Here is a 72,089-nt window from a genome sequence, read left to right on the forward strand (position 1 = left end):
AATATATTCCTTTTCCAGTATTACCGTCTTGGGGCTCTGAATATCCACTTGCATTTTCAACAGAAAGAGTGCTTCAGAACGGCTCAATCAAAAATAAGGTTCAACTCTGTTAGTTGAATGCACAGAAGAGAAAGAAGGTTCATACAATGCTTCTGTGTAGTTTATATTTGAATATATTCCTTTTTCCACTACTACCCTCTTAGCGCTCCAAATGTCCAGTTGCATTTTCTACAGAAAGAGTGTTCAGAACTGCTCAATCAAAAGTATGGTTTAACTATGTTAGCTGAATGCACAGATCAGAAAGAAGTTTCACAGAATGATTCTGTGTAGTTTATATTTGAAGATATTCCTTTTTCCACTATTACCCACTTAGTGCTCCAAATGTCCAGTAGCATTTTCTACAGAAAGAGTGTTTCAGAACTGCTCAATCAAAAGTATGGTTTAACTCTGTTAGCTGAATGCACAGATCAGAAAGAAGTTTCACAGAATGCTTCTGTGTAGTGTTTATATGAAAATATTCTTTTTACCAATATAGGCCTCTTAGCGCTCAGAATGTCCAACTGCAGTTTCTATAGAAAGAGTGTTTCAGAACGGCTCAATGAAAAGTAAGGTTCACCTCTTTTAGTTGAATGCACAGAACAGAAAGAAGTTTCACAGAATGCTTCTGTGTAGTATTTAGTTGAAGATATTCCTTTATTGACTATTACCCACTTAGCGCTCCGAATGTCCACTGGCAGTTTCTACACAAAGAGTGTTTCAGAACTGCTCCTTCAAAAGTAAGGCTAAACTCTGTTGGTTGAATTCAGAGAACAGAAAGGAGTTTCAGAGAATGCTTCTGTGTGGTTTTTATTTGGAGATATTCCTTTTTCCTCTATTACAATCTTAGCGCTCCGAAGGTCCACTTGCATTTTCTACACAAAGAGTGTTTCATAACTGCTCAATCAAAAGTATGGTTTAGCTCTGTTAACTGAATGCACAGATCAGAAATAAGTTTCACAGAATGCTTCTGTGTAGTTTTTATTTGAAGATTTTCTTTTTAACAATGTAGGCCTCTTAGCGCTTAGAAAGTCCAATTGCAGTTTCTACAGAAAGAGTGTTTCAGAACGGCTCAATCAAAAGTAAGGTTCAACTCTGTTAGTTGAATGCACAGAACAGAAAGAAGTTTCACAGAATGCTTCTGTGTAGTTTATATTTGAATATATTCCTTTTTCAACTATTACCCTCTTAGCACTCCGAATGTCCACTTGCATTTTCTACAGAAAGAGTGTTCAGAACGGCTCAATCAAAAGTATGGTTTTACTCTGTTAGTTGAATGCACAGATCCGAAAGAAGTTTCACAGAATGCTTCTGTGTAGTTTTTATTTGTAGATATTATTTTTCCCAATATAGGCCTCTTAGCGCTCAGAATGTCCAATTGCAGTTTCTACAGAAAGAGTGTTTCAGAAAGGCTCAATCAAAAGTAAGGTTCAACTCTGGAAGTTGAATGCACAGAACAGAAAGAAGTTTCATACAATGCTTCTGTGTAGTTTATATTTGAACATATTCTTTTTTCCACTATTACCCACTTAGCGCTATGAATGTCCAGTTGCATTATCTACAGAAAGAGTGTTCAGATCTGCTCAATAAAAAGTATGGTTTAACTCTGTTAGCTGAATGCACAGATCAGAAAGAAGTTTCACAGAATGCTTGTGTGTAGTTTATATTTGAATATATTCCTTTTTCCACTACTACTCTCTTAGCGCTCCAAATGTCCAGTTGCATTTTCTACAGAAAGAGTGTTCAGATCTGCTCAATCAAAAGTATGGTTTAACTCTGTTAGCTGAATGCACAGATCAGAAAGAAATTTCACAGAATGATTCTGTGTAGTTTATATTTGGAGACATTCCTTTTTCCACTATTACCCTCTTAGCGCTCCGAATCTCCACTTGCATTTTCTACAGAAAGAGTGTTTCAGAACGGCTCAATCAAAACTAAGGTTCAACTCTTTTAGTTGAACAAACAGAACAGAAAGAAGTTTCATACAATGCTTCTGTGTAGTTTATATTTGAACATATTCTTTTTTCCACTATTACCCACTTAGCGCTACGAATGTCCAGTTGCATTTTCTACAGACAGAGTGTTTCAAAACTGCTCAATCAAAAGTATGGTTTAACTCTGTTAGCTGAATGCTCAGATCAGAAAGAAGTTTCACAGAATGCTTCTGTGTAGTTTCTATCCGAATATATTCCTTTTTCCACTACTACGCTATTAGCGCTCCAAATGTCCAGTTGCATTTTCTACAGAAAGAGTGTTCAGATCTGCTCAATCAAAAGTATGGTTTAACTCTGTTAGCTGAATGCACAGATCAGAAAGAAGTTTCACCGAATGATTCTGTGTAGTTTATATTTGGAGACATTCCTTTTTCCACTATTACCCTCTTAGCGCTCCGAATCTCCACTTGCATTTTCTACAAAAAGAGTGTTTCATAACTGCTCAATCAAAAATATGTTTTATCTCTGTTAACTGAATTTACAGATCAGAAATAAGTTTCAGAGAATGCATCTGTGTAGTTTTTATTTGAAGATATTCTTTTTCCCAATGTAGGCCTCTTAGCGCTTAGCATGTCCAATTGCAGTTTCTACAGAAAGAGTGCTTCAGAACGGCTCAATCAAAAGTAAGGTTCAACTCTGTTAGTTGAATGCACAGAACAGAAAGAATTTTCACAGAATGCTACTGTGTAGTTTATATTTGAATATATTCCTTTTTCCACTATTACCCTCTTAGCGCTCCGAATGTCCACTTGCATTTTCTACAGAAAGAGTGTTTAGAACTGCGCAATCAAAAGTATGGTTTAACTCTGTTAGCTTAATGAACATATCAGAAATAAGTTTCACACAATACTTCTGTGTAGTTTTTATTTGAAGATATTATTTTTCCCAATATAGGCCTCTTAGCGCTCAGAATGTCCAATTGCCGTTTCTACAGAAAGAGTGTTTCAGAACGGCTCAATCAAAAGTAAGGTTCAACTCTGTTAGTTGAATGCACAGAACAGACAGAAGTTTCATACAATGCTTCTGTGTAGTTTATATTTGAACATATTCTTTTTTCCACTATTACCAACTTAGTGCTACGAATGTCCAGTTGCATTTTCTACAGACAGAGTGTTTCAAAACTGCTCAATTAAAAGTATGGTTTAACTCTGTTAGCTGAATGCTCAGATCAGAAAGAAGTTTCACAGAATGCTTCTGTGTAGTTTATATTTGAATATATTCCTTTTTCCACTACTACTCTCTTAGCGCTCCAAATGTCCAGATGCATTTTCCACAGAAAGAGTGTTCAGATCTGCTCAATCAAAAGTATTGTTTAAATCTGTTAGCTGAATGCACAGATCAGAAAGATGTTTCACAGAATGATTCTGTGTAGTTTATATTTGGAGACATTCCTTTTTCCACTATTACCCTCTTAGCGCTCCGAATCTCCACTTGCATTTTCTGCAGAAGGAGTGTTTCAGAACGGCTCAATCAAAACTAAGGTTCAACTCTTTTAGCTGAACAAACAGAACAGAAAGAAGTTTCACACAATTCTTCTGTGTAGTTTTTATTTGTAGACATTCTTTTTCCCAATATAGGCCTCTTAGCCCTCAGAATGTCCAATTGCAGTTTCTACAGAAAGAGTGTTTCAGAACGGCTCAATCAAAAGTAAGGTTCAACTCTGTTAGTTGAATGCACAGAACAGAAAGAAGTTTCATACAATGCTTCTGTGTAGTTTATATTTGAACATATTCTTTTTTCCACTATTACCCACTTAGCGCTACGAATGTCCAGTTGCATTTTCAACAGAGAGAGTGTTTCAAAACTGCTCAATTAAAAGTATGGTTTAACTCTGTTAGCTGAATGCTCAGATCAGAAAGAAATTTCACAGAATGCTTCTGTGTAGTTTCTATCTGAATATATTCCTTTTTAAACTACTACGCTCTTAGCGCTCCAAATGTCCAGTTGCATTTTCTACAGAAAGAGTGTTCAGATCTGCTCAATCAAAAGTATGGTTTAACTCTGTTAGCCGAATGCACAGATCAGAAAGAAGTTTCACCGAATGATTCTGTGTAGTTTATATTTGAAGACATTCCTTTTTCCACTATTACCCTCTTAGCGCTCCGAATCTCCACTTGCATTTTCTACAAAAAGAGTGTTTCATAACTGCTCAATCAAAAATATGTTTTATCTCTGTTAACTGAATTTACAGATCAGAAATAAGTTTCACAGAATGCATCTGTGTAGTTTTTATTTGAAGATATTCTTTTTCCCAATGTAGGCCTCTTAGCGCTTAGCATGTCCAATTGCAGTTTCTACAGAAAGAGTGTTTCAGAATGGCTCAATCAAAAGTAAGGTTCAACTCTGTTAGTTGAATGCACAGAACAGAAAGAATTTTCACAGAATGCTACTGTGTAGTTTATATTTGAATATATTCCTTTTTCCACTATTACCCTCTTAGCGCTCGGAATGTCCACTTGCATTTTCTACAGAAATAGTGTTCAGAACTGCGCAATCAAAAGTATGGTTTAACTCTGTTAGCTTAATGAACATATCAGAAATAAGTTTCACACAATACTTCTGTGTAGTTTTTATTTGAAGATATTTTTTTTCCCAATATAGGCCTCTTAGCGCTCAGAAAGTCCAATTGCAGTTTCTACAGAAAGAGTGTTTCAGAACGGCTCAATCAAATGTAAGGTTCAACTCTGTTAGTTGAATGCACAGAACAGAAAGAAGTTTCATACAATGCTTCTGTGTAGTTTATATTTGAACATATTCTTTTTTCCACTATTACCCACTTAGCGCTACGAATGTGCAGTTGCATTTTCTACAGACAGAGTGTTTCAAAACTGCTCAATCAAAAGTATGGTTTAACTCTGTTAGCTGAATGCTCAGATCAGAAAGAAGTTTCACACAATGCTTCTGTGTAGTTTATATTTGAATATATTCCTTTTTCCACTACTACGCTCTTAGCGCTCAAAATGTCCAGTTGCATTTTCTACAGAAAGAGTGTTCAGATCTGCTCAATCAAAAGTATGGTTTAACTCTGTTAGCTGAATGCACAGATCAGAAAGAAGTTTCACCGAATGATTCTGTGTAGTTTATATTTGAAGACATTCCTTTTTCAACTATTACCCTCTTAGCGCTCCGAATCTCCACTTGCATTTTCTACAAAAAGAGTGTTTCATAACTGCTCAATCAAAAATATGTTTTATCTCTGTTAACTGAATTTACAGATCAGAAATAAGTTTCACAGAATGCATCTGTGTAGTTTTTATTTGAAGATATTCTTTTTCCCAATGTAGGCCTCTTAGCGCTTAGCATGTCCAATTGCAGTTTCTACAGAAAGAGTGTTTCAGGACGGCTCTATCAAAAGTAAGGTTCAACTCTGTTAGTTGAATGCACAGAACAGAAAGAATTTTCACAGAATGCTACTGTGTAGTTTATAATTGAATATATTCCTTTTTCCACTATTACCCTCTTAGCGCTCCGAATGTCCACTTGCATTTTCTACAGAAAGAGTGTTCAGAACTGCGCAATCTAAAGTATGGTTTAACTCTGTTAGCTTAATGAACATATCAGAAATAAGTTTCACACAATGCTTCTGTGTAGTTTTTATTTGAAGGTATTATTTTTCCCAATATAGGCCTCTTAGCGCTCAGAATGTCCAATTGCAGTTTCTACAGAAAGAGTGTTTCAGAAAGGCTCAATCAATAGTAAGGTTCAACTCTGTAAGTTGAATGCACAGAACAGAAAGAAGTTTCATACAATGCTTCTGTGTACTTTATATTTGAACATATTCTTTTTTCCACTATTACCCACTTAGCGCTACGAATGTCCAGTTGCATTTTCTACAGACAGAGTGTTTCAAAACTGCTCAATCAAAAGTATGGTTTAACTCTGTTAGCTGAATGCTCAGATCAGAAAGAAGTTTCACAGAATGCTTCTGTGTAGTTTATATTTGAATATATTCCTTTTTCCACTAATACTCTCTTAGCGCTCCAAATGTCCAGTTGCATTTTCTACAGAAAGAGTGTTCAGATCTGCTCAATCAAAAGTATGGTTTAACTCTGTTAGCTGAATGCACAGATCAGAAAGAAGTTTCACAGAAAGATTCTGTGTAGTTTATATTTGGAGACATTCCTTTTTCCACTATTACCCTCTTAGCGCTCCGAATCTCCACTTGCATTTTCTACAGAAAGAGTGTTTCAGAACGGCTCAATCAAAACTAAGGTTCAACCCCTTTAGTTGAACAAACAGAACAGAAAGAAGTTTCACACAATTCTTCTGTGTAGTTTTTATTTGTAGACATTCTTTTTCCCAATATAGGCCTCTTAGCGCTCAGAATGTCGAATTGCAGTTTCTACAGAAAGAGTGTTACAGAACGGCTCAATCAAAAGTAAGGTTCAACTCTGTTAGTTGAATGCACAGAACAGAAAGAAGTTTCATACAATGCTTCTGTGTAGTTTATATTTGAACATATTCTTTTTTCCACTATTACCCACTTAGCGCTACGAATGTCCAGTTGCATTTTCTACAGACAGAGTGTTTCAAAACTGCTCAATCAAAAGTATGGTTTAACTCTGTTAGCTGAATGCTCAGATCAGAAAGAAGTTTCACAGAATGCTTCTGTGTAGTTTATATCTGAATATATTACTTTTTCCACTACTACGCTATTAGCGCTCCAAATGTCCAGTTGCATTTTCTACAGAAAGAGTGTTCAGATCTGCTCAATCAAAAGTATGGTTTAACTCTGTTAGCTGAATGCACAGATCAGAAAGAAGTTTCACCGAATGATTCTGTGTAGTTTATATTTGAAGACATTCCTTTTTCCACTATTACCCACTTAGCGCTCCGAATCTCCACTTGCGTTTTCTACAAAAAGAGTGTTTCATAACTGCTCAATCAAAAATATGTTTTATCTCTGTTAACTGAATTTACAGATCAGAAATAAGTTTCACAGAATGCATCTGTGTAGTTTTTATTTGAAGATATTCTTTTTCCCAATGTAGGACTCTTAGCGCTTAGCATGTCCAATTGCAGTTTCTACAGAAAGAGTGTTTCAGAACGGCTCAATCAAAAGTAAGGTTCAACTCTGTTAGTTGAACGCACAGAACAGAAAGAATTTTCAGAGAATGCTACTGTGTAGTTTATATTTGAATATATTCCTTTTTCCACTATTACCCTCTTAGCGCTCCGAATGTCCACTTGCATTTTCTACAGAAAGAGTGTTCAGAACTGCGCAATCAAAAGTATGGTTTAACTGTGTTAGCTTAATGAACATATCAGAAATAAGTTTCACACAATGCTTCTGTGTAGTTTTTATTTGAAGATATTATTTTTCCCAATAGAGGCCTCTTAGCGCTCAGAATGTCCAATTGCAGTTTCTACAGAAAGAGTGTTTCACAACGGCTCCATCAAAAGTAAGGTTCAACTCAGTTAGTTGAATGCACAGAACAGAAAGAAGTTTCACAGAATGCTTCTGTGTAGTTTATAATTGAATATATTCCTTTTTCCACTATTACCGTATTAGCGCTCCGAATGTCCACTTGCATTTTCTACAGAAAGTGTGTTCAGAACTGTGCAATCAAAAGGATGGTTTAAATCTGTTAGCTGAATGCACATATCAGAAAAAGTTTCACAGAATGCTGCTGTGTAGTTTTTGTTTGAAGATATTATTATTCCCAATATAGGCCTCTTAGAGCTGAGAATGTCCAATTGCAGTTTCTACAGAAAGAGTGTTTCAGAACGGCTCCATCAAAAGTAAGGCTCAGCTCTGTTAGTTGAATGCAGAGAACAGAAAGGAGTTTCAGAGAATGCTTCTGTGTAGTTTTTATTTGGAGATATTCCTTTTTCCACTATTACTAACTCAGCGCTCCGAATGTCCACTTGCATTTTCTACAGAAAGAGTGTTTCAGAACGGCTCAATCAAAACTAAGGTTCAACTCTGTTCGTTGAATGTACAGAACGGAAAGGTGTTTCATACAATGCTTCTGTGTTGTTTATATTTGAACATATTCCTTTTTCCACTATTACCCACTTAGCGCTCCGAATGTCCAGTTGCATTTTCTACAGACAGAGTGTTTCAAAACTGCTCAGTCAAATGTATGGTTTAACTCTGTTAGCTGAATTCTCAGATCAGAAAGAAGTTTCACAGAATGCTTCCGTGTAGTTTATATTTGAATATATTCCTTTTTCCACTACTACCCTCTTATCGCTCCAAATGTCTAGTTGCATTTTCTACAGAAAGAGTGTTCAGAACTGCTCAATGAAAAGTATGGTTTAATTCTGTTAGCTGAATGCACAGATCAGAAAGAAGTTTCACAGAAAGATTCTGTGTAGTTTATATTTGAAGATATTACTTTTTCTAGTATTACCCTCTTAGCGCTCAGAATGTCCACTTGCATTTTCTACAGAAAGAGTGTTCAGAACGGCTCAATCAAAAGTATGGTTTTACTCTATTACTTGAATGCCCATATCCGAAATAAGTTTCACAGAATGCTTCTGTGTAGTTTTTATTTGAAGATATTATTTTTCAAAATATAGGCCTCTTAGCGCTCAGAATGTCCAATTGCAGTTTCTACAGAAAGAGCTTTTCAGAACGGCTCCATCAAAAGTAAGGTTCAACTCAGTTAGTTGAATGCACAGAACAGAAATAAGTTTCACAGAATGCTTCTGTGTAGTTTATATTTGAATATATTCCTTTTCCAGTATTACCGTCTTAGCGCTGCGAATATCCACTTGCATTTTCTAAAGAAAGTGTGTTTCAGAATGGCTCAATCAAAAATAAGGTTCAACTCTGTTAGTTAAATGCACAGAAGAGAAAGGAGTTTCATACAATTCTTCTGTGTAGTTTATATTTGAATATATTACTTTTTCCACTACTACCCTCTTAGAGCTCCAAATGTCCAGTTGCATTTTCTACACAAAGAGTGTTCAGAACTGCTCAATCAAAAGTATGCTTTAACTCTGTTAGCTGAATGCACAGATCAGAAAGAAGTTTCACAGAATGATTCTGTGTAGTTTATATTTGAAGATATTCCTTTTTCCACTATTACCCACTTTGCGCTCCAAATGTCCAGTAGCATTTTCTACAGAAAGAGTGTTTCAGAACTGCTCAATCCAAAGTATGGTTTAACTCTGTTAGTTGAACAAACAGAACAGAAAGAAGTTTCACACAATTCCTCTGTGTAGTTTTTATTTGTAGACATTCTTTTTCCCAATATAGGCCTCTTAGCGCTCAGAATGTCCAATTGCAGTTTCTATAGAAAGAGTGTTTCAGAACGGCTCAATGAAAAGTAAGGTTCACTTCTTTTAGTTGAATGCACAGAACAGAAAGTAGTTTCACAGAATGCTTCTGTGTAGTATTTAGTTGAAGATATTCCTTTATTGACTATTACCCACTTAGCGCTCCGAATGTCCACTGGCAGTTTCTACACAAAGAGTGTTTCAGAACTGTTCCTTCAAAAGTAAGGCTCAACTCTGTTAGTTGAATTCAGAGAACAGAAAGGAGTTTCAGAGAATGCTTCTGTGTGGTTTTTATTTGGAGATAATCCTTTTTCCCCTATTACAATCTTAGCGCTCCGAAGGTCCACTTATATTTTCTACACAAAGAGTGTTTCATAACTGCTAAATCAAAAGTATGGTTTAGCTCTGTTAACTGAATGCACATATCAGAAATATGTTTCACAGAATGCTTCTGTGTAGTTTTTATTTGAAGATATTCTTTTTAACAATGTAGGCCTCTTAGCGCTTAGAAAGTCCAATTGCAGTTTCTACAGAAAGAGTGTTTCAGAACGGCTCAATCAAAAGTAAGGTTCAACTCTGTTAGTTGAATGCACAGAACAGAAAGAAGTTTCACAGAATGCTTCTGTGTAGTTTATATTTGAATATATTCCTTTTTCAACTATTACCCTCTTAGCTCTCCGAATGTCCACTTGCATTTTCTACAGAAAGAGTGTTCAGAACGGCTCAATCAAAAGTATGGTTTTACTCTGTTAGTTGAATGCACAGATCCGAAAGAAGTTTCACAGAATGCTTCTGTGTAGTTTTTATTTGTAGATATTCTTTTTCCCAATATAGGCCTTTTAGCGGTCAGAATGTCCAATTGCAGTTTCTACAGAAAGAGTGTTTCACAACGGCTCCATCAAAAGTAAGGTTCAACTCAGTTAGTTGAATGCACAGAACAGAAAGAAGTTTCACAGAATGCTTCTGTGTAGTTTATAATTGAATATATTCCTTTTTCCACTATTACCGTATTAGCGCTCTGAATGTCCACTTGCATTTTCTACAGAAAGAGTGTTCAGAACAGCGCAATCAAAAGTATGGTTTAACTCTGTTAGCTGAATGCACATATCAGAAAATGTTTCACACAATGCTGCTGTGTAGTTTTTATTTGAAGATATTATTATTCCCAATATAGGCCTCTTAGAGCTGAGAATGTCCAATTGCAGTTTCTACAGAAAGAGTGTTTCAGAACGGCTCAATCAAAAGTAAGGTTCAACTCTTTTAGTTGAATGCACAGAACAGAAAGAAGTTTCATACAATGCTTCTGTGTTGTTTATATTTGAACATATTCCTTTTTCCATTATTACCCACTTAGCGCTCCGAATGTCCAGTTGCATTTTCTACAGTCAGAGTGTTTCAAATCTCCTCAATCAAAAGTGTGGTTTAACTCTGTTAGCGGAATGCTCAGATCAGAAAGAAGTTTCACAGAATGCTTCTGCGTAGCTTATATTTGAATATACTCCTTTTTCCAATACTACCCTCTTAGCGCTCCGAATGTCCAGTTGCATTTTCTACAGAAAGAGTGTTCAGAACTGCACTCTAAAAATTATGGTTTAACTCTGTTAGCTGAATGCACATATCAGAAAGAAGTTTCACAGAATGCTTCTGTGTAGTATTTAGTTGAAGATATTCGTTTTTCGACTATCACCCTCTTAGCGCTCTGAATTTCCACTGGCAGTTTCTACAGAAAGAGTGTTTCAGGACGGCTCCATCAAAAGTAAGGCTCAGCTCTGTTAGTTGAATGCAGAGAACAGAAAGGAGTTTCAGAGAATGCTTCTGTGTAGTTTTTATTTGGAGATATTCTTTTTCCCAATGTAGGCCTCTTAGCGCTTAGCATGTCCAATTGCAGTTTCTACAGAAAGAGTGTTTCAGAACGGCTCAATCAAAAGTAAGGTTCAACTCTGTTAGTTGAATGCACAGAACAGAAAGAATTTTCACAGAATGCTACTGTGTAGTTTATATTTGAATATATTCCTTTTTCCACTATTACCCTCTTAGCGCTCCGAATGTCCACTTGCATTTTCTACAGAAAGAGTGTTCAGAACTGCGCAATCAAAAGTATGGTTTAACTCTGTTATCTTAATTAACATATCAGAAATAAGTTTCACACAATGCTTCTGTGTAATTTTTATTTGAAGATATTATTTTTCCCAATAGAGGCCTCTTAGCGCTCAGAATGTCCAATTGCAGTTTCTACAGAAAGAGTGTTTCAGAAAGGCTCAATCAAAAGTAAGGTTCAACTCTGTTAGTTGAATGCACAGAACAGAAAGAAGTTTCATACAATGCTTCTGTGTAGTTTATATTTGAACATATTCTTTTTTCCACTATTACCCACTTAGCGCTACGAATGTCCAGTTGCATTTTCTACAGACAGAGTGTTTCAAAACTGCTCAATTAAAAGTATGGTTTAACTCTGTTAGCTGAATGCTCAGATCAGAAAGAAGTTTCACAGAATGCTTCTGTGTAGTTTATATTTGAATATATTCCTTTTTCCACTACTAGTCTCTTAGCGCTCCAAATGTCCAGTTGCATTTTCTACAGAAAGAGTGTTCAGATCTGCTCAATCAAAAGTATGGTTTAACTCTGTTAGCTGAATGCACAGATCAGAAAGAAGTTTCACAGAATGATTCTGTGTAGTTTATATTTGGAGACATTCCTTTTTCCACTATTACCCTCTTAGCGCTCCGAATCTCCACATGCATTTTCTGCAGAAAGAGTGTTTCAGAACGGCTCAATCAAAACTAAGGTTCAACTCCTTTAGCTGAACAAACAGAACAGAAAGAAGTTTCACACAATTCTTCTGTGTAGTTTTTATTTGTAGACATTCTTTTTCCCAATATAGGCCTCTTAGCCCTCAGAATGTCCAATTGCAGTTTCAACAGAAAGAGTGTTTCAGAACGGCTCAATCAAAAGTAAGGTTCAACACTGTTAGTTGAATGCACAGAACAGAGAGAAGTTTCATACAATGCTTCTGTGTAGTTTATATTTGAACATATTTTTTTTCCACTATTACCCACTTAGCGCTACGAATGTCCAGTTGCATTTTCTACACACAGAGTGTTTCAAAACTGCTCAATTAAAAGTATGGTTTAACTCTGTTAGCTGAATGCTCAGATCAGAAAGAAGTTTCACAGAATGCTTCTGTGTAGTTTATATTTGAATATATTCCTTTTTCCACTACTAGTCTCTTAGCGCTCCAAATGTCCAGTTGCATTTTCTACAGAAAGAGTGTTCAGATCTGCTCAATCAAAAGTATGGTTTAACTCTGTTAGCTGAATGCACAGATCAGAAAGAAGTTTCACAGAATGATTCTGTGTAGTTTATATTTGGAGACATTCCTTTTTCCACTATTACCCTCTTAGCGCTCCGAATCTCCACATGCATTTTCTGCAGAAAGAGTGTTTCAGAACGGCTCAATCAAAACTAAGGTTCAACTCCTTTAGCTGAACAAACAGAACAGAAAGAAGTTTCACACAATTCTTCTGTGTAGTTTTTATTTGTAGACATTCTTTTTCCCAATATAGGCCTCTTAGCCCTCAGAATGTCCAATTGCAGTTTCTACAGAAAGAGTGTTTCAGAACGGCTCAATCAAAAGTAAGGTTCAACTCTGTTAGTTGAATGCACAGAACAGAGAGAAGTTTCATACAATGCTTCTGTGTAGTTTATATTTGAACATATTTTTTTTCCACTATTACCCACTTAGCGCTACGAATGTCCAGTTGCATTTTCTACACACAGAGTGTTTCAAAACTGCTCAATCAAAAGTATGGTTTAACTCTGTTAGCTGAATGCTCAGATCAGAAAGAAGTTTCACAGAATGCTTCTGTGTAGTTTATATCTGAATATATTCCTTTTTCCACTACTACGCTCTTAGCGCTCCAAATGTCCAGTTGCATTTTCTACAGAAAGAGTGTTCAGATCTGCTCAATCAAAAGTATGGTTTAACTCTGTTAGCTGAATGCACAGATCAGAAAGAAGTTTCGCAGAATGTTTCTGTGTAGTTTATATTTGAAGACATTCCTTTTTCCACTATTACCCACTTAGCGCTCCGAACCTCCACTTGCATTTTCTACAAAAAGAGTGTTTCATAACTGCTCAATCAAAAATATGTTTTATCTCTGTTAACTGAATTTACTGATCAGAAATAAGTTTCACAGAATGCATCTGTGTAGTTTTTATTTGAAGATATTATTTTTCCCAATGTAGGACTCTTAGCGCTTAGCATGTCCAATTGCAGTTTCTACAGGAAGAGTGTTTCAGAACGGCTCAATCAAAAGTAAGGTTCAACTCTGTTAGTTGAATGCACAGAACAGAAAGAATTTTCACAGAATGCTACTGTGTAGTTTATATTTGAATATATTACTTTTTCCACTATTACCCTCTTAGCGCTCCGAATGTCCACTTGCATTTTCTACAGAAAGAGTGTTCAGAACTGTGCAATCAAAAGTATGGTTTAACTCTGTTAGCTTAATGAACATATCAGAAATAAGTTTCACACAATGCTTCTTTGTAGTTTTTATTTGAAGATATTATTTTTCCCAATATAGGCCTCTTAGCACTCAGAATGTCCAATTGCAGTTTCCACAGAAAGAGTGTTTCAGAAAGGCTCAATCAAAAGTAAGGTTCAACTCTGTTAGTTGAATGCACAGAACAGAAAGAAGTTTCATACAATGCTTCTGTGTAGTTTATATTTGAACATATTTTTTTTCCACTATTACCCACTTAGCGCTACGAATGTCCAGTTGCATTTTCTACAGACAGAGTGTTTCAAAACTGCTCAATCAAAAGTATGGTTTAACTCTGTTAGCTGAATGCTCAGATCAGAAAGAAGTTTCACAGAATGCTTCTGTGTAGTTTATATTTGAATATATTCCTTTTTCCACTACTACTCTCTTAGCGCTCCAAATGTCCAGTTGCATTTTCTACAGAAAGAGTGTTCATATCTGCTCAATCAAAAGTATGGTTTAACTCTGTTAGCTGAATGCACAGATCAGAAAGAAGTTTCACAGAATGATTCTGTGTAGTTTATATTTGGAGACATTCCTTTTTCCACTATTACCCTCTTAGCGCTCCGAATCTCCACTTGCATTTTCTACAGAAAGAGTGTTTCAGAACGGCTCAATCAAAACTAAGGTTCAACACTTTTAGTTGAACAAACAGAACAGAAAGAAGTTTCACACAATTCTTCTGTGTAGTTTTTATTTGTAGACATTCTTTTTCCCAATATAGGCCTCTTAGCGCTCAGAATGTCCAATTGCAGTTTCTACAGAAAGAGTGTTACAGAACGGCTCAATCAAAAGTAAGGTTCAACTCTGTTAGTTGAATGCACAGAACAGAAAGAAGTTTCATACAATGCTCCTGTGTAGTTTATATTTGAACATATTCTTTTTTCCACTGTTACCCACTTAGCGCTACGAATGTCCAGTTGCATTTTCTACAGACAGAGTGTTTCAAAACTGCTCAATCAAAAGTATGGTTTAACTCTGTTAGCTGAATGCTCAGATCAGAAAGAAGTTTCACAGAATGCTTCTGTGTAGTTTATATTTGAATATATTCCTTTTTCCACTACTACGCTCTTAGCGCTCCAAATGTCCAGTTGCATTTTCTACAGAAAGAGTGTTCAGATCTGCTCAATCAGAAGTATGGTTTAACTCTGTTAGCTGAATGCACAGATCAGAAAGAAGTTTCACAGAATGATTCTGTGTAGTTTACATTTGAAGACATTCCTTTTTCCACTATTACCCACTTAGCGCTCCGAATCTCCACTTGCATTTTCTACAAAAAGAGTGTTTCATAACTGCTCAATCAAAAATATGTTTTATCTCTGTTAACTGAATTTACAGATCAGAAATAAGTTTCACAGAATGCATCTGTGTAGTTTTTATTTGAAGATATTCTTTTTCCCAATGTAGGCCTCTTAGCGCTTAGCATGTCCAATTGCAGTTTCTACAGAAAGAGTGTTTCAGAAGGCTCAATCAAAAGTAAGGTTCAACTCTGTTAGTTGAATGAACGGAACAGAAAGAAGTTTCAGAGAATGATTCTGTGTAGTTTATATTTGAAGATATTCCTTTTTCCACTATTACCTGGTAAGCGCTCCGAATGTCCACTTGCATTTTCTACAGAAAGAGTGTTTCCGAACTGCTCAATCAAAAGTATGGTTTAACTCTGTTAGCTGAATGCACAGATCAGTACGAAGTTTCACAGAATGTTTCTATGTAGTTTTCATTTGAAGATAGTCCTTTCTCATATATAGGCCTCTTAGCGCTCCGAATATCCAATTGCAGTTTCTACAGAAAGAGTGTTTCAGAACGGCTCAATGAAAAGTAGGGTTCAACTCTTTTAGTTGAATTCACAGAACAAAAAGAAGTTTCACAGAATGCTTCTGTGTAGTATTTATTTGAACGTATTCCTTTTTCCACTATTAACCTCTTAGCGCTCCAAATGTCCAGTTGCATTTTCTACAGAAGGAGAGTTCAGAACTGCTCAAACATAAGTGTGGTTTAACCCTGTTAGGTGAATGCACAGATCAGAAAAAAGTTTCACAGAATTCTTCTGTGTAGTTTATATTTGAAGATATTCCATTTTTCACTATTACTCACTTAGCGCTCTGAATCTCCAGTTGCATTATCTACAGAAAGATTGTTTCAGAACTGCTCAATCAAAAGAATGGTTTAACTCTGTTAGCTGAATGCACAGAACAGAAAAAAGTTTCACAGAATGCTGCGGTGTAATGTTTATATGAAGATTTTCTTTTTACCAATATAGGCCTCTTAGCGCTCAGAATGTCCAATTGCAGTTTCTACAGAAAGGGTGTTTCAGAAAAGCTCAATCAAAAGTAAGGTTCAACTATGTTAGTTGAATGCACAGAACAAAAATTAGTTTCACAGAATGCTTCTGTGTAGCTTATATTTGAATATATTGCTTTTTCCAATACTACCCTCTTAGCGCTCCAAATGTCCAGTTACATTTTCTACAGAAAGAGTGTTCAGAACTGCTCAATCAAATGTATGATTTAAGTCTCTTAGCTGAATGCACAGATTAGAAAGAAGTTGCACAGATTGCTTCTGTGTAGTTTTTATTTGAAGATATTCTTTTTCCCAATGTAGGCCTCTAGCGCTCAGATTGTCCAATTGCAGTTTCTACACAAAGAGTGTTTCAGAACTGCTCCTTCAAAAGTAGGGCTCAACTCTGTTATTTGAATGCACAGAACAGAAAGTAGTTTCACAGAATGCTTCTCTGTAATTCATATTTGACGATATTACTTTTTCCACTATTACCCACTTAGAGCTCCGAATGTCCACTTGCATTTTCTACAGAAAGAGTGTTCAGAACTGCTCAATCAAAAGTATGGTTTAACTCTGTTAGTTGAATGCACAGATCAGAAAGAAGTTTCACAGAATTCTTCTGTGTAGTTTTTATTTGAAGATATTCCATTTTCCAATATAGGTCTCTTAGCGCTCAGAATGTCCAATTGCAATATCTGCAGAAAGAGAGTTTCAGAACTGCTCAATCAAAAGTAAGGTTCAATACTGTTAGTTGAATGCACGGAACAGAAACAAGTTTCAGAGAATGCTTCTGTGTAGTTTATATTTGAAGATATTCCTTTTTTCACTCTTACCCTCTTAGCGCTCCGAATCAGCACTTGCATTTTCTACAGAAAGAGTGTTTCAGAACGGCTCAATCAAAAGTAAGGTTCAACTCTTTTAGTTGAATGAACAGAACAGAAAGAAGTTTCACAGAATGCTTCTGTGTAGTATTTAGTTATAGATATTCCTTTTTCAACTATTACCCTCTTAGCGTTCCGAATGTCCACTGGCAGTTTCTACACAATGAGTGTTTCAGAACAGCTCCTTCAAAGTAAGGCTCAAATCTGTTAGTTGAATGCAGAGAACAGAAAAGAGTTTCAGAGAATGCTTCTGTGTAGTTTTAATTTGGGGATATTCCTTTTTCCACTAATACAATCTTAGCGCTCCGAATGTCCACTTGCATTTTCTACAGAAAGAGTGTCTCATAAATTCTCAATCAAAAGTATCGTTTAACTCTGTTAGCTGAATGCACAGATCAGAAATAAGTTTCACAGAATGCTTCTGAGTAGTTTTCATTTGGAGATATTCTTTTTCCCAATATAGGCCACTTAGCGCTCAGAATGTCCAATTGCAGTTTCTACAGAATGAGTGTTTCAGAAGGCTCAATCAAAAGTAAGGTTCAACTCTGTTAGTTGAATGCACAGAACAGAAAGAAGTTTCACAGAATGCTTCTGTGTAGTTTATATTTGAATGTATTCCTTTTTCCACTATTACCATCTTAGCGCTCCGAATGTCCACTTGCATTTTCTACAGAAAGAGGGTTTCAGAACGGTTCCATCAAAAGTAAGGTTCAACTCTGTTACTTGAATGCACAGAACAGCAAGAAGTTTCACAGAATGCTTCTGTGTAGTTTATATTTGAATATATTCCTTTTTCCAGTATTACCCTCTTAGTGCTCCGAATGTCCACTTGCATTTTCTACAGAAAGAGTGTTCAGAACGGCTCAATCAAAAGTATGGTTTTACTCTGTTATTTGAGTGCACATAACAGAAATAAGTTTCACAGAATCCTTCCGTGTAGTATTTTGTTGAAGATATTCCTTTTTCGACTATTATCCTCTTAGCTCTCCGAATGTCCAATTTCAGTTTCTACACAAAGAGTGTTTCAGAACTGGTCCTTCAAAAGTAGGGCTCAACTCTGTTAGTTGAATGCAGATAACAGAAAGGAGTTACACAGAATGCCTCTGTGTAGTTTATATTTGAATATATTCCCTTTTTCAGTATTACCCTCTTAGCGCTCCGAATGTCCACTTGCATTTTCTACAGAAAGAGTGTTCAGAACTGCTCAATCAAAAGTATTGTTTAACTCTGTTAGCTGAATGCACAGATCAGAAAGAATTTTCACAGAATGCTTCTGTGTACTTTTTATTTGAAGATATTCCTTTCTCCAATATAGGAGTCTTAGCGCTCAGTATGTCCAATTGCAGTATCTACAGAAAGAGTGTTTCTGAACTGCTCAATCAAATGTAAGGTTCAACTCTGTTAGTTGAATGAACGGAACAGAAAGAAGTTTCATAGAATGCTTCTGTGTAGTTTATATTTGAAGATGTTCCTTTTTCCACTATTACCTTCTAAGCGCTCCGAATGTCCACTTGCATTTTCTACAGAAAGAGTGTTTCCGAACTGCTCAATCAAAAGTATGGTTTAATTCTGTTAGCTGAATGCACAGATCAGTACGAAGTTTCACGGAATGCTTCTGTGTAGTTTTTATTTGAAGATAGTCCTTTTTCCAATATAGGCCTCTTAGCGCTCCGAATATCCAATTGCAGTTTCTACAGAAAGAGTGTTTCAGAATGGCTCAATCAAAAGTAGGGTTCAACTCTTTTAGTTGAATGCACAGAACAGAAAGTAGTTTCACAGAATGCTTCTGTGTAGTATTTATTTGAATATATTCCTTTTTCCACTATTACCCTCTTAGCGTTCCGAATGTCCACTTGCAGTTTCTACAGAAAGAGTGTTTCAGGACTGCTCCTTCAAAAATAAGGCTCAACCCTGTTAGTTGAAAGCAGAGAACAGAAACAAGTTTCAGAGAATGCCTCTGTGTAGTTTTTATTTGAAGATATTCCTTTTTCCACAATTACCATCTTAGCGCACCGAATGACCACTTGCATTTTCTACAGAAAGAGTGTTTCAGAACTGCTAAATCAAAAGTATCGTTTAACTCTGTTAGCTGAATGCACAGATAAGAAAGAAGTTTCACAGAATGCATCTGTTTAGTTTTTATTTTAAGATATTCTTTATCCCAATATAGGCATCATAGCGCTCAGTATGTTAAATTGCAGTTTCTACAGAAAGAGTGTTTCAGAACGGCTCAATCAAAAGTAAGGTTCAACTCTGTTAGTTGAATGCACAGAACAAAAAGAAGTTTCACAGAATGCTTCTCAGTAGTTTATATTTGAATATATTCCTTTTTCCACTATTACCCTCTTAGCGCTCCGAATGTCCACTTGCATTTTCTACATAAAGAGTGTTCAGAACGGCTCAATCAAAAATATGGTTTTACTCTGTTAGTTAAATGCACATATCAGAAATAAGTTTCAGAGAAGGCTTCTGTGTAGTATTTAGTTGAAGATATTCCTTTTTTGAATATTAACCTCTTAGCGCTCCGAATGTCCACTGGCAGTTTCTACACAAAGAGTTTTTCAGAACTGCTCCTTCAAAAGTAATGCTCAACACTGTAAGTTGAATGCAGAGAACAGAAAGAAGTTTCACAGAATGCTTCTGTGTAGTTTATATTTGAATATATTCCTTTTTTCAGTATTATCCTCTTAGCGCTCCGAATGTCCACCTGCATTTTCTACAAAAAGAGTGTTCAGAACTGCTCAATCAAAAGTATGGTTTATCTCTGTTAGCTGAATGCACATATCAGTACGAAGTTTCACAGAATGCTTCTGTGTAGTTTTTATTAGAAGATAGTCCTTTTTCAAATATAGGCCTCTTAGCGCTCCGAATATCCAATTGCAGTTTCTACAGAAAGAGTGTTTCAGAACGGCAAAATGAAAAGTAGGGTTCAACACTTTTAGTTGAATTCACAGAACAGAAAGTAGTTTCACAGATTGCTTCTGTGTAGTATTTATTTGAAGGTATTCCTTTTTCCACTATTACCCTAGTAGCGCTCGGAATGTCCACTTGCAGTTTCTACAGAAAGTGTGTTTCAGGGCTGCTCCTTCAAAAATAAGGTTCAACTCTGTTAGTTGAATGCACAGAACAGAAAGAAGTTTCACAGAATGCTACTGTGTAGTTTATATTTGAATATATTCCTTTTTCCACTATTACCCTCTTAGCGCTCCGAATGTCCACTTGCATTTTCTACAGAAAGAGTGTTCAGAACTGCGCAATCAAAAGTATGGTTTAACTCTGTTAGCTTAATGAACATATCAGAAATAAGTTTCACACAATGCTTCTGTGTAGTTTTTATTTGAAGATATTATTTTTCCCAATAGAGGCCTCTTAGCGCTCAGAATGTCCAATTGCAGTTTCTACAGAAAGAGTGTTTCAGAACTGCTCAATCAAAATTAAGGTTCAACTCTGTTAGTTGAATGCACAGAACAGAATGTAGTTTCACAGAATGCTTCTGTGTAGTTTATATTTGAATATATTCCATTTTCCACTATTACCCACTTAGCGCTCTGAATGTCCAGTTGCATTTTCTACAGAAAGAGTGTTTCAGAACTGCTCAATCAAAAGTATGGTTTAACTCTGTTAGCTGAATGCACAGATCAGAAAGAAGCTTCACAGAATGCTGCTGTGTAGTGTTTATATGAAGATATTCTTTTTACCAATATAGGCCTCTTAGATCTCCGAATGTCCACTTGCATTTTCTACAGAAAGTGTGTTCAGAACTGCTCTATCAAAAGTATGGTTTAACTGTGTTAGGTGAATGCACATATCAGAAATAAGTTTCACAGAATTCTTCTGTGTGGTTTATATTTGAAGATATTCCATTTTCCACTATTACCCACTTAGCGCTCTGAATGTCCAGTTGCATTTTCTACAGAAAGAGTGTTTCAGAACTGCTCAATCAAAAGTATGGTATAACTCTGTTAGCTGAATGCACAGATCAGAAAGAAGTTTCACAGAATGCTGCTGTGTAGTGTTTATATGAAGATATTCTTTTTACCAATATAGGCCTCTTAGCGCTCAGAATGTCCAATTGCATTTTCTACAGAAAGAGTGTTTCAGAAAGGCTCAATCAAAAGTAAGGTTCAACTATGTTAGTTGAATGCACAGAACAGAAACAAGTTTCACAGAATGCTTCTTTGTAGTTTATATTTGAATATATTCCTTTTTGCACTACTACCCTCTTAGCGCTCCAATGTCCAGTTGTATTTTCTACAGAAAGAGTGTTCAGAACTGATCAATCAAATGTATGATTTAACTCTGTTAGCTGAATGCACAGATCAGAAAAAGTGTCACAGAATGCTTCTGTGTAGTTTTTATTTGAAGATATTCTTTTTCCCAATATAGGCCTCTTATCGCTCAGATTGTCCAATTGAATTTTCTACAGAAAGAGTGTTTCAGAATGGCTCTATCAAAAGTAAGGTTCAACTCTGTTATTTGAATGCACAGAACAGAAAGTAGTTTCACAGAATGCTTGTCTGTAGTTCTTATTTGACGATATTACTTTTTCCACTATTACCCTCTTAGAGCTCCGAATGTCCACTTGCATTTTCTACAGAAAGAGTGTTCAGAACTGCTCAATCAAAAGTATGGTTTAACTCTGTTAGTTGAATGCACAGATCAGAAAGAAGTTTCACAGAATTCTTCTGTGTAGTTTTTATTTGAAGATATTCCTTTTTCCAATATAGGACTCTTAGCGTTCAGAATTTCCAATTGCAGTATCTACAGAAAGAGAGTTTCAGAACTGGTCAATCAAAAGTAAGGTTCAATATTGTTAGTTGAATGCAAGGAAGAGAAAGAAGTTCTACAGAATGCTTCTGTGTAGTTTATATTTGAAGATATTCCTTTTTCCTCTATTACCCTCTTACCGCTCCGAATCACCACTTGCATTTTCTACAGAAAGAGTGTTTCAGAACGGCTCAATCAAAAGTAAGGTTCAACTCTTTTAGTTGAATGCACAGAAAAGAAAGAAGTTTCACAGAATGCTTCTGTTTAGTATTTAGTTGAAGATATTCCTTTTTCGACTATTACCCTCTTAGCGTTCCGAATGTCCACTGGCAGTTTCTACACAAAGAGTGTTTCAGAAGAGCTCCTTCAAAAGTAAGGCTCAACTCTGTTAGTTTAATGCAGAGAACAGAAAGGAGTTTCAGAGAATCCTTCTGTGTAGTTTTTATTTGGGGATATTCCTTTTTCCAGTATTACAATCTTAGCGCTCCTAATGTCCGCTTGCATTTCCTACAGAAACAGTGTTTAATAACTGCTCAATCAAAAGTATGGTTTAACTCTGTTAGCTGAATGCACAGATCAGAAATAAGTTTCACAGAATTCTTCTGAGTAGTTTTTATTTGGAGATATTCTTTTTCCCAATATATGCCACTTAGCGCTCAGAATGTCCAATTGCAGTTTCTACAGAATGAGTGTTTCAGGACGGCTCAATCAAAAGTAAGGTTCAACTCTGTTAGTTGAATGCACAGAACAGAAAGAAGTTTCACAGAATTCTTCTGTGTAGTTTATATTTGAATATATTCCTTTTTCCTGTATTACCTTCTTAGTGCTCCGAATGTCCACTTGCATTTTCTTCAGAAAGAGTGTTCATAATGGCTCAATCAAAAGTATGGTTTTACTCTGTTAGTTGAATGCACATATCAGAAATAAGTTTCACAGAATGCTTCTGTGTAGTATTTAGCTGAAGATATTCCTTTTTCGACTTTTATCCTCTTAGCTCTCCGAATGTCCTATTTCAGTTTCTACACAAAGAGTGTTTCGGAACTGCTCCTTCAAAAGTAAGGCTCAACTCTGTTAGTTGAATGCAGAGAACAGAAAGAAGTTGCAGAGAACAGAAAGAAATTTCACAGAATGCTTCTGTTTACTTTATATTTGAATATATTCCTTTTTCCACTACTACCCTCTTAGCGCTGCAAATGTCTAGTTGCATTTTCTACAGAAAGAGTGTTCAGAACTGCTCAATCAAAAGTACGGTTTAACTCTGTTAGCTGAATGCACAGATCAGAAAGATGTTTCACAGAATGATTCTGTGTAGTTTATATTTGAAGATATTCCTTTCTGTTCTCTGCATTAAAATCAATCAAAAAATTATATTGAAATTGAAATACTGAATTTTATACTAAAGACAAGGCATACAACTGAAAATGAAATTTTCCAGGTGAAAATTTCCAAATCATAAATATGTAGGGACAAAAAACTTTATTTATAAAGAAAAAGATAATTCTAATTAATTGATGATTCAAAGGTTTACAACTTTAAAAGTAAATATTATCTTTGAAGTAACGTCCATTTAAATTATTTATGCCGCCAAAATTTTAGTAATTGTATATGTATATCATGTAAACTTTTTCGAGAAAGATGGAATTGGAAATGTTAGAGTATTATGCGGAAAAAATCACCTAAAGGAAAAAATTATCTCCTCATGAAATATTACTTTAGCCACTTTGACAGGTGTAGGTAAAAGAACACTTAATGCACATCAATATGATTAGGAGATGCGCGCTTAGAAATACGTTATCATTGAAAAGAGAATTGTATTATCAGGTTTGCAGGGGCCCTTCTTATCCTTCATATTTATGTAACTTTGTCATCTATAGAAAGATTATAAGAATTTTAAAAATAGCTGATAGTTAAGAAACATCACCATAACACTGTGCTGAATGCATAATAAAACATTTCCCTTCTCTCTAAAAGCCTTTTAAAATTATGTACCATAATCAGTATGGCCAGCAGAGGGTCATTTCCATGTTCAAGTTCCTCTGTTTCTCGAGGGTGAGAATCCTTCTATAGTCTTCTGAGGGTGACACTGTAGTGTTTTCTTAGCCTGATTATTTTTATCTATTTTTTCCGATCCTTTCCTTTGTATATTTACATTTTACATATTGAAAGTTATTTTTTCAAATATTTTATATGCAAATTTACAAAGTACAATGACTGTACATTAAAATAACTTATTTATGCCATATGGAAGATTAAATATAATTTTACAATATCTAATATTGATTGTTTAGTTTCTAATCATTGATACTTGACATGATTTTTCCCAGCATACCTCAAAATATTCTTCAAAATCCTGCGAATTAATTCCTGTAACACTTCTGAGGTGTATTAATAAGCTAGAGATGTAAAGAAGATTTGCAGAGAAAATTAGGTTCCCAAATTAGAAATTTTGTCCCACTATCGACTAGAAACCTCTTGAAATGATCAAAAACAATAATAATTCATGTCATAGAGGAAAACCAATAAGGCTGCTGCAGCATGACTACCTCTGTGACCTCATACAAGTTACGTGTGGGTCCCTACTTCTGTGACCTCAGACAAGTTACGTGTGGGTCCGCACTTATTTTCTTCATCTCTAATGAATATTTGACAAATCTCATTTTCAAAAGTCTTTTAAGGCCTATCCACCTTTATTTTTCAGATGGAGTTTTGCTCTCATTGCCCAGGCTGCAGTGCAATGTCATGGTCTCGGCTCACACAACCTCCGACTCCCGGGTTCATGTGATTCTCCTGCCTCCACCTCCTGAGTAGCTGGGATTACAGGTGCGCAACACAACGCCCAGCTAATTTTTTGTATTTTTAGTAGAGATGGGGTTTCACCATGTTGGTCAGGCTGGTCTTGAACTCCCGACCTCAGGTGATCTGCACGCCTCGGCCTCTCAAAGTGCTGGGATTACAGGCATGAGCAACCGCGGCCTGTGAGGGCTTTCTACTTTTAAGATGTCAGGACGTATAGCCTGGGAGGTAAATGGTAGTATATATATACATATATATATGTATATATATGTATATATATACACACACACACTGTATATATATACATATATACGGTATATTATACTATATATACATATATACTGAATATTATACTCTATATATACATATCTACTGTATATTATATGTATATATATATATACACATACACACATACACACATGAGACAGAGAGAAGAGATAGACAATTTCATGTGAAAATATAAACTGTTAACATAATATTTTGCTTCTCTGAGGAATATTTAGCATTGTTCTCAATCTTCTCTGCAGAATTTAAGCATTTTTCTCAGAACTCACCAGATAGAATGAGGGAGGGGCCATATGATACGAGCCAGAGATGAAGGGAGAACAATAGAGAGGGTGCTTTGGGAAAAATAGTACAGTAAGGCTAGGGAATACTTCTCTCCAACAAAAAGACCAAGGTCACAGCTGTATCTCTTCAGAAGCCAAACTTTCTTTTAAAATGTCAATTTCCATCTATTTCTTGCTTCACAGACATTCCATTCATTGCTGGATTTCAAATAAAGCCTTTCCATGTGCAACCTTTCTATAGAAAAAGAGAAATATGGGGGACAGTACAGTCTAAGAAGTGATTAAGAATATCTAGTGGACTTTCCCAGACTGTAAATCTTTACATATATCTGAGCCTAATGAGGTGATTTATTGTGCTATAATGCACAGTGAACTATACAGATGCTTCTTTTTGATCATGCTGCAGAATGGAACTAAATACTAAATACCAAATAGCACTCCCATGATTCTTATACATGTCATTCATATGGCATATTTATGCTTTTTTATATAGCAATTCTTATTCTTAGCTCTTAGGCAATTACGGAATCTTTTTGTCATTTTAACAATCATGCTCCATTTGAGTTATGCAAGGTAGAAATTCTAAGTAGAAAATCTTGTTTTTATTGAACGTTTTTAGTAAACATTTTGGAAAAAGTCTGTTTTTTGATGCTACTTCTGCACGCTTTCTCAACATGATATTACTTGGTATTGTCCTTATTAACCATAGTACACCATATTCTGCAAATGTTAGAGAGGGTTAAAAATCAGTCATGTATAAGTAAAGCTAATGAAATAGAAAGGAAACCATATTTAGGAAATGGAAGGCAGAAGCAAATGTATTAACCGTGAGTTAGAAACGGTTTAGTCTTTGGAATGAAGCAGCAAGAGTTTAAAAATCTGGTTTGTGATTCACTAGCTTTGTGACCTTGGAGAATTACTTCAGATTTCTGAGTATCAGTTTAGTAGGTGATATCAATTGCAACTTCGCAGAAATATCACAAGTATTAAATAAAGGACTTAGTATCTGGGAGAGCATAGAAAATTACTAATAGTTACATTTTTGTTAATATTACCGTTATTATTATCATACGTATAGTATTTTCTTTCACTGACAATGCATTTAGGACATAAGGAGAACTATAGAACAGTGCTTCTCCAACTTAAATGCAGAGCATGAATCACCTGGAGTTTTGTCAAAATGCGAATTCTGACTCAGTAGCCCTGCAAACTAAGGAAATCTTGATAATGCTGGTGCTCCTAGTTCACCAACAGACCACACGTTTTGCAACAGCTATATAGAATGTCCTGTTTCTTTTTTTAATCACAAAACATGGCAAGCTCTAAAATAAAGCAGAATAACAGATTTAAATGTTAATACTCATGTCCTCAATTTATAATTTCTCCCTCCCTAACAATGGTATAATTCTGATTAAAAATTAGCAAAGAAAAAAATGGAAATTAATCTTCCTATGTTTATTCTTTTAACAAATTCTGTGTGATTACTACTGGGTTACTTGCTGTAGGAAATAGAAAAATTGCTTTGACATAGATCCTCAAGAATCTGTCCCACTACAAGCTTATTTTTGTAGGAAGCTAAAAGATTTATATAAATAACCGTAATTAAAGAGACAAATGAAGAAGTGCAATGAAAGACGTAGGGAAAGTGCTAGAGGAGTTCGGGGTGGAGGAAAATTATCCGATAATAATATCTATGCGTAACATTATGCTATCTTCCCTAACCAGCGCTTGACCAGATTGTCACAGTGAACTTTGGTCCTTTCTTATATCTTAGTTTTGGTTCCCACATCCTTCTGTTTGGGGAAGTTCTTGTTTTCCTCATGTAATGACAACAACACTTAAACAATGTATACTAGATAAAAGGAACTATATTGCTTTATTTACATAGTTAATTTAATTTGTACAATGAACTATGAAGTAATCAGCATTATTTCCTTCATTTTACATATGAGAAAATGGAGAATCAGCGACATTGAATCATCTCAAGTTTCTAAAATATCCACTCTCACCAGGCTGTTTACCCTGTTTTTGTCTGTATGCTGCTATAACAAAATGCCACAGATTGAGTAATTCATAAAAAACAGAAATGTATTTCTCACAGTTCTGGGGCTGAGAAGTCCGAAATCAAGGCAGTGGAGATTTGGCAGTTGGTCCCGAGGTGGCACCTTCTTGCTTCGTCTTCACGTGACAAAAATGGGCAAAAACGGACAATGTAACGACATGGCAGAAGAGACTGAGGAGCCCGGCATTCCTCTAAAGCATCTTTTACGAGGACGTTTATCTCATTCATGAGGGTGGATCCTTCTTCATTTAATCACTTAACCAAAAGCCCCATCTCTTGATGTCATTGTCCTGGGATTTTAGTTTCAACATACAAACTTTGGATGGGCACATAGGTTCAAATCATAGCACCCTCCAAATTATAATGCCTCTCTCATGCCTGTTCTCCTTGAAGTACCCTCTGGTTTTGCTCTCTTCATTCTTGCCATCACAGTTAACCCTTCAGTTCCATTTCTTTAAGTAATCTCTAAATTTGTAAGATGGTTCCATCTTTTTTTTTTGTATATGGCAGTCTCTCAAACATATTTGTCATATGAACTAAGCAGGTAAATATGTAAATGCCAGCTAAATTTTAGTGAATGATATAATGGCCTAAAGTTGTATCTACCCTTCAGCCAAATATATTTACTTTTAGTAGCAATCTCCTGTCATATACAAAGTCACGACTCTAGGGGTAAACATTTTAGCCTGTGGGTAAGATGTAAAGCAGTGGTATGTTATAGTGACAACTCACTGTCATAGCACTGGGACATGCTCCTCTATCTGCTACAAATTGAATCAACAAAATATATATGATTTTGTCAGATTTAAATGTATGCTCCTGTTAGTAAAATAAAAGTATGGGAAAACTTTACGGAGTAGATTTAATAGAAATGTTTTCCTGAGTTATCTGCCTTCTTTATTTTTATGTTATGCTTTAAGTCTATGGTCAATGTATAGAGCTATGATTGATGTGCTTTTCCAATTCTGTTCAGATCAGACAGGTTAATTTTCTTCTTTTAAATCTTCTTGAATTTTGTCTAACACTTTTTGTTCCAATTTCTTACTAGATTATACTCCCTTCCCTAACTGCTTCATGATTACTTATACACAAACAATATTATGATATTGACACATTGAATTCATTTTAGGTGATGATTTTGGTCATAAACATGAGCAGGTTGTGAAGTGTTTCAGCCATCCCAGGGCATGGCTGTGAGTCCCTTGTCTAATGTTTCAAAAAAATCTTGAATTTGTGATGATGCTGTGATGGTCCCTCAGATATTCTTACACACATCTTTGCCCCTTGTTCCCTCTAACTTTCCTCTTCTGATAAAAAAGCAAACACTGCCAAGCTCAAATGGAATTACATTTGGATGCAAGTGTCACTATGCAATGGTTGCCAATAAAAGTACACAAGGAATTTCATTATGGTGAATTAAAGGCAAACAGACTTCAGAGAAATGAGCACGAACATGAAAATGGCGCATGGTACGCGGATCTCACTGGAAAGTCATTCGGTACACAATGTTTTCACTAGAAAAATCCATTAGCTTTAGCTAGAAATTGAAATTACTTTGTAGGAAATCAGAATAAAATATGTGAAAACATTATATTCTGTGCAAGATTAATACCACGCCTGGTGTTGAAAGGTTTGTGGTCTTGCTTCGACGATGCTAAAAGGTCAGAAACCACAAAGATGCATACGTGTTGTCGTTTGCACAGTTACTAATTTTTCTCATTATTTCCATAATGCGATGTGCCGTTTCAACAGAGAAACCCTCTGGAGAGTGGCTTGCACTGTTTTCAGGCAGCTCTTTTGCTTTCATGTTTTGGCCTTGGCCAGGGAATTCAGACAGACTTTTCAGTTATTTTCGACAAGAATGTATTCATTGATTGTTTTAAATAATAATAAATAGATTTTAAAATTACTGTACATTACTGCACTTTAAACGCCATGAGGTCAAGGACTCTAAAGTCTGGACATCATTGTATACCCTACATCTTGCACAAGGTTTAGAAAAAATGGCATGGACACCTATTTTTTGAATCAATAAATGAATACATAAAAGAATTCCAAACTCTAGTCCAAGGTTTTAGATTAATAATGTATTAAAATGCGTAAAATTTATAGACAAAACTCTTCTTATTTAGAAGTTTATTCTTTAATTGGAGAGATAAAATATATGCACATAAAAGCTTAAGGAAAAATAATAAGGGTTTTGAAGTACTTACTATGTGAAAAATTTAGCATAAATCTTACATCCATTTATTTAACACATTTTATACGTTGCATTATTTATATATAGTGCTGATTGGTAGAATTCATATGTGAACGGAACTATAAATATTTTGAGGATAAGCACTAGAAACACAGAATAAATAGAGTGTTAACATGCAAAACACAGAAATACTTCAATTGACTAGGTGAAAGAAAAGATTTCTGGTTCCATGTACACTGATTATTGAGGGATGAGTATGACATTATTATGCCAGAATCAATAAATATTTTAAATAGGGAGAAAACTATAATTATATATCTTTGTGTTCAACAGGAGTAGCAGTACAGATAAAGTAGAAGTTTGTTATACCTTTTTTATAGTCTTTTAAAGTTGTTTATAAATAAAATCTACTCTTAGTTAATTAATGGTTGATGTTCATTGAAGTGTTTTCAAATTTTTGACCTCTGAATTGCCTTGTACATATGGAGAAATAAAGCTTGCCTAGCATAATTTCTTGAGTGGAGAATGAATGATCTGGATAGATTTGTTGACAATATGTCTGTACTTATTTTATTAATTCTTTAATCTTCATGAAGAAAAATATAAAAGTCATATTCTAGTGTTTTATACCATGGAAAAAATGTCTTATCCTTTTCCTAAGGAAAAATACATCATGACACAAAAGTAAAGTTAATTAAATTACTTACTTTATTAATTAACTGTCTATTATTTCTATGGGTTGAAGTAAATTTGATACTCAATGCTATTTAATCTAATTCTAAAAGCTTGAATGAGTAATGATTTTTTCATGTAAGGTTAGTTGAAATAAATTATCACTGATTTTCAGATTTAATATTAATTAGCTATTGCATATTCTTAATGGGATATAAGTGTTTAAAAAGCCCTTTTTGGTTGCGAAAAGACCACGCCCATTGTAGACTTCTTAGAATACATCACATCTGGCCTCCTTTTTAGAGTGGGGAATTCAACTCATAAGTGGCTGGACATTGATTCTGAACATTTTGAACATTATTTGCCTGTCTTCACTCATACTGGTTGCTGTTCTTTTATAAGTAATCACCATGTTTAGCATGCACTTGAACTATTGTTACTTAGGGTGCTTGACTATTTACAAGTCTCACTAGGATTCTAGGTATTCATTAGTCTCGTGGTGTGTATTTGCTGATGGTCCTATTATCTTTGTTGGTTCAGTTACACAGTACCATCCAAGATGCTGCAACACATTATACACAGGCTATGGGTTGTGGGAGCTACAGATATCAGTTATTATTTAGGCTCAGAAACTTAGAATCTCTGCAAGGTTGGACATGATCCTTAGTCTTGTTTTAAGACCGTCTTGTTTTAAAAGTTAAACCCAAATTCTTAAAATATAGAATAGGGGTGCTAGTAGTGCTCACAGAATTGTAGTAAAGATCAGCTGGGAAAGAAGAGCCTATTAAACAGAGCCTGGTATTTAATAAGTATCAGCTGCCTTCAATTAGGAATCTGTGTTGTCATGATTAGAAGATTGCTGGTTTATTTTACAGATCTGTAAGTATAGCCAAAATATGTCAAAATAACCACCAGAAAGAATCATATACCGTCCCTTGAACATTTCATCCCTAGAATCTAGCCAGATTAGCATCTCTATACTGGCAATACTGTTAACACAGATTGTGCTCAAACCCCTCATTGACTTTTCAGCACCTGTAAATTACTGGAGATTTAGGAAGAAGTCTGGGGTTATGGCTTAGTTAAGCTGAGTGGCCAGAAAGTGTGAGATGCTGGATGCCTCCTCCAGTTCATTTCTCCAGCGGCCGCACCAGGCGTATCCATAGCTCCGCTCCCGGGAGCTCGTCTCCGGCGTGGGGTGTGTGCGCACCCCTGGCCGGGCGGAGCCTGGAGCCTGCTCATTAGCAGCGCGGGCAGCTCGTGCGCCCGCAGGAGGGAGGCGGAAGCACAGCCCTGAGCCGCCAGCAGGAGGAGGGAGCGCGGCGGCTGCAGGCAGGGGAGGGAGAGGAAAGAACGGAGGGACGGTTCCCGGACAGAGTGGGAGGAATCGGGGAGCGGCCAGTCCAGGGGGAGCTGCTCCGCTGCGCTGCGCTCGTTATTCACAGGACGCGGCGGCGCTTCCCGGGGCCGCTTCCCGGTCCCCTGGGTGGAGGCTGCCATCTAAACCTGACTCCAGGTGAGTTCCCCAAAGAGGCGAAGCGAGGGGTCTCGAACCAGAGACTTGGAACTGGCGAGGCTGCTCGGCTCCCCAAGCGCTGCTGCCTTGACATTTCCCGATTCACGGGAGGTTTTGGGGGCGGCTGCTCAGGCTGGAGGGGCGGATGGGCGGTTGCGATCCTCAGCCGGCGTGGGGGCGTTCGGGAGGAATTAGCTTCAGTGAACGGGGTTTTAGGAGATGTCCGCAAGGCACGCGCTATGTACGCGTTTCTAGACGAGCTTTTGAGACAGAAATTTGGCTTCCCGGATGCCCGTTTTGGCCTTCTGTCCTTCCTTTTGCTTGCCTCATGCCCAATTTTCCAAGCCGAGGAAAGGACTGGAAGGGCGTGGAAGTAGGAGGTCTGGGCACAGCATTCGGCAGGGCAGCCCTGGTCTCCAAGTTTGGGGGTGGGGGGTGGGACTCTTTTCCTTTCAGCCTAATTTACCAGGGGAAAACCCGCAGAGCACCTTGAGGTGCCTTTGCTCCGCACCCTCCATAAGCTTATTAGAGGGAACTTGAGGCTCGCTAGACAACCTGTGACAGGTGACGGCAATTTAGCTTAAAAGCCATGTTGGTTCACTTCGTCTCCTCTTTATCCTTTGTTGCAAAATTGATACCTTTTTGGATTTCTTTAACAGCACAAAGTTTAAGTGGCCGGCTGACAGGAAATATTTCTTTTGAAAATGCTATGAGAAAAGTGATGAGTTAACGTTGAGAGAAAGGCAACTTTATTTTCTCGGAAGAACTTTGGGGAAAGAGATTGATAGGGAAATTCTGGGCATGAAATTATGGACATTTCCCACAGAACTTCCTTCATTTATTTATTTTTTTACATTTCCTTCATTTTTTTTTTTAATCGTGTGTGTGTGTATCAGAGAGACAAAATTCGTTGGAGGTATTAGGACTTTATTTGGTTTAGAAGTTTCTTTCTTACTAATAGCACTAATTTGTGATCTTCATGATTATAAGAATTTACTAAGTGTTTTGCTTTTAGGTGTTTTGGGTCTGTTTTTTAAAAAAATTCAATACTTACTTTGTGGGCCTTGCTGAATACCTCTCAATAAAATCGGTGGGCATACAGTTAGTGACATGACCCCTGTGGATTTAATAGCAGGTAAGTATACAAATGATAAGTTTAGGAAATAAATGTCAGAATCAACATTTAGGTGTGAAATTGAAATATCTTTCAAATATTTACCAAACTCTCTTATAGGATCCAATGTCATTTTATGGTCAAGAGAGCTTAAAGGTTTCTCAGATTGAGATATATGTATCTACTTTGTTAATCCAAATGTAATGTTTTATTTTGTTCTTTAATGACTGTTTGAATTCAACAAATAAAACTTGCATATTTAATGTAAGGTTCTTTCACATATATTACTTCTCCAATTTTTAATATAAATTTAAGGAGAAAAGCAATATTCCATTTTGTAGATGAAGAGACTGTGTCACAGAAGTATTACTTTACCTAGATTTCTGTAATTATTATGTTATAAACTTAGAAATTACATATTATTCTGGAACATATAAAATATATGAATGTTATAAACCATAAGAATTCAGACCTATGCTATTTAACTTCAAGTTTAGTTCTTTACCCAAACAATTGCATGACTACATTGAGACTACTGAAGTAATTATATATGAACACGCTATACGAAAAAATACTTAAAACATTTCTTATTTTTGTCGTTTCTCTTTGATATAAAATATACTATAATTTAATGGAGTTATATTCCATATTTAGATGCTCCTAACTTCCAAATAACACCTAAACTCCTAAAAACTGACCTGTGTCCTTCTTAATAGAAGTGGCTTGACCGGGAGACCCAATTTTTACTAAGAATATTCTTGGGATAATTTATGTCTTATAATCAAGATAAAGACAGGCCACATTTAGTTGTATTTTTAAACCACTTAGTGTGAAGTTGCAACGCAGACATAACTTGCTTTCAGGCTACACTGCCAGCTTTGCAGTGAATAGTCTTTAAGATTCCGTGGAAACATTGGCAGATATAGCTAATGTCTATCTGATGTAGGATTTATGAGAAAAGGAGAGGTAGAAACTGAATGCTCTTATATTTCATATGTGACCACATTCATAAAACTTTATTGATAAGTACTTTGTTGTCTGACACGGGCTGATACAAATAGGCTTCTTCAAGAGTTGAGGAAGAAAACTAAATCCCCATAATACAGCCTTTTTCCTCCTTTTCTTTCTTAAGCGGTAATAGTTGATCCTAGCGTTTGTGTGTCTATGCATGCTCAATACAGTTAGGGGTATAAGGAGAAGTTAAGCAAGAATATTGAATGCTAGCTAGGAAAGTTTTTGGAGTCTCAAATACTTTGGAACGATTTTTCACATTATATACATAAAATTCCTAGTTACATTTGGGAACTAAGTATATTATACACAACTTTGCATCTGATTACAGGATTCCCTGTACATTTATAGCTCAGGTATTCTGGAAAGAGTCAAGATAATTAGTTTTATGGCTCTTGCCCGTGTGACCTGTTTCTTTCTGGTCCTGATATTAAAAGGATGACTTAAATTTTCTGGAATGTCAAAATTTTCTCTTCCCTTGGATCCTACAAAATACTTCAAGCAGTGTATGTGTGATACTCGCTGTCATTCCAACATTTCCAATCCTCCTGAGAATGCTAAACAATGCCCTAGATTTCTTCCTTTGTAATTCTTTCAGATAGAGGGTTAGCTGAGTTAGGAAGAAAGGAGAGAGGGAGAGAAGAAGAGAGATGACATTTTATCCCTCAGGAAAGAACAAGACCAATTGTATTCCTAATTTAGAAATATTATTCTACAAACATTCCTGAACAAGAGGGCTTTGCATATACATTAAAGCAGAATACCTAGTCAACTTCTAGTTATGCCATGTAGTGAAATGGAAGTAAGATGAGCAGGCCGAGATCATTTTTGTTGGAGAACTGAGACCACATGAAATAGGTAACAGAGTTACCCCAACTGGGGGGCAAGAGGACTTGAAAGTTTCCTCCATAAATTTGCAGTTAGTACAGGGCTGCTCCAGTGATCAGAGTCATGAATGCCCTAGAGTGTCTGTATAACCCTGTACACAGGCTGAGACAGCTCTAACGGCCCAGAAAAGCCTCTGGACAGAATCACTGCACCCTTGGACATTGTCCGACCGCATGTATGAGAATAGTGAGTGCTGAGGAGTTGTGGGTAGCTCGGTACAACTCTTGCTAAAGGAGTGTCATCAACATTCATTGCTGAAAGTGAATTTTTTCATTCACATATGTGATGCCTATTAGGTCATGATTTCTTGGATACCAATTTGTACAAGATATGAATTAATTTTTGAACATCCTTTCTTAAAAGTACCATGTTCATATAGTTGCTCATTTTAATATGAGTAGTTCAGATGGGACATAATAGAGTAAGGAAATGATTGAACATCCTAAGATCTAGTGTATATACCTTTGTTCATGATGAGATTCATCCCCTGTCCCCCTTTGTAGTGACAATGATGGCATAAGGAGTATTAGATGAAATTTAATGCAGAAAACAATGGGATATATGAATGGTAGATATGGTTGACAACCACCATTTTCACTGAAGTTGTTTCAAAGCAAAGAAATTTGGGATAAATTCATTTTATTTGCTCCTGAAGGGTAATTAGGAATAAGTAGGAATTGTGAAGAGGCTGTAGTGTTGACATTAAGAGAAGTTTTTGATTCTTAAAATAGGATATATTACACAAGAGTGAACAAACAGAAGATACTGAACAAATATTCTGTCATAAGTAAGTGATGGATTATTCGGACTTGTTGAACTATGTTTTTAAATGTATTATTTAAATATTTAAATATTATTAAAACCTTAAATAATATTTAAATATTATAAAAGTTGTAGAAAATTATGTTTTCAATACAAATATACACTTATAAGCTATATTGTAGATATGGGAGTAAACAATGCAATTTTTTTTAACTGAGTGAAAAATTTAGTTTTTTAAAATTCCAAATGGAGCTAACAGCTTAGTGTGATACATATTTTGAATTTCAAAATTTGTAACCAAATAGGACAAATGTGTTGAACTGTACTTTTCTTGAAGAACCGTGATAAGAATGAGCGGTGAAAAAATTACAGCATACTTACCAGGGATCAAATACTTGCTTAGGGTTAATAAGAAAAATCTCAGCAAACGCTAGAAATGAGGTACACGATCTATCAGAGACCCATGATTAAAGTGGTATCTTGTTAGGTATATGAGCTTGAAAAGAAACGGCATAGCTTCACTTTACCCCAGTTGCTTCTTTTGTAAAACGGGGAGACTAAGAGTGTGGTAACTCAAAATCCTTTGTTAATGATTTTCTTCTTAGAACAGTGCCAGGTCCAATTAGGATTAGATTGCTATTTTTATTATTGATATTTGCCCTAGTTCTGCCTTTTATTGACTGTGTGAAATTGGTGAAGATCCCTTTCTGAAGCTTTGTTTCTTACCTACAAGCTGGGAATAGAATACCTGCTATGAAGAGTGGTTGTTAGTACATTAGAAAGGCTGGATATTTGTTGATATAAGGGGCTCAGCGCATGGTAGAAATTTGATAGCATTTTTTGCTTGCCCTCCCATGTATTACTGTGAAGACATCCCACATATTATGTCCAAGTTTTTATTTTCCCCTCAAATGCAATGTCAAGCACAAAACATTCCCATCTCCCAATTCTCTTCTGATGTTCTACAACCATTAAAGTATAGAAAACTAGAATGAGTGTTTTTATAACTTTTGCTGTACTTAAGCATGTGGAGAGAAGAGCGCTAGATCACAGGACACACTTTGATAGGAAAAGGGAAATATTTACACTGCAAACAACTTTCTCCTCATGCTTAACAGTTTTATGCTGTCATTCTGTCAGCACCAAGTGAGATTTTTCTATTTAAATAGTTTTCTATTTGTGGTATGATAATTCATGTATGGACTTCATGTAATTAACATAAATATAATGGATGGTTGAGAAGTGGTTTATTTTTACCAAGAGGAAAAATTGTGTACACGATTTTTTAAAATATTGCTTTGAAAATATTTAAAATTAATTTTGATTCAGTTGGTGGAAGATAGCGTCACAAACTCACTGCTAATGGTATTCTTGAGAAGTAATGTTTGAATTTTCTAGGTATTGTCCCCAGACTGGCTTAAAAGAATTTAATTTTAGATGTAAATTTTCTGCTTAACATGGAAGATTTTCCCTGAAAATATTAGCTTCATCAGATACATAGTTGCTTAGGGGTAGCTGCATGGAATTATGGGAAGAGTGAAATAGAAAAAAATTTTCATGTCTAAGTTATACATACTGGTGTAATCATATTGATTGGATGATAATGATAATTACAGCAATAATGTGATTGAAAGGGTAAGCAAGTAACATATACTACAGTTACTAATATAATCCTGTGATTGAGTTTACCACTTCGTTTCTCTTTCCTGGAAACCCTAAAGTTTGTCACTATTGCACTTTATTTCCTTTGCTTATTGTAGTGGTGTATTAGTTGTATTACTGCTGCTATAACAAATTACGACACATTTACATAACTTAACACATATTTATTGTCTTGCAGTTTCAAAGGTCAGAAGTCCAAAATCACTTTAATTAGGCTAAGTCAATGTGTCTGCAGTGTGGGTTCCTTCTCGAGGTGCTGAGGGGAGAATCCATTCTCTTGCATTTTCTGCTTCTGGTGGCACCTGTCTTCATTGTCTTTTCCCCATTCCTCCATTTTCAAGGTGCGTTGCTTTTATTTCTGTTTCTGTCTCCGCGCTGTCTCCTCCTTTAACTTTGAGTCCTTCTCTCCACTTCATCTAAGGACTCCTGTGATTACTTTGGACTCACGTGGATGATCTGGGATAATCACCTTGTCTCCAGATCCTTAAATGAATCGTATCTACAAGTCCTTTGGCTGTGTAAGGCAGCACATTCCCAGGGCCGGGAGATTAGGTGAAGAACATCTTTTGGGACTATTATGCAGCCTATCACAAGTGGTAATATCACTTTTATGCCTTGAGACCCTGAAATTAATGTACTTGCTTACGCATGGAAAAACAATGTATCTGTGGGGGTAACAGTTTATTTTTGAACCATTAGAAGGTATTGATGGGGAAGTTTTCATCTGACAACAGATACTGATAAATTAAATACCCTTAGATTTGTCAAAACTAGCTTTAGTAAAATATAAGTAAAAGTATTTGCACTGCTAGGGTCAAAAATATTAATTAAACACATTATTTATCAAGGCCAAGTCCTGGATTAGTTAGGTTTAAATTAACCTAGAACATTATCTTCCATACTGCTTAATTGTGAAGCTTAGTTCTTGTTGACAAAAGCTCATCCATATAAGAAAGCATCGAAAGGTTGGTGTTTTTTTAACCTTTGCAGAATATAACTTTTCAAAGGGATGTTAGACAGTAGTTCCATCACAATTGATGCAGTTCACAGACATTCTTTGTGAATATTTTATCTCATGAGTTATATCTATGACACTAATCATAGACTTCTAGAAGAAATTTAGCAATGGTCATGTCAGCCTTTCAAATCTTTCTGTAACCTAGAAGAGGATCATTGCATAAGATAGATTCATTTTCCCCTTTATTCCATTGTTGCCAGAGAGAACTTGAAATGCCCTGTTCAAATTAATTTAATGCAAATGAATTCTTGCTGCCTCACAAGTAGTTTGTCCTTCATTTTTCTTAAAATTAGATTGAAAATGGATGTGACCTGCTTTACTGGTTGTTGTGCAGGAAGCGTTGTCCTTCCTGAAAGCTCCCTCAGTTGTCAAAATGAAGCCATTAAGAGTAAAGTAAATTATATTATCTGATCATAGTATCACAATTGACCTTAAAACAATAAATTTTATAATCAGTGCAAATTGCTGAATAGTGTTTGCAGTTGTAGAAATTTCAAAGGAAACCCTGGTTGAGATACAAAGCTGCTATAATCATTTTTAAAATCTTTGTTTTTCTTTTACTTTGGAACAGTAGTGCAGTAAGTACTTTTGCCTTATTGTTCTCTCTGCCTTCCAGAAACCCTCATTCAAATATTCTAAGTTTTTAAGTCTTTTTCATTTCTTTTAATATTGTAACATTTAACAATGTCAAAGAAAGTATAATTTTTCTGGAAATCAAGCTAAAAATAAAGAGAAGCCGATGTAAATGAACATCAAATTAACAAGATTGATTAGGAAAAGTAATTTTTGAAAAGGGCCCAAAATCCCTTTGCACATAAATGCAAAAGAATTTAGTGAAAGAAGGTGAAACTGGAGTAAAGAACTCTACGGATGCGTAAGTAACTCTTAATAAGAATGAGTAACGTACATGCATATCTTTAGCTCCCAGTTTCAGAGATACAGTAGTTGTACAACAAATGGTCCTTTCCTGCTCTTAAGGAAGCCTCTCCTCCTCCAGCCATGCCATTCCTCAGAGCAAGCTCTTCCACTGAGTTTTCAGCAACCATAAGTAAGAAGGATGGTACGATAGGCTGCGTGTACATATGGCCCTCATTAGCAGGCCAACTGTTCCTTTTGCCCACCCACATCACTGGGGACATATGGCGTTACTTTGACTGTTGAAACAAGTGTGTGTGGACATATCTTGGTATGAGTAAAAGACTGTTGATTGTCTTTCTCTTGTCGCTCGTGCAACCGTCTCCTTGTGGAGATCGTATTATCCATAACACTAGATTTGAGGATGATAAATGACGTTGTTATTATTAACTGAATTTGCCTCTCTAGTTTGATCACCAAACCAGCGAATGTTTGCTTATGGAACATGTAAAGCTTATAGAAGACGGAAAGCTTACAGAAAGAAATGATGGCTTTTCTAAGCATAAGAGTCAGGTCTTTTTCAATCAAAAACTAACTCATTCAAAAATTCAAGAGTTCTGTAAAACCAGAACAGCAGAGGTTTCAGAAATGCTATTGAGATCATTTATTATAAAATAGCCATTAATGAAATGTAATAGTGAGTCTGTTGTTGTGACTATGTGGAGAAATGAATGAGAAAATATAAGATAGGCTGGAATGAAGAGAGTCATCGGATCCCAACATAATTCATTTTGTATAGTTCACAGTATTGTAACTTTAAAAAAATTATGAATTTTTTCAGTACTGTGAATTCTGAATTTGCAATATGAGGCTTTTCAATCCTTGCAACAAGTGTGTATTTTTCAGTGGTTCTAGAATTATCGGGGCTTTCGAGCTGCTTCTGATAAGAAGGCAAGGCTAGAGGACTCGTGTTGAGGTGGCATTTGCACAGGACTTTAGATAACATACATCGATGATGTAGAGAGAAGAGCGGGTGATGTTGCTGTGGATTATAGTGGAAAGGCACCTTTTGCTCCCTCTGCTGACCTATTTGTGTATTCAGCTGTGTAGCATATTTCTTGTATAATTACATAGTAATTTCACACACTACATTAAGAAAATCTGAACAATTTTTACTAAACTCATGTTTTCTAAATATTAAGTAAATAAAACCAATATTTGGCTAGGTAACATTTATAAAAACAGGATTTCTAGATAGATGATGATAAATTTTCATCTATATCTATAGAGCTGATAAATTTTCAAAACCCTTTGAATATCACTTGTACTACAAAGTCTCGTTTCAGTTTCAGTGCCATGGCACATTGATTAATCACCACTAAAGCGGTACATGAAATATTTGGCAATATAGGTATTTGGTAATGGTGATTGATGCACAGAATACGGCACCATTATTATGCACTGGCCTTGAGAACTTTAGTTTTCATCTTCGATCACCTGATAGAGAACAAACTAACAGCTTTTTTCTTTCACCTTGCTGGAGAATAAACTAACAACTTCAAATTATCTGATCCATCCAAAAACTTATTTCCGTGAAACTCACTGATTTATTTATTATTTCGTGGGGATCACTATTATTTGCTATAGTAAAATATCAAATGATCGATGTTTTATACCAACATGGCAGCTCACATGGTAGGCAACAGAATGAAAACAAACAGGTTTACTACCAAGAATTATACTATATTGCTTTTATTGACAGAAAAAGCATACAGATAATTTTAGTCAGAGATTTTATGTGAATTATTTTGATAAGTGTACACATATATTTATAACTGACCTTTCTTTGTCAAGTGTGTGCCCACACACGTATTCATACTAAATCAATCTTAGAGATCTTATCCAAAGATTGAATTTCTTAAAGTGACTGTTCCAAATATGTATAATTTATGGCAAAAAAGTCACAAAATGGCAATACAAGGAGGCATAAAAGTGAAGATAAAGGGGGAGATGATGGTTAAAAACACCTGTAAATGAATAATTGATTTTGATTTAAATTCTTTTTAGTTCTTAGCTGATGAAATGAATATAAATGAAATTATTATGCAAAACACCTCTATTTGTTGTATATGCATGTACATATATGTGTTACAAATACAAAACTGATAGGATATTATTTAACATATATTCACACTCATAATGTGCATATATGTACATAATGAAAATGAGTGCTTGTTTTATATGTATGTATACACACACATACACATATTGCATACTTTCATTTTTTAAAATTTTACTTTAAGTTCTGGGATACATGTGCTGAACATGCAGGTTTGTTACATAGGTATACTTGTGCCATGGTAATTTGCTGCACCCATCAACCCGTCATCTAGGTTTTAAGCTCCACATGCATTAGCTATTTGTCCTAATGCTCTCCCTCCCCTTTCCCCACACCCACCTACAGACCCCAGTGTGTGATGTTCCTCTCCCTGTGTCAACATGTTCTCATTGTTCAGCACCCACTTATGAGTGAGAACATGCAGTGTTTGGTTTTCTGTTCCTGTGTTAGTTTGCTGAGGATGATGGTTTCCAGCTTCATCCATATCCCCGCAAAGGACATGAACTCATCCTTTTTTATGGCTGTGTAGTATTCCATGGTGAATATGTGCCACATTTTCTTCATCCAGTCTATCATTGATGGGCATTATGTTGGTTCCAAGTCTTTGCTATTGTAAATAGTCCCATGATAAACATATATGTACATGTGTCTTTAGAGTAGAATGATGTATAATCCTTTGGTATATACCCAGTAATGGGATTGCTGGGTCAAATGGTATTTCTGGTTTTATATCCTTGAGGAATCACCACATTGTATTCCACAATGGTTGAACTATTTTACAAGCCCACCAACAGTGGAAAAGTGTTCCTATTTCTCTGCATCTTCTCCAGCATCTGCTGTTTCCAGAATTTTTAATGATCACCATTCTAACTGGTGTGAGATGGTATGTCATTGTGGTTTTGATTTGCATTTCTCTAATGAACAGTGATAATGAGCTTTTTTCATATGTTTATTGGCCACATACATGTCTTCTTTTGAGGAGTGTCTGTTCATATCCTTTGCCCACTTTTTGATGGGGTTGTTTGTTTTTTTTTTCTTGTAAATTTGTTTAAGTTCCTTCTAGATTCTGGATATTAGACCTTTGTCAGATGGATAGATTGCAAAAATTTTCTCATATTTTGTAGGTTGCCTGTTCACTCTTGTGATAGTTTATTTTACTGAGCAGAAGCTCTTTAGTTTGATTAGATTCCATCTGTCAATTTTGGCTGTTGTTTCAAGTGCTGTTGGTGATTTAGTCATGAAGTCTTTGCCCACACCTCTGTCCTGAATCATATTGCCTAGGTTTTCTTCTAGGGTTTTTATAGTTTTAGGTTTTACATTTATGTTTTTAATCCACCTTGAGTTAATTCTTTTATAAGGTATAATGAAGGGGTCTAGTTTCTCTTTTCTGCATATGGCTACCCAGTTTTCCCAGCGCCATTTATTACATAGGGAATCCTTTCCCCATTGCTTGCTTTTGTCAGGTTTGTTGAAGATCAGATTGTTGTAGATGTGTGGTGTTATTTCTGAGGCCTCTATTCTGTTTCATTGGTCTATATATCTGTTTTGGTATTAGCACCATGCTGTTTTGGTTACTTTAGCTTTGTAATATAGTTTGAAGTCAGGCAGCATCATGCCTCCAGCTTTGTTCTTTTTGCTTAGGTTAGCCTTGGCTCCACAGGCTCTTTTTTGCTTCCATATGAAATTTAACATAGTTTTTTTCTAGTTCTGTGAAGAAAGTCAATGGTAGCTTGATGGGAATAGCATTGAATCTATAAATTACTTTGGGCAATATGGCCATTTTCATGATATTGAGTCTTCCTATCCATGAGGATGGAGTGTTTCTCTATATGTTTGTGTCCTGTCATTTCCTTGAGCTCTGGTTTGTAGTTTTCCTTGAAGAGGTCCTTCACATCCCTTGTAGGTTGTATTCCTAGGTATTTTGTTTTCTTTATAGCAATTGTGAATGGGAGTTTACTAATGATTTGGCTCTCTGCTTGTCTGTTATTGGTATATAAGAATGATTGTGATTTTTGCACATTAATTTTATATCCTGAGACTTTGCCAAAGTTGCTTATCAGGTTAAGGAATTTTTGGGCTGAGGTGGTGGCGTTTTGTAAATATACAATCATGTCATCTGCAGACAGAGACAATTTGATTTCCTCTCTTCCTATTTGCATGCTTTTATTTCTTTCTCTTACTCGATTGCCCTGGCCAGAACTTCCAATACTATGTTGATAAGAGTGGGGAGAGAGGGCATCCTACTCTTGGGACAGTTTTCAAAGGTAATGCTTCCAGCTTTTGGCCATTTAGCATGATATTAGCTATGCATTTGTCATAAATAGCTCTTATTTTTGTGAGATATGTTCCATCAATACCTAGTTTATTGAGAGTTTTTAGTATGAGGGGTGTTGAATTTTATTGAAGGCCTTTTCTGCATCTATTGAGATAATCATGTGGTTTTTGTCATTGGTTCTGTTTATGTGATGGATTATGTTTATTGATTTGCATATGTTGAACCAGCCTTGCATGCCAGGCATGAAGCCAACTTGATCGTGGTGGATAAGTTTTTGATGTGCTGCTGGATTCTCTTGCCAGTATTTTATTCAGGATTTTCGCATCGATGTTCATCAGTGATATTGGCCTGAAATTTTCTTTTTCTATTGGGTCTCCGCCAGGTTTTGGAATCAGAGTGATGCTGGCCTCATAAAATGATTTAGGGAGGAGTCTTTCTTTTTCTATTGTTCAGAATAGTTTCAGAAGGAATGGTACCAGCTCCTCTTTGTACCGCTGGTAGAACTCGGCTGTGAAGACATCTGGTCCTGGGCTTTTTTTGGTTGGTAGGCTAGTAATTACTGCGTCAATTTCAGAACTTGTTATTGGTCTATTCAGGGATTTGACTTCTTCCTGCTTTAGTCTTGGGAGGGTGTATGTGTCCAGGACTTTATCCATTTCTTCTAGATTTTCTAGTTTATTTGTGTAGAGGTGTTTACAGTATTCTCTAATAATAGTTTGTATTTCTGTGGGATCAGTGGTGATATCCCCTTTATCGTTTTTTAATGTGTCTATTTGATCTTTCTCTCTTTTCTTCCTTGTTAGTCTGGCTACCGGTCTATCTATTTTGTTAATCTTTTCAAAAAACCCACTCCTAGATTCATTGATTTTTTTTGAAGGTTTTTTTGTGTTTCTCTCCCATTCGGTTCTGCTGTGATCTTAGTTATTTCTTGTTTTATACTAGGTTTTTAATGTGTTTTCCATTGCTTCTTTTGATTGTGATGTTAGGGTGTCTATTTTAGATCTTTCCCACTTTCTAATGTGGACATTTAATGCTGTAAATTTCCCTCTAAACACTGTTTTAACTGTATCCCAGAAATTCTGATATGTTGTGTCTTTGTTCTCATTGGTTTCAAAGAACTTATTTATTTCTGCCTTAATTTTGCTATTTACCCAGTAGTCATTCATAAGCAGGTTGTTCAGTTTCCATGTAGTTGTGCAGTTTTGAGTGAGCTTCTTAATTCTGAGTTCTAATTTGATTACACTGTGGTGTGAGAGATTGTTTGTTATGATTTTCATTCTTTTGCATTTGCTGAGGAGTGTTTTACTTCCAATTATGTGGTTGATTTTAGAATAAGTGCTATGTGGTGCTGAGAAGAATGTATATTCTGTTGATTTGGGGTGGAGAGTTCTGTAGGTATCTATTAGGTCCACTTGGACCAGAGCTGAGTTCAAGTCTGAATATCCTTGTTAATTTCCTTTCTTGTTGATCTGTCTAATATTGATAGTGGGTTGTTAAAGTTTCCCACTATTATTGTGTGGGAGTCTAAGTCTCCTTGTAGGTCTCTAGGAACTCGTTTTATGAATCCTGGTGCTCCTGTATTTGGCATATATATATATTTAGGATACTTAGCTCTTCTTGTTGCATTGATCCCTTTACTACTATGTAATGCCCTTCTTTGTCCTTTTTTATCCTTGTTGGTTTAAAGTCTGTTTTATTAGAGACTAGGATTGCAACTCCTGCTTTTTTTTTCTTTCTTTCCATTTGCTTGGTAAATATTCCTCCATCCCTTTATTTTGAGCCTATGTGTGACCTTGCAAGTGAGATGTGTCTCCTGAATACAGCACACCTGTGGGTATTGACTCTTTATCCAATTTGCCAGTGTATGTCTTTTAATTGGGGCATTTAGCTCATTTATATTTACCGTTAATATTGTTATGTGTGAATTTGGTCATGTCATCATGATGTTAGCTGGTTATTCTGCACATTAGTTGAAGCAGTTTCTTCCTAGTTTCATTGGTTTATATATTTTGGTGTGTTTTTGCAGAGGCTGGTACTGGTTTTTCCTTTCCATGTTTAGTGCTTCCTTTAGGAGCTCTTGGAAGGCAGGTCTGATGGTGACTAAATCTGTCAGCATCTGCTTGTCTGTAAAGGATTTTATTTCTCATTCACTTATGAAGCTTAGTTTGGCTGGTTATGAAATTCCATATGTACATCATGGAAACGAGTGCATGTGATACACACACACACACACACGCACACACATTGCATACTTTCATTTCTGTGTCCATTTCTTTTCTGATTTTATCAGCAGCCAACTAAAGAAAATAGAAAAAAAAATTGGTAATTCGATCTTTCATGTTCTGCATCTTCCAGCTTCACAACTTATAGTTTTCTATTTTTATTGTTATTGTGATCAGAATGAAAATGTATACAATAGAATCAGAATCAGGTCAGAATCAACAAAAATACTATAATGTTTGTACATGCTTTCGATGCAGTTTGTCTCTGCAAAGGGTGTGTGTGTTTCTATGCACATGTGCATGTACACAAGTGTGTAAATAAGTGTTTTATTCATGATGGAGAAAGGCTGGTCAAAATGATTCTGAATGAGATAGCACCACTACAGCAGATAATTAGGTCTCTATCAATAAAACAAGTCATTAAACATGTTTCTAAGCATCTACTCAGTATCTGGCACAATGTTAAGTAGTGTAAATATAATCATTAGCAAAATTCAGCTTCTACCCTCAATGGTATATGTGTAGAACAAATTGGTAAAGCTGGAGTACATTTCAGGACCAAAAACAGTTTCTGTGTAGTTCCCACTTCATCAAGACCATGTTGTATACCTCTCATACACTTAAGCCATAGGGAAGCAATTATTCCATCCATCCTTTTACAGGGTAGTGGTGGGGAAGAAGAGCTGACTGTCATGCTTGAATTCACATAATTTCATAATTAAATAATTTCATGTTACATAATCTCGATAAACCTAAAATCCAATATATGATAAAGATAGTGTTTCAAATCAGTGGATAAGTGATAAACAGTTCATAAAATGGTGTTCAGATAATTGGCTATATGTATTTTATAGTTGCACAAAGGTATAATATGTCATTAATAAATATTAATTCCATAGTGGATGTCAAATACACTTTTCCAAAATATAAAGAAAAAATACCATAGACAAATATCACTTGCAACATTACGGTTAAAATTAAATATCCAAACATAGCCCTAACCAATAACAGAAAATTTAAAAAAAAATTTATGGATTGGAATTTGTTAAAATATAAAACTTTTCTTTTTCAGAGGATACAATGAATATGTGTAAAAAGCAAATATCAAATCAGCAACAAGTGCTTGCAGTTCACTTGACATATTTAAAATATGAGTAGTTCCAACAAATCATAAATAAATGATTAGTAGTCCAATAAAAAAAAGACAAAGTACATTGACAGGAAACTGTATGAAACTCATGAACACTAAATGTCTTAGATTCTCTATTGTTAAACAAAATGCAAAAACAATAGAGAACATTATGAATATGGAGTTAATATTTAACAAAATTATTTTATCCATGTTATAAGTAAATATTTACATCCAAAAACCCTTGTTTTCTCTGAAAGTTGTCACTTATGAGTCTATTTTGAAAATGTTTAAAGAATAGTAATTAATTAACTTTAATAAATAGGTACTCCTATTGAGGGAAAACAGACATTTCCATAATTTTTCTTCTGTTTCTAATCTAGTAGATGGTAGGAAAATAATGACAATTGCATATTCATACCTGGAGAATATGCATTCCATTTCTTTTAAACTTTTGCATTCTCAAAACTATATTGATACCTCAAAGCATACCCTTTGCTGTTGAAAACAGCCTTTCAAGTATAAAGACACACACATCACTTTCCTTAAATCTTATATAAGGCAAGGGCCTAGATTCCTATCAGAAAATGTATTTCAAGAATGCTTTTTTAGTAGTTCCTGTGGCCTTATCTTATAGAGGAAGGTTTTTTTTTAAACATACACACAGTATTTGATGCACATTTTTATTGGAAAGAGCTTTTATTTCCTTAAATGTTTTGTTGTCTAAGTGTGAAAAGTATCCTGCAGTGGAATTTAGTGGCACAGATGCTTATTGTGATAGATGAGATGAACTTGCTTCCCTAAGCATGCATGGTCATGAAATGCATCTGGCTTCTGTACGTAAAAGTCAGTTATGTTCCCAAATGTGTCTCTGCATTTACACAGACGTTTAGGGGCAGACACCCTACTGTTCCCTCAAAAGGCGGCTCTGCTTAATTATGAAGTTCAAGTTAGACCAGAAGTTGGAAAATACTAAATTCCACATTGCAGACAGAGCCTGAGCAGGTGATGTCACCACTGCATTCTAAGGTGGCAAGTCCTCAGAGAAGTCACTTATCACCTTACCATGGAGAAAAATAACCGTGTCCAGAACACAAGAGGATGCTTTTAGGTAGCGTACAATCAAGTGTGCAAACCTGTGCAATACATACCAGATGAAATCCAGTTCAGAGGCTCAGGAAAACAAACAAATGAGGATATGCTTTAAAAAATAGGACTTAATATAAACAGTCGTGAGAGTAAAACTATTGCTAAGCACATAGGAAACATAAACCAGGCTTTCAGGAAGGAGTTTGGCACATGTGTGCACTGGTAGGAGGTGTAATGTGCAGAAATCCGGCCTTTTGTGGCATAGCAACTAAAGTTCCTTTTCTATTGTCCAGACAACCTTAAATATTCCTTTATGCAGTACTATTTTAAAAAGGCCATCTACTGTGCACAATGTGTTAGCATCAAGGACATGAAATTTATCTGGAATATACCAAAACTTTAATCAATAGACTAGGACCAAAGCTTTTAAAAACAAGTTTTCGTAGATAAATCATTATAAGTTATTATTTCCTCGCCATAGGTAAGGCATGATAGATAACTTTACTTTTTCTCAGTCACTTAGTGTGTAGGTAGAATAATGACCCTTAGCAGGATGACCTTTTGAATGTGTTGTTAGGCAGAATGGAAGCATTATGGTTAGAGGTGGAATTAAGATTGCTAATCACCTCACCTTAAACTGGAGCGATTATCCTGAATTATCTAGGTGGGCCCACTGTAGTCACAAAGAACCTTCAGACAGGAAGGCGGAGAGACCAGAGTGAGCAGAAGAGCTTGGGTAAACTGGAGCCGAGGCTGAAGTGATGTGCTGTGTCCAAGATGTGCAGAGGCCAAGAGCTCAGGGATACATGTGACCCCTCAAACCTGGTGAATTCTCTCCTGGAATCTCTAGACAAAATATACACTTGATGATACCTTGATTTTAGCACACTAAGACCCATTTTGGACTTCTGACCCCCAGAAGTATAAAGAAAAAAAATGTGTTGTTTTAAGCCTCTGAGTTTATGTTAATTTACTGTAACAGCAGTAAGAAACTAACACAGTAAGACGGCTTTTATTTTTATGTGATGTATAGAATTAAATTGGATATGCTAGGAAATATTGGAAATTTATTGATTTATTTTTTTGTCTGAGCTGGAGTCTGGCTCTGTCGCCCAGGCTGGAGTGCAGTGGCGCGATCTCGGCTCACTGCATGCTCTGCCTCCCGGGTTCCCGCCATTCTCCTGCCTCAGCCTCCCGAGTAGCTGGGACTACAGGCGCCGCCACCACGCCGGCTAATTTTCTGTATTTTTAGTAGAGACGGGGTTTCACCGTGGTCTCGATCTCCTGACCTCATGATCCGCCCGCCTCGGCCTCCCAAAGTGCTGGGATTACAAGTGTGAGCCACCGCGCCCGGCCAGGAATTTATTTTCTTAATATAGTTCTTCATATTAGAATAATGAGAACCATCGAGTAATGAAGTGTTCTATTTTGTGAAGGATGATTATATAAACAGTACGAAGGTTAAAAACCGGGCGGGACCGGCTGGGCACAATGGCTCGTTCATGTAATCCCAGCACTTTGGGAGGCCGGGGCAGGTGGATCTCTTGAGCCCAGGAGTCTCAGATCAGCCTGGGCAACATGTGAAACCCCATCTCCACAAAAATACAAAAACCAGGCAGACGTGGTGGCGGCGCCTGTGGTCCCAGCCACTCAGGAGGCTGCGGTGGAAGGATCGGAGCCCGGCAGGTGCAGGCTGCAGTGGACCGTGATTATGCCACTGCGCTCCAGTCTGGGTGACAGAGTGAGACCTTGTCTCCATTAAATAAATAGATAAATAAATATATATATAAGTAAAAGAGGAGGGTGTCTTTTGAAGGCTATTAAAGTCGTCTAAGTGTCCTCTGATTATATGAGGCTGGAATGGTGCATGGAATGTTGTGTTGAATAACCTGATACAGTCTCTGAAACTATAGAAGCATTAGTAATTTTAGCCTGAGAGTGCTATAATCTGGGATAATTTGGTCCAATACTTCCAGAGAGGGTTGAAGTTTTGAGATAGCTGGAGTTATTTCAGTTGAAGACCTGAATATGAGGCAACTGGATACTCAATTACAATTCAATTTCTACTCTTTATATAAGGTAGAAATGGGTAACATGTGGGACACTGTGTTAAAAGTAATGCAGCCATAGTGTAGTGGTAGAAGCAGATGAAAAGTACTATCATAGTCGTATAGATGAGGTACTGGAAAGAAGCAGAGTTGAAAAATTGGAGATAAATGTCAGTTTTCCAGAGCCATGGGATGAAAACCAAACAGGATTACAACAGATTCAATTCACTCAAGATGTCTAACTTGGTAATAGGTCAGAAAACTCAATTTGTCGTATTTTCTTAAAAGTACACAAAAATGTTCCTTTTGATAAAACACGTGTAGTGCACCTTCGGATTTGATTTTTCTTTATGTTCTGTAAACTGCTCACAGTAAAACAGAAAAAAAGTCTGACAAATATGATGGTCCTTAAATATTGTAGGAGTATGATGCTTCTCCAAAGAATAGAGGTTTTCCTAGGAAGGCCCTAAGCAAGGAATCAAGTTTCCTTTTGCAAGAAATAAAATTCTCAAAAGTTCCCTGCACCTTGGAAAGGCTCTGGTTGAAATTAATAGCACAACGTTATTTATTTAAATTTTAACTTTTAAGTTCAGGGGTACAAGTGTAGGTTTGTTACAGAGGTAAGCTTATGCCATGGGATTGGTTGTACAGTTTATTTCATCACCCAGATATTAAGCCTAATATCCATTAGTTGTTTTTCCTGATCCTCATAGCAAATATTACCCCCATAAAGTTTTATGGTTACTTTTTTCTTATCTTCTGATTAATGCCATTAGATTCACCAATTGAAATTATTTTTCAGTAGTTTAATTCCCTCTAGAAGGTTTAAAAAATGTTTCCGAATTTCCTAAGTCTTCTTTCTTTGTTAGTCTTCTAAAAAGCTATATTCAATAGAATTCATGTGCTTAGGTACAGTTTCACTAAAAGCGTATCTTCAACATTTGATCTGTTTAAAAGTTCTTAAGGTGTTAAGGAACATTAGGTATCAGAGTTTATGGCATTTGATTAATCTGAATAAATCTTGGCATCAAATTGAATTCAGCAAAAGTAACAGTGATAAATCAGAGAGCAATATTTGAAATGTCTCCAGGAAACATTTTAAAACAATTTTTAAGTTCACTAATTTGAGTCATTACACTTGGCCCTAATATGGTAGATTTTAAGTGAAGCTCAGTCGAACCTGGCAGATATCATATACAAACTTTTAATAGTCCTAACAATTCCTGTACCTCATTTGGATAAAGATTATTTCCAGAGCATCAGTGCTTTGACCAGAAAGGCATTTATTATTCTGTAACACTTTTCTTGAGAAATTAGCATGATTCATCATTTGAGTACGCTCTCTCAGATAAGATTCTAATATTTGGGTGTGAATAAAACTTCAGGGCATTGAAAACAGCTGGAAGATAGACAATAGGGTGATCATCCTCTCTTGTCATTCTCTATCAAGGTCCTCTTTAATTATTGGCCTAAACAGCTATAACTTTATGGTGAAAACAAACCGCTCGGATATAGCGTTAAAGGTTGAAATAATGAATTATACATAAATCGATTTAGTTCAGTTATATTCTGTTGAATTGGGAGAACATCGAATTTTTAAATTTCTCTGCATTTCTTGAAGTTAGGAATAAAAGCTGGGGTGGGGTCTCCTGAAATAATGAGGTCTAGAATAATTTCTGTTAAATTTACTTTTTAGTAGGATAAGTCTACTAAAATCAATATGAATGGAACCTTCAATGTACCACTGAAGATAATTAATCTTTGAGAGGTTAAGTAACCATTACAAGGTAATTTACCTAATTAGCAACTAAACCAACCAAATTTTAGATTTCTTAACTTTAAGACTATTGTTCACATAGTCACGTAAAGTATATCTTCCACATAGTCACAGGCAATCACAAGCTAACACGAGCAGTTAGCACAAAATAGATGTTCCACATAGAATGCAGAACAAAAAAAGACACTTTAAAAATCCTTTTCCCTTTTCCAAATTCATATTTAAAAAGTTTCTTGTGGAATTTCCCAAATGCCAGCATGGCCACATATAATACAGATTGATACTCAGACCTCTAATGAGAAACAGTTAGAATTATGCTAAACAAGGAACATTCTATATTGATTTCACAAATTCTCCTCTTTCCACTTATAGTTTCTCATAAAATGTAACATGTTTGTCTCGTGTGGAGTCTGTATAGAAAAAGTGTGATAACTGAAGATATAGACACACAGGTGTATGTATGTCTGTGTGTTCCTGTGTATTATAGCCTTTCTTTAATGGTTTTCTCTTTATATATATATATATATATATATACTTTAAGTTCTAGGACACATGTGCACAACGTGCAGGTTTGTTACATATGTATACATGTGCCATGTTGGTGTGCTGCACCCAGTAACTCATCATTTACATTAGGTATATCTCCAAATGCTGTCCCTCCCCCTCACCCCACCCCATGACAGGCCCCGGAGTGTGATGTTCCCCTTCCTGGGTCCATGTGTTCTCATTGTTCAATTCACACCTATGAGTGAGAACATGCAGCGTTTGGTCTTTTTTGTCCTTGTGATAGTTTGCTGAGAATTATGGTTTCCAGCTTCATCCATGTGTCTACAAAGGACATGAACTCATCCTTTTTTATGGCTGCATAGTATTCCATGGTGTATATGTGCCACATTTTCTTTTTTTTTTTCTTTTTTTTATTATACTTTAGGTTTTAGGGTACATATGCACAATGTGCAGGTTTGTTACATATGTATCCAGCCACATTTTCTTAATCCAGTCTATCATCGTTGGACGTTTGGGTTGGTTCCAAGTCTTTGCTATTGTGAATAGTGCCACAATAAACATACGTGTGCATGTGTGTTTATAGCAGCATGACTTATAATCCTTTGGGTATATATACATATATATATAAAAAAACTATATATATATATTTTTGGGACGGAGTTTCGCTCTGTCACCCAGCTGGAGTGCAGTGGCGCGATCTCGGCTCACTGCAAGCTCCGCCTCCCGGGTTCACACCATTCTCCTGCCTCAGCCTCCAGAGTAGCTGGGACTACAGGTGCCCGCCACCATGCCCGGCTAATTTTTTGCATTTTTAGTACAGACGGGGTCTCACCGTGTTAGCCAGGATGGTCTCGATCTCCTGACCTCATGATCCACCCTCCTCGGCCTCCCAAAGTGCTGGGATTACAGGCATGAACCACCGCGCCTGGTCTCTATTTAAGTTAGCTCTGTCCAGGGCAAACCAGCATTTCAAAGATACAAACTGTTTTTGCAAAAAACAGGTATACACCTATCCATAGTGCAGACATTATGTCTACTTATTTCTCTCTAAATAGATCTTTCATTTTAACAAGTACTTCACCTTCACAAAATTTAGTTGAGTCAGTGAACTCTTATCCAGATGCTATATCTTGGCCAGATTATCAAGAATTAAGCCTCACAGATAGGCTGTTTCCATTTCCTTTAACAAAGTTTATCAGTCCTGAGTTACTTCTTGATTTCTTGCCAGTGGCATATAATGATGACTCAGCCAAGTCAGTTCCCAGAGTTGGACTCTTTTTTTTCTTATACACAGGAAACTTCTTTTCCAAGAATACTTGTTCCAGTTGCTCACAATCTTCATAGTTGATGATTATAGAATGATCTATGTACTTTCAATGTACCTTCAAAAATGAGATCTGCAGCTGGATAAGACGTGTGTGTGTGTGTGTGTGTGTGTGTCTTAGTAGACTTAAACCGTTCATTGAATAAGAAGCCTAGTTGATAGTGTAAGGTGAGAGTTAGAAGAACAGGGAATTATTTGGTTTAAGGAATTGTGAAGAAATGTGCTATGCCATTAAAATTTTTCTCTACTTTTGTGTTAAATCTTAATTTTGTGCAGAATTTACTAAGCTGCAGGAAACTGTCAAAATTGACTCTTGCTAAGTTCCATATTGGTTTGTAATTATCTTAAAACAAAAGTTGGTTGATACTAAAGTGCAGTTTTTCCTCTAGCTTTCATAAATTGAGACAGGTCTTTTTCTCACCCTCCACATACCTATGGCTGGAAGCCGAGGTGGTTGTTCTTGGTTCCCGTTACAACTTCTAGACTGTTAATTTCTCCGCTCCTTGCAAATTAGACTGTTCCTTTGAAACTCAAACCCCTTGGAAATATCAGCCATGCCCCTTTGGTATTACCATCATCAACAGACCTCCCTCCTGGGCACTCTGGTCTTATTTTTTTTTTTTTTTTGAGATGGAGTCTTGCTCTGTCACCCATGCTGGAGTGTAATGGTGTGATCTCGGCTCACTGCAACCTCCTCCTCCCGGTTTCAAGTGATTCTCCTGCCTCAGGTTCCTGAGTAACTGGGATTACAGGTGCATACCACCACACCCAGCTAATTTTTGTATTTTTGGTAGAGACGGGGTTTCGCCATGTTGGCCAGGCTGGTCTCGAACTCCTGACCTCAGGTGATATGCCTGCCTCAGCCCCCCAAAGTGCTGGGATTACAGGCATGATCCACTGCACCTGGCCTCTTGCCATTTATTTAAGGCTTTAGATCTTTTGCTCAATATCATCTTCAGGCAAGTTCAGCCATCATTTTAGTGGCTCAGCTTTCACGTGAAAGGACCAGTACAAACCTCGGTTCCCCGTTTTTTGACATCTTTATTTCCATTACTTTTTTTCTTTCCTCCACTTTATTGTCATCAAATCTGAAACATTTTCTATAAGGGTATGTACCACCAGGATCTAGATGCAAATATTCTGCCTCCTGGACATCACTCCTTGCCAGCTCGTTGGCCCAGATGTCCTCATTCCTACAACCCTTCATTTTCACTGAGACCCTCCTTAGGACACAGATGCTGCTGCTCCCTCACGATCCATCCGTACTCTCTTGCTTTCAGTTTCCACGTTTTCCTCCTCAAATGCCATAGTTCATTTTTAGCATTCCCTTGCAACTACCCTGAGCTTCATTTTCCCACAATTTATTTGTTTCTCTTTCTCTTCCCAAATTTTAAATGTTGACGTTTCTAAGGGTTCTGTCCTAATTGCTCTTCTTTTCTCTCCACACACATACTCTCTCTAAGCTCTAAACACTACTAAACAGCTCATAATTTCCAGTCTTAGAGTTTGGTCCAGACCTTTATTCTGGGAGTTGATGATTTACGTGACAATAGCACTCGAATAATTCAGAGGTAACATGTCCTGGTTTCCCACATGATCGTAACTGGCACTGCCAGCCATGCTAGATGCTTATAAGTCATTTTTGGCCCTTCCTCAATATTCTGACAATATCCAATTCAACATTCATTTAAAAAATATTTTGGTTCCAAACACATCTGTAATTTCCTCCACCTATTTTGATTTCCAATGTCCCCAGCCTAGCCAGAGCCACATATTTTCTTACCTACGCTTATTTTCTTAGGTCATCCTTAGTCAACTTACTTTAATTCTTATCTCCGACACCCTGTTAGCTACAGAGAAACCAAAGTGATCTCTTAACATGTCTTTCAGTTTCCAACTCTCCCACTTTTCTGGTGTACTTGGACTAAGATTTATGTTCCTCATCATTACTAATGAAGACCTGTACTGTTTCACATATCCTTCTCTTTCAGCCACGTCTCACATTAGTCTTTCTCCCTTCTGTACTTCATCCAGATTCCTACTTTTCAGTTTTTCATTTCATCCAATTCACAGGTTTCTTCTACATGCCAAGATCTTGCTCATATATTAGGGTCCTTGAACACTGGGGGTTTTTCCTATAAGACGAATCTTTCTGTATTGTATGAAAAGCTAACTCTTTTTATTCTCAGGTCTTAGCTTAAATATTCTCACTTGAAAGAAGTGGTTAGAGTCTGTATAATCCAAATTAATATTACTTTTTTTCTTTTTCTTTTGAGACAGGGTCTTGCTGTGTCACCCAGGCTGGAGTGCAGTGCCACAATCTTGGCTCACGGAAACCGCTGCCTCCTGGGTTCAAGCAGTTTTCCTTTCTCAGCCTCCTGAGTAGCTGGGACTACAAGCGCACACCACTACACCCGGCTAACTTTTTTATTTTTAGTAGAGATGGGGTTTTGCCATGTTGATCACACTGGTCTCAAACCCCTGGACTCAAGTGATCCATCCGCCTTGGCCTCCCAAAATGCTGGCATTACAGGCATAAGCCACCACGCCCGGCCCAAATTAATATATCTATATATAAAAATTATATGTATGAATCTTATATAATCTGAATTAAGATTGTATCTAATGTTCGCCCCAACACCCTTGTTGGATATTCAGTCCCTTGCTTCACTTTGCATGTGAACACATTTTGTAATAATCTCTTCACTTTGCTCAGTTGGATTTCTGTGCCTGTCTTCGTCTTCAGAAATGAAACCCTAGGAGTACAGGACTGTGGCTTTCTTATTCACCACTGCAGCTCCGTAACTAAGAGAGCATCTGATACATATGTGTGAAGGGAATTGGTTAAATATAGACCACTAGGTCCAGTGGAGTCCACAGCCTATTCACTTCATGTAGTTTCCAAGAAACAAATGCTTCTCAACATATATTAATGAATGAGATATGGGCCAGGGTATCTGGTCTGGCTGGAGATGGCTTAACTTTGAGTTCACTTGAGAGGGTATCAGTGTGAGCAGGAATGCTTTCACTCACTTCAAGAATTGCATGGTGTTGGCCGGGCGCGGTGGCTCTCGCTTGTAATCCCAGCACTTTGGGAGGCCGAGGCGGGCGGATCACGAGGGCAGAAGATCGAGACCACGGTGAAACCCCGTCTCCACTAAAAATACAAAAAAAATTAGCCAGTCGTGTTGTCGGGCGCCTGTAGTCCCAGCTACTTCGAGAGGCTGAGGCAGGAGAACGGCGTGGACACAGGAGGCGGAGCTTGCAGTGAGCCGAGATTGCACCACTGCACTCCAGCCTGGGTGACAGAGCGAGACTCCGTCTCAAAAAAAAAAAAAAGAAGAAGAATTGCATGGTGTTTAGGGGGAAGAATCACCCCGCTTCTCTGGGGAGACATGAGGGCTCTGTGGCTCCTGTGGGCTCTCAAACTGTTGGAAGATGATTGCTGAACCTGAGTTTTCAGGTCTCCTAGTTATATTCATTTAAACTTATACATGATTTGTCACTATTTTAAGTTGTTTTTCACTGAAAAGTCAGTCTGAATATAGAGCCTTATTTCATTCAGATCAGAAAAACTGGGTTTTGGTAAAATCTGTTTATCTATAATTTTTAAGTAAGTACAATTTTATAAACCAGTTATTCCTAACTTGAGAGGCCTGGAGGATTTATTACAATGTGTATTTCAGGGCCACATCTGCAGAAGTTTTGATACAACATTTCCTTACTAATCCCCCTGACAGCACATTTTAGCAGGCATCCTGTGTTATTCAGAAGCAGAACGTTTATGCACTACACTTTGGGAGAGAGAAGTGCATGTTATGTTACCATTTAAAGATGCCTGGTTCTTGTGGGGCAAATTGGCAAATGATTTATCTGAACTAATGGCAGAGTGGAATTTTAATACTTTAGGGTTTTCAGGAATCTTAGAGCTGTTTTCATTTGTCTCACACATACAGCCTGAACCTTGAAGACATTAATGAATTTGTCACAGAAATTAAATTGGGCAAAAATTTACATTTGCAACCCATGTCTGTGCTCTTCATTCTAAAGCACAATGGCCTAGAGTCATATTTTAACCTCTAAGTTTCATCTTATTAAAAAATAAAATAAAATAAATAATTGTAAATACATGCATGTATTATACCTATATATACAATTTATATACATTACAATATTAATTTGAATTACACATGACATCACTAGTAAAGGCCAGTTACAGTTTAGACTGAGATAAGCCCTGTGAGAATTTACTAAGGTCAAAAAGACTCCTTTTAATAGTGACTCAGTGGCACCTACTCTAAGGACAAAGGCTCCAGTATGTATCCTAATCTAAGTTATTACTGAATGTGAGTCCTGTGATAGCTTCTAATGAAAATTTTCCATTGAAAAAAATCAATGTTAATAACTGGAACTCGAGAGCTGTAATGGGTTCTGCTGTGTTTTTCGGGCTTAGACTGTGTGCTATAATATGCTAGGAAGAGGAGTTGATGACCTGTGAGCTCTGGTCACTTCCTGATCTCATTTGACTCTTTGGTCTTTAGTTTTAAAAGGGTGATCAGAGAGGTTGCTTTATAATGGAGAAGTTGAACAAAAGGACCATCAACCTGCAGGCTCACTGGCACAGCGCAAGTTTCACCGGATAAGCATTTTAGTAAACAGGACTATTGCCAACAGCAATACTTGCAAGGAAGCTTTGTTACAGAGAGGATTTTTTTTTTTAAAGAAGCTGCTAGGAAAACTGACACTAGAAGCTAACTAGAGTCACTCTTTCTAGATATCAATGAAATTGTAAGTCTGAAGACATTACTTACCTAGATACAGAAATGGACTTTATTTAAGAACCAACTTTATACATACCTAATATACCTAGGCTTGTTGATCAAGTTGGCTGGCTGGGGAAGAATAAAACCATCTAGAAGATCCACATGATGAGAGAAAGCATTCGGGGAGGGCAGACAGAGACATGATGCTGGCCACAGATAGAACCCAGAGACGCTCTGTGATTGAAGTAGTTCTAATACCTGGAAGCTTCGATTTGCTCTTATAACGTGTCTAAAGCCATTTAATTCAAGACTACCCTTCCTAGTTGGTACCTGTAGATGTAATGCATCTCCTAAGGTATTAGTCTAGGCTCCACCGGACAGAACAACTACCTGGAGGTAGGTGGTGGAGCCTCCGGACTCCGCGACACATTTCACAATGCTGTTTACTCCAAAACACTGGCCTTATTGAACTAATCTAGCTATTGGGTAAGACGAGAAGTAATACACGAACATTCTTAAAGTCTGTTCTCTTTTGCCTTGTGACCTTAAACATTTCAAAGACCAACATGAACACTATTGAATAGAATTGTGTTTCCATCGTCATAACTAATCTGAAAGCCTAAGTTATACCTCTTTCACTGCACATCCAATCTATTTTATGGGCAGAAGAGCACAATGGGCTCAGCTATGCAGGCTTTAGGAGTTATTTTAACCTTTAAAGAACAACAGACACAAGTAAAAGTACATACATAAAGTAGGCATTTTATATTTAATTTTTATTTTCATATGCATGAAAAGTGTGTTCCAAAAAAAGATTAGAGAAATCCATGGCATGTCTTTCTGGTTAATGTTACTTTATTTTTTGGTTCATCTACGCTACTACTTACAAGTTACTTGTTTTTTTTTTCATGGAAAATTTTTTTTAAATGAATTGATTTTACTTTTCATCAGCACAGTTGTTGACTAATACCAAAGTTAGTTAGAAGGTTATGATTTTTACATTTATAGAATGTCAGGGGCAGCATTTAGACAATACATCATAGTAACTTGGCATTTATGAAATATTAGTTTTCCATAAACATGAACTCAGAGAGGAAGGTTACATTTTTTTAAATTATAATAACATTTTGAAAACCATCTGTCCTTTAAAATGTTACTAAAATATATATTGGAACTGGTGTTTTAGATGCCAGTCCTTCCTGAAGAGTGTTTTGAGATTTTTTTCAAATACTGCCTCAGTTCTATATAAAATAGAAAATATTCTGCCTTGTAAAATGACTACTGGATGTAGGTAAGAAGAAGTTAAGGAAATATTACATAAAAGTAGATTTGCAAAGGTAATTTGCTGAAGGATTATTTACACTTTGATGAGTGGATCTGGATATTTTGATACTAAGTGAAAGTGGTTCCACTGGAATTAGAAGGGAATAGAGATCTGAAAGCAGGAGTGAAAAGAATGTGTGTAAGCCGGGCACGGTGGCTCATGCCTGACCTCAGGTGAGCCGCCCACCTCAGCCTCCCAAAGTGCTGGGATGACACGCTTGTTAAGTGGTACTCTAATTAATCAGTAACTTAAACCTCAAAAGAGATTCATTATGTACACAAAATTAATCTTGTGTAATCAAGTGTATAAGTAAAATTAATTGAAGAAATCAAAAAACGCAAGGTGGCTGACACCTGTAATCTCAGTGCTTTCGGAAGTCTAGGTGGGAGGATCCCTTGACTTAAGGAGGCTGAGACCAGTCAAGCAACACGGTGGGACCCCATCTCTGTAAAACAATTAGCCGGGGATGGTGGTGCGTGCCTGTAGTCCGAGCTACTTGAGAGGCTGAGGCAAAAGTATCGCTTGAGCCTAGGACTTGGAGTCTGCAGTGAGCTATGATCACACCACTGACTCCAGCCAGAGCAACAGAGGGAGACAATGAGAACACGTGGACACAGGAAGGGGAACATCACACTCTGGGGACTGTTGTGGGGTGGGGGGAGGGGGCAGGGACAGCATTAGGAGATACACCTAATGCTAAATGACGAGTTAATGGGTGCAGCACACCAACATGGCACATGGATACATATGTAAGAAACCTGCACGTTGTGCACATGTACCCCAAAACTCAAAGTATAATAATAAATAAATAATAAACCACAAAACACTTGTAATTCCAAATCCAGATATATAAACCACAGGAATACTTAGATAAACACACGTTATACACACATATAGTATATGTATGATAAAATATACTTGTATGTTCAACTTGGGAAAGGTTGATGATTTTAGAAACAAACTAATAATTCTATTGCCTTGTGCTCTAATGATTTTCAATTTGAAGATTTATTTGGGATCAAATATATGAGGCTCCATATACAAGACATCTTCCTTTCCCCTCTTCTCAGCACCATTTTTTGGCTGATTATTGGACTACAACTGGGAGATCTAGAACTAAATTCCTGCTTAGTGTTTACTTGTTCAGAGCATAGGCTTTGAAATCGTCCTGTTTTGCCTCAGTCTCCACAGTGGTACCTACTAACCTCATGACTAGGGGATCGTGTAGCATTTCTCTAAGCCTTGTTTTCTTAGCTGTGAAGTGGTAAATTTTGGAAGTGCTTTGTTCATAGGATTTCTGTGGAAACTGAATTGGGTAAAGAATGTAAGGCATTTAGCACAGTAAAATAACCTGGATTACAGTAACTTTTCAAGGAGTGTTTATTAGTACTTAAACTGCCATTGTCATCAAAATTCTGTTTTTACATATGAACTTAGAAATGCCATTGTAACCTTCTCAACTCATTTGGTCATTTAAAATAGAGAGGTTGAGTTAGGTGTTTCTTAAATTTCTCTTTAGCTCTGATACTATGTGTCTGACGTTAAGTAATGCAAAGTTGGTAATTAAATCTTCCCCTTTCGTGATGTAGGAGAAAGGCATAAAAAATTTCTGGGTGACTGGATTCCCTTGCAAGTTTATTAGAATTGTAATTACGTAGCATTTTGAATAAAGCGTTCATTCTGGAAATCATTAAGTTTATTTTTCTTAACTCCGTATTTTGTCAACTGTGGAAAAATTGGGATTTAGGAGTAACCTCTGATTTAAAATTCCACCTAGTAACCATCTAAATTGTAGTCTTGTAATTTCCTAACTTTGGTCTTGAAGGTGTTTATCATTCTTATACGTTATTATACTGTATTATATATTTATGCAACATAAAATGTATAGTTTTAACTATTGCACATGTTTACATATGAAAGGTGTGGTTTTGAACTTATCATTATTAAACTTGCTAATTTTGCTTCACTATTCATTTTGGACACTTATCCATATTAGTACATGCAACTCAAGTTTATTCTTTTGAGCTACTGTATATCATTCAAATGTATGAATAAATAACCTTGCTTTGGTGGACATTTAAGTATTTTCATGTATCAGTATGAAAAACAGTTTCAAAATGAACATTCAAATATACATTGCATATATGTGTATAATATTTGTATATATGAAGGTTCCTGTGGGTCATATATCTGAAATCAAAATTACAAGTGTTTTGTACCTTCTATAATTAATTTTACTCTCAATTTTAAGTAAACAAGATTAGTTTTTGCACATGATGCATCTCTTTATTCAGTTAAAATTACTGACATAATTAGAATACCACTTAAAACTTGAGAATATTTTCAAGGGTATTTATGCAAAACTTACATAAATGTGTTGAAAAGTCCTTTTGTATATATGTAGAGATTACATGGTATGTTAAATTCATCAATTTGCCTAAATATCAAGTTATACTTAAGTAGTGTCCATACACCATGCTTTTGCTTGACTGAACTCCAATATGTATATCCGGAGTACTTTTTAACATTCATAGGTTAAGTGGCCTGTTTTGGAAAATGATATTAAAAATGTAATTCAGATGAATGCTTAAAGATTAAAAATGAATGAGCTTTCGTATTAATCATCAATATGACAACCCTAAAGGGAAGCATGATTTTCAAATATACCTCCTTGTAGGCAGGATAATTCAGAAATGCACAGTGCATATTAGATATGGGATTTGAGTCATAGTGTATTTCTCTAAGAATGTAATTTATTGTACTTTCACATCCACCCCACTGAATATGCAGAGTTTAAGATGCAATGGCCAGAAGACATGAGCGTGTCACTAGAAGGATGTGGACGTGGGCTCCGGGGCTGTTGATGATGACGGTGGTCTTTTGGGGTCATCTGGGGAATGGACAAGGCCAAGGTAAGTGCAAGGATTTTCTAATTCTTTGCGAGTTGGATGCGAATTTCACTTTGTGATGAAATTATGTTGAGTCTTTGGTTTGATGTTTAAGCAATTTGTTACAATCTTCCGTCAGGTTTTTGTTACAGGGTATTGTAATATCTCTGCACCAGTTAAATTGAAATAGAATTAGGTGTGAGTAAATGCATCAAAATTGAAGCCATCTTTCTGAAATTGGCTTTTCTCTGTTGTAATTGATGATATGTATATATATGTGAGGTTTTATGAAGCCATATATATGCGTGTGTCTCTGTTGTAGTTGGTGATATGTATATATATGTGAGGTGTTACGAGGCCATAAATATGCGTGTGTGTGGGTTTTGGGTGGGTGGGTGTGCCTGTGAGTTTGTGTGTGTGGTATTTTACAAGAACACGTAGCATATAAAGTTGTCGTGATTTTGAAGAAAAGTTTTTGGACGTTTGTCTGTTTAGGGTTTTTATGTTTTTGGATGTTTGTCTCTTTAGGGTTTTTATGTTTTACATTTTAAAATTTCAAGAACCTATTCTTAAAGGATGCGATGTTCTTTAGAAATTAAATGAAAAATGTGACGTTTCTCATTCTTCTGCCAAGTGTATTTAGGGGAAATTAATGAGAGAGTGGAGCTGCAAGGTTGTGGCCTCCTGAAATGTCTGTTGGAGCGTAGAAAAAGGCCATAGATTTTGTAATAAGGCTTTCAATACTGATTTCATCAATAGCTGTATGGAGTGGTTTGTGCCAAATCTAGTATCTGTGAATGTATTTTGTGATAAGTATTGTATTATTTTTGGAGGTGTGTTGCCTGCTCAGATACAAATTGCAATTCTGTATTTTATGTGATAAAACATCCTGACATCGCTGAAATTTTCTTTTCCTTTCGGGGCAAGTATATTCGGCATTGATTTCCTGCATTTTAAGGCTTGAAATGAAATCTGTGAGCAGGAAGTTTACAGAGTTATTTCAAGGGATAGGTATATTTCTCCAGATAAAATTGAAAGTGTGCAGTGTTATTATATAATTGTGATGAAGTTGAGCTTTGCTAGTTTGAAGTATCTAATAAAGTTTAACACTTTTTAAAAGATCCTTCAAAAAAAGCAGTTTTCTTGCCATATGTAATATTGTTCAATGAAGTTTTGAAATGAAATAGATATTTTTCAAAACCACAAATGCATCTGTGCCTTTATATGAACAGTTGTATATACATGTAAGCAGATAATACATTTTGTTAATTAAGATCAGCTTTGACTTTAATTTTTCTTTCCTGTCATTCAGAATTTGTATTTGCATCTAATAGAATTCTCATTTTTCTTTTTTGTGATAAAACTAATGTAAAATATATTCAATACACATAGTAGTTTTATTCACCAAAGGTCTGAAACAAGAATATGTAGACAGTAGCTACATTGGATTTCTGTGGCTATAAGAGTTGTCTATTTCTCTGGTAATGTGTAGAATTACTAAAATGCAGCATGACAACTGTTTCTCTGTAATAGCCATCCAACATGACATGTAGTATTACACAGGGTTGCTAAAACCTTCCTCTGACCATCATTTCCAGTAATTGTGGCTTGTTTTAGATGAGGAATAGGCTATTAGATATTTAAAATATTTGAGAAAAATAGGTATCTTCTCTCTTATTTACCCAAACCCTTTTATTTACTCAATATTGATGGCTCAAGTATTCTATCTTTCACTAGGGACAATCATTTATTAAAAAATGGCCTGAAATCAATTCCAAGTCTAGCTGTAGTGAAGCTTCTAGTGGGAAATGCAAATTAAGTAATTTGTTTTCTTTCTAAAAGGATAAATTAAAATAGACAATGATTCAAAGAACAAAACAACTTAATAGAAAACATAATGGAATGCTTTGATATTATGATTCAGGGAATTTTGCTTCCTTTGTGGTAGCTAGATTGAGTGAAGGAGATTGCTTAGGTATAATGAGCAAATCTTATAATTGCAAGTATAACCCAAGCTGCATATCATCATTTAGCTCAATAGGCCTCATTAAATATTAAATATTACCTTTTAACTTTTATGCAATTAAGCAGAATTTAAAATTAAAAGTTTTAAAAATTAAAGTTTTTATTACTAAGTATCTTTTAAAATACAAATCTCACAGCTCCTTATTGTCAAGAAAAGAACACATGAAAATTTATAAATAAGGTTTTCTCTCTATTAAGTTTACAGTCTTGCATGAAATACTGGTTATTGGGACCCACCATATCCAAGATTATGATTAAGTATCAATGAATTATGACTCTTGCAGCAAATATGCATGCAAATGTTATAAGATTATTTTCACATTATTTCACATAATTTCTTAAGCATAATAGGATAAGTAAATTATAGTTTCTACACAAGCTCTTCATATTTATGAATAGACCATGTTCTAAATGTTTCAGTCATTGGGGAATCCCAATGTCATATTTATGAATGGGCCATGTTCTAAATGTTTCAGTCATTGAGGAATCCCAATGTCATATTTATGAATGGACCATGTTCTAAAAGTTTCTGTCATTGGGGAATCCCAATGTCATATTTATGAATGGACCATGTTCTAAATGTTTCAGTCGTTGGGGAATCCCAATGTCTTATTTATGAATGGACCATGTTCTAAATGTTTCAGTCTTTGGGGAATCCCAATGTCATATTTATGAATGGACCATGTTCTAAATGTTTCAGTCGTTGGGGAATCCCAATGTCATATTTATGAATGGACCATGTTCTAAATGTTTCAGTCGTTGGGGAATCCCAATGTCATATTTATGAATGGACCATGTTCTAAATGTTTCAGTCATTGGGGAATCTTCCTAGAGAAACCATGTGAGAAATTGTAGCTAAGCTCAAAAAATGGAAGGCAAAAATCGATTTAACGAGGAATGTAGATTAATGTCATAGTATTATCGCAACTGTGTGCAACCACTACTTATAAACAATGATAGAAGAAATGCAGTCTGAAATCTGAATTCCAAATAAGAATGTAGGGCCATTATCCGTCTTGGACCCTTAGGGTCAAAATAAGAGAAAAGGGATGAATGGTGAGTTGGAAGTAAGTCAATGATCCTTGTCAATTTTTTGTATCTGTCAAGAAAAGCATCTGCTTGAGGACATCCATTTTCCTACTTCTGAATTACAGAATAATAGGTGCTTATCCTGAATGTGACATTCCCTGACGTGGACTCTGTGTCTTTGCTGCTTAGGTGGTGTGTGCATGAGAAAGTGCTTAACATCTGGAAACGGAGACAATCCTTAGAGAAAGATATATATGAATTTTAAAAGGAAATATACCTACGATGGAAATAAAACAAATAGCATAAATATCTAGCTGTATTTGGTCTTTTTGGTAACTATTACAATATATACATTTTCAAACAACTAAGTTCAGCACTGACTTTGGGAGAATCTAGATAAAACTGAACTGACATATAATAAGCATTGGTGTAATTAATAGCACAGCGGGCAGAACCATGGGGGTATTTCCTGAGGAAGAGGGACTATAGAGAGGCAAAAGAAAACCCAGCTCATTCTGGGGAGTGCCAGGAGCAGTTATTATATTCAGAACTGAGAACTTATTTCTAACTCACCAACCCATAGTTCTGGCTGAAGTGCAGTGGTGCAGTCATAGCTCATTCACAGCCCCAAACTCCTGGGTTCATATGGTCCTCTCATCTCAGCCTCCTGGTAGCTATGACCACAGGTGTGCACTACTTTGTCCAGCCAGTTTATTTTATATTTTATTTTCATTTCATTTGTAAAGACTGGGTCTTGCTATGTTGCCCAGGCAGGTCACAAACTCCTATCCTCAAGCAGTCCTCTAACCTAGGCCTCCCAAAGTACTGACATTACAGGCATGAGCCATTGCATCTGGCTCAAAAATATTTCTGTCCTAATGGCTTTAACAAAGAAGTGCCGTTTTGGGGATATATACAATGGTGTGCTGCTTGGGAGTGACAAAAAAATAATTATAAGAAGAATGGAACGAATATATCAGTATGTTTTCAAAAGCAAGTTAGCCCAAGTTTTTAAACAAGCATAATTTTAGGGTCTTTGTAACTAACTTAGGGTTTAAATGTAGCAAAAATTTTAAACATTATCATGAATACACAGAAAATTTTAATCAATTTGGTTTCCATGATGAATTTACATGCTTAAATTCCTAATTTCAATTTGCTGCTAGATATGAGAAAGTTTGAGATTTTGAAGAAGCAAGTGGTTCTTACAAATGTAGCAAACTTAAATTTTGAGGACAATTTAATTTAACTTCCATTTTTATGACCAGATTTTGGGTCAGCTGTTAAGCATTCAAAAAATAAAATCTGATAATATCTGGCAATTCCAATTTTCAGTTTTATTGATCTTCACCATGAAATAATATATAAGGTAAGGGGCAAAATTTTGGAAAAGCAGATCACTTTGTTGTCCTATTTAGCAGGTTCCCAAATTATGCCATCTTGGAATCATTACAAGTAATTATACGAAGACAGTATCTTGTGTTTTGTATTTCATTGTTACCCATCCAATTGTTCTCTAGAGATATCAGAGAAAACCCACTCAAGAAGGGAAGGTTAGATAAACAGCCCCCTCTCTCTCTCTCTCTGTCTTTGCCTCCATTTGGTTCCTTATGTTCATTTCTCAGTGCATTTCAGTTACTTTTATTGTTCCCTTCATTTTCTCTTTCATTCCAGAATTTTAAGTGATTGCATAATTCTTTTGACAGCTGAAAGTAGTATCCGACTTTGAATGAAAGGTTTACAGCTACAGCTTTTCAATTAGAAAATCTCAGATCATGTGATCTATGAGTTTTAATATCTTAGGATCTCGACCAGTAAGGAATAATCACTTTGAAAAACCTTGATGCTACCTAGAGTTTGTGTTTTGTGAGGTTGCTTGGTAAATTATTTTCCTTTGATAATTGAATATTGCTTCAAGAGAGGTGAGCTCAGACATTTGGCAATGAATATTGAATGTGTATTCCAAGAGACATGACCTTAAAATATCATCAAGCTAAGTAGTAGTGAAATTGAACTCTGCTGTATAATAGAAGTCAGTGTTTCTTACATCTTTGTGATATATAAATATTTTTACATTGTGGTAGATAATAATTTGTATGGGAACATTTAATTGAATTTAATTTATCCTATGGCAGAATTATGTTGCATAGGTCATTTTAGTTTTTGATTTAAGCATCTTAAAATTACAAATGCAAATATTCAACACGTAAAACCCACATGAATACACACTCCCAAACATTTGAAATCCTAACAGTCATTTCCAACAGCTTTTTCCTACAAAAGAAGTCAGCTCTTCTTAGAGAAGACATGCATTCCCATAGCTTGAGAGGTGCACACTATAAGGTAAACAGAGAAAGGATTACAGCAGTTTAAGTATACCAGCGGATTTACTTTATAGACAATAGACTTTTGAATTACTTGTCTTCAAAATTTGGTTTCTTGAGAAAATTATCTGTGTAGATTAATCATGCATTTCAGATACTTTCCAGACATCTGAATGTTGTTTTCTTAAAAGTAGCCAGCACGCCTTTTTATGCAGTCTGCATGGGAGATAGTAAGAGATGTGTATGCTGTATATCTACTAGTAGAGATTGGTTTTTGAGTGCTTCCTTAAAAAATTATTTTTTCTGAAGAAAGGGATTTCTTTTTTATAATTTAGATTAGATGATTTTAAATGTTTTTAGGTTTTAACCTCTCTGATCATCAGGGTCATTGCCATGGAAAAAATGCAAGTTATAGCATATTTCATTTTTATAAGGAAAGAAGTTGATAATTTAGACTTTTTTCTTTTACTAAATTGAATTACATCACTCAATATTTGGATGGCATTAATTCACAATAGCAACAAAAAAATCTTACTATTCAACAAAATAAAGTATGATTTCCTTCACATTTAACTTAATTTGTTCTTTAAAACATCTCCTAACGAAGGTTTTCTCATCCTCTGAAGCTGAATTTATTTAGGAAAAAATATTTTAAACACCATCCCAAGTGATATAACTATTTTTATTGAGCTTTGATGTTCTATTTGAACATATTTGAAGACTGTACAAGCACTCAATTTAGAATTAAGATTTTATTTGGAGATTTTGGTTGTATTTGAAATCTGTTGTGGAATTAAACATGAAGAATACGTCAATTTACTAGATGTCATTGTCTATGACACATTTTAGTCTTATCTTTCTGCCTATATGTAAAGAGGGATAGAAATAATTGGTATAAACAGGAAAAAAGAAGTAAAGTGGTAGGATCAGATGTGAGAAATATATAAGCTAAGATACTCTTTTTTTGTTTGTTTTTTGTTTTTGTGAGACAGAGTCTTGCTCTGTTGCCCAGGCTGGAGTGCAGTGACACAATCTTGGCTCACTGCGGCCTCCACCTCCCAGGCTCAATGGTTCTCCTGCCTCAGCCTCCTGCGTAGCTGGGATTACAGGTACGCATCACCACACCGGGCTAATTTTTGGATTTTTAGTAGAGACTAGGTTTGACCATGTTGGCTAGGCTAGTCTCAAACTCCTGACTTCAGTTGATCCACCCACTTCAGCCTCCCAAAATTCTGGGATTTCAAGTGTGAGCCACCAGGGCCAGCCTAAGCTAAGATATTCTAGAAGCTATTAATAGTAAAATATAATGTAAATTGTTTAAAATTAATCTGTATATGAAATTTTTTCTAGGACTTTCCTGCCAGAAAAGTAGGAATAGAATGGCAAAAGGAAGGAGGTTCCTTCTGCAAGTAGGCACACATCCTATTTCACTTTATCCTGTGATCAGTCTCATAACCATCTCCTGGTGTGAAGTGCTAAAACTGTGCTTTAAGAATAACTTAAGTCCTTTATGTACAAACTAAAGTATGAGAGCCTGAACCTTGGAAACCAAGAGATTCCAAAAAGCCTTATGTGTGAGACTGGGTGCCACAGATCTTGGCAGAAATTACTGCTTATTCTTAATTCTTATTGTTCCTTTCTAGCACTTCAATTTATAATGCCAATATCTACCTCAGCCTAAAGACAAGCTCTAGAATCACTTGTGTTACTTATTACATTTCTTTTAAAAAACTCATGAATTACACATGAATTTCAAAGTTGCCAACTGAGATTCCAAGGACTTAAAAAAGAAAAAACGTGGCACCTTTCCATTATAAAGGCTGTACGCAGTCTTCATAGTGTTTGTCTTTAAGGGACAACATGCCTCATCCATCAGCAACTTTTCTTCCTTAAATCATCATATCTTGCCTAAAAAGGTTTTCTGAAAACTAAGATTTGCAGATTGTTATATCACATCTTAATCTACGTATCAACTTTAGCATTATCAAAGCATGAACTGTTCTGGGTTTTCATAGTTAATTATGTTTGTGGTAATAACTGGGATGCAATTGTTTTTCTTCTGATGATTTTGTACTTGCTTTTCTTATGGTAACTTCTGATGCTTGTTTGTAAGATCTTCCTCTCTTTTCTCCATCTGGTTATCTTCTTACCTTCTGTCCTTTAACTCAGATGTCACCCACACTGTGTGTCTTTCTGGATTGCTTCTTATTTAACTGTTGCTTCTCATAGTTTACATACCTCCTCCTGTACCACACTATCAACATTTCTCAAGCTGCACTATATGCTGGGTTGTGTCTTTATTTATTTATAAGTTCCTTGATAATTCGGACTATATATTAGTATATTCAAAAAATACTTATGAAGTGTTTACTTTGGGTCAGGAATTATTGAGTGAAGGAAATTGACCAAAACTCTGCCATCATGAAGCTCGCATTCTAACTTAGAGAGACAGATAACAGACAATGAGCCACATAAATATGCAAAGTATCGTAAGTTAGATGGTGAAAAGTAATCCTGGATGGGGATCAGATAATTTTGATAGGATAATTTTTAACTGGGTAGTCAAGAAAGGCCGCACAGAGAAGATGGCAATTGGAAGAACAAGGTGGTGAGAACTGCTGAGTCTGGAGCAAACACAATTTGGAGTAGTAGAAGATTCCAGAAGTAACAGAATAGAGGCGAAGAAGTGGGAATTGTGTGGAGTCTTTTACTTGCTGTTGTAATGACCTTGGCTATGCTTTGAAGTGAGGTGGAAAGTTGGCAGCGACCTTAGTTTTCTTTTTAATAATTCACTATGAATTTTGAACGGTCACTATTATAGACTCAATAATTTTGCTTTATTACTCTTGCAATTGACTACAAAAGAGCGTATTGAAGAAATGTTAAATTCTAATTTAAACTGATTGAAATAGGTTTTTATCTTTTTATATTTCTCATCACTGAATATCTCATTTTTAATTAGTTTGAAAGCATTCTAGGATAGTGAGCCAATGCAATTTAGCATAATGCATAACTTATTATTCATCAGATTTAGGTATTTAACCGAGGATGCTAATTAGGAAAGTAACTTGTTCTGTTGGATGATTTTGATAAAGCTACTTTCAAATGATTATCACATCCATTGATGTCATATTAAGTTGTGTTTCTGGAAACCAAATTTAGGCAGTGGTAATGAGTTAATATCTCTAAGTGGATACCTTTTATCTCTACAGTCAAGGATACTTGAAAGTGGAAAAACATACTGGCTTCAAGTCTTGGGAACTAGGACTTACCGGAAATGTGTGTGTTTTTTTTGTTTCCTGGTGGAATTGTCTTCTCGGAAAGATGGTGTTTCCTTTTCAATAGGAAAAAATTGATCCTATGCTGCTTTACTTTAATGCTTTGCTTTTGTCAAAATAGTGTTTTCTTAGGAAAATTAACCTATCATAATATAATGAAAAGAGAAATGCTGAAGACACAAAATGATGTCCATGTTAATATTGAGTAGGAAGCATCAAGGGACATGAGAAGAGGGAAGCGAAGAGAGGGAGAAGAGAAATTTATAGTGTAACAACAATTAGTAAAAAGGATTAGCATATACATGTAGTCAATAAGTCAATAAATGGCTGTTTATAGAAAGCCTACCAGGCACTAGGGGATATAGCAGTGAAGAAGGCAAAGACACAATTGGCTATACTGTAGTGAGGAGGGAAAGAGGAGGAAGACATACAAATACCTAAACAAAGCAATGGTGTGAAGGGCTATAAAGTACACTACTACGAAGAAGATTACATGTGATAACATGGCTGAGTAAAACTGTCAAGGAGGAAGGCACTGATCTGGCTGTAGGTATTTCAGAGCATTTTTCTCTCTGAGGAGGTAATATTTCATTTGAGAGTTGAGTGAAGACAAACAGGAAGGTACTTTGAAGATCTGGGGTGCTCTGAGCAGAAAGAAGGGCAGATATAAAGATTCTGTAATTTAAAAAGAGAGCTTGATAGTTTCTTACAAAGAAAAGAAGGCCGGTTTGGCTGGAATGTCCATGAAGGAAGAGCATGGAGAGAGATTACATGAGTGTTCTCAGGGACCAAATCTAGATCTTATATCAAAGTGTGAATATAAATTAACTACATTGAGAATTGTATGATGGATGTGTGATACGATGAGGTTAGCCCTTAGGAGGGTGTACTATTGTGGAAGGGTACAGTAGTGAAGGAAGGGGGTTCATTTAGCTGACTATTGCACCTGTCCAGTTGAAGGATGATGGTAGTTGGGATTATGAGTGTAGCAATAAAGTTGGAGAAAATCAGTTGAGATTGGAAGTTGATTTGAAGATGATTGAATTTACTGAGCAAGAATTATATCAAGCTATTTGGATTTAGGGACATGGGGGATTATGGTCACTTTTAGTGATAT

This window comes from Symphalangus syndactylus, chromosome 11 (genome assembly GCF_028878055.3).
Source record: "Symphalangus syndactylus isolate Jambi chromosome 11, NHGRI_mSymSyn1-v2.1_pri, whole genome shotgun sequence".
Lineage (NCBI taxonomy): Eukaryota > Metazoa > Chordata > Mammalia > Primates > Hylobatidae > Symphalangus > Symphalangus syndactylus.